Genomic DNA, 72,089 nt, shown 5'->3' with positions numbered 1-72,089 from the left:
GTTAATGACTTTTTCTTTTTCAAGTTTTATATATGAACCTGATATTGTAATTCTAATTAAAAATATTGTAATGTATAAGTTCAAATAGTTTTTCATTATCTTAAGGGAGAAAGAGAGTAGGATCTAATGGTTAGTAAATATAATTATGCTTGATCTTCTTGAAACTCATTGAAAGGGGTCTTATGAAAACTATGAGAAAACAACTTTCCATGGGATAGTGTTAGCCAACTTTAATGCTACATTTATTTCTCTCATAGTAGAGAGTAATGAGCCTTATACATTTGAAGAATTCAAGCATATTTCTCTCTATAATAGTGTTTATAATATTATTACAAAGATTATCTCCATGATGTAAAGCCGTTTCTCTAAAAGTAAGTCTCTAGATCCCAATGTATATATATATATATATATATATATATATATATATATATATATATATATATATATATATATATATATATATATATATATATATATAAAAGAAGATATACACAATGTTTGAATTATATTAAAATTAATGGTTGTGGGAGTCTCTTAAATGGGAGGTGGTTTATGGTACAAGATGGGGAATTGGGTGAATGTTCAATTGGTGGAGGAAGTGAAAAATATCTTAGTGTTTTAGGAAATATGATTTAACCTTTGTAAAATAGAAAGTTTCCATGATAGCACATATTTTTTTATCTTAATTGACCACCATATTTGGGAAATAATAACTTTGAGGGGTAAGATTTGAACTTAGAGGGGAGGATCAAACAAAATTTTCGGGGTGGATTTGTGGAAAAACTCAAATATCATGTGAGATATATGGAGCTAGTTGATAAGACTACTTTGTCAAAGAATCCCTTGGGTGACTATACTATAATATTTAAATAGCTTGTTATGAAGAATCTCAAAAGAATCCTATGTGATGCTACATAAAAATATTTAAATTTATTTGTCTATCAAATTAGTTTTTATGTAGTTTCTACTAAATAGTAAAAACTTTACATGTGATCATATATAGAAAAGAAATAAAGTTAAACCTATTAAATTTCTTTTATTTAAGAGTTATGATGATACTAACAATCATCTTCTAATCAAATGTTCTTTCTGGGAAGAGAGTGCATTTTCGTTTTGTCTTAATGTGTTCGATAGAAATATAGTGTGATAATTGTTTGGTGAAAGCATACAAAGCTTTCTTGGTGATTCTAGCATGGGTATATGCTTGTGAGAAATGCTAGTGCTACTGAAGACATGCAAACCCTTTTTGTGTAATGTGCCCTATCTTTGTAATGTGCATCCAAGGGTCTTAGCATATTAAAATGTTTCTTCATTCCATGTAGGTAAAACAACCTATATGGACTATGTCATTGTGAATTGCGATAGAGCATGGGATATTGTGAATAAGAATAAAATATGGTTTTTTTATTGTAGTTGCTTGAAATGATTACTTTTATATAGGTAATAGGGTATTGTTTTCTTAACGATCTTCATTTTCTAAATTTCCAACCTAATACAAAAAAAAATGATTTTGATTTTCTAAAATTCTGAGCTAACTTAAAAACAAATAATTTTAGAAATTTTATGATATAATTTTAAACATTTTCCTAAATATAATTTTAGAAATTATATGATATTAAATTTCTTTGGTTGAAAAGGAAAAAGTGTTTCAATTACGAACATTTAGTGTTTCTCTTTTTAAAGGTTATGATAAATAGATGTGAAACAAAACTCTATCAACATTTTTCCTTGGAGTACTTTCGAGAGATTCAAAACACATCTATGGTTCTTAACTCCGTATCTTTCAATCATTTACACAAAGGAATACAGATATTAATACAATATATGTGTAAATGAATACATATATTAATACTATATATTTAAAGTAACATTCACATAACGCAGAGGATAGCGGTATAGCTAGCGAGAAAGAGGTGGTCTGGTTTTAAAAGTAAACACTACCATTCTCCATTCGAAGGCATCTGAAAACTCTCTCGTTCAGTCTAGAAAAATCTTTTATGATTTATAACATTTTGTTTTTGTTGAAAACGTTTCTTTTAGCTCGCCTTCTATTCGCTGTTTTTGGGATTTCTAAAAGTAATATGTTGTAGCTCAAGTTTGTTTTTAAAAGTAATATCATGTATATGAAGTTGAGGGGTTTATGTAATTGCGTTGGGATTTAAAAGTGAGGGCTGTCCATCCTGTTTTGACGAGATAACGAGAATCTTTCAACATTAAGTTTTGCATGTGAGATGCAGAGGGAATTTTCAAACATGTAAAGTTACAATCCTTTTGTACAGAAAAATGCGTCGAAGATTCGAATTGTCCTGTACCTTATTAGGCCTTTACAATGTAAATGATTACAGTAGACTTACGCATCACCAGTAACATATGCCAACAAAACACAACTTACTCATCACCAGTAACATACAAATTGCTTAATTAATATAATTTAAGTTTGGCTGAATGCATTAAATGATTGAAAAAGTTCCAATGGTATTTAATATTAGATAAGGAAAACACTTTTGATGGTCAAGTGTGGCATGAAATAGAAAGCTGAAACGAGAAATATAATATTGGAGGATGAAAAAAGTGATGTGAGTGGATATTTTTTTGGTTGACTAGCAAAATTGGGAACGTCAATTATATTTTATTCGCGTTACACGGCTTCGAATCCCACCCACTACCACTATAACCTCACCCACTATCACTATAACTTCTAGGAGGAACCGCTCACGGCCCTCGGTTAACAACGGCACGGCGACTTAACAGATCATCCACTGACCACGAGACCCAACCTCTGCCGGCAATGTGAGTGGATATTTCATTAAAAGATTTTTTTTATATTATTAATTATAGTTTTTCCAATTATAAATATTCAGTAAAAAGTGTTTATATTTAAAAATATTTAATTCTTAATTAAATTTAAAAATAAATTTATTATTTATTATATTATAAATTATAGTTTTTTAAATTATAAATATGGGAAAAAGTGTTTATATTTAAAAATATTTAATTCTTAACCATATTTAAGAATAAATTTACCATAATTACATTATATGGTTTGTTTTAATCATAATCATTATATAATATTTTTCATATATATATATATATATATATAATTTTGTATTTTTTTTCTTATAATTATGATTATTTTCTTCATATACTTCACTTTATTTTAATTAATTTATTTTGTTATTTTACATTTTTAATATAATTTTTTTTATTTCATTTGTATTTGCGCGTTCTTTAGTCTGGTGTGGAAGAGATGTTGTAATGTTATGTTATATAAATGTTTTAACAAAGTCAAATTAGATATTTAAAAGAAAAAAAATAGGCTTACGTGTTGAAAAATTTGATCCCTCTAAATATTTCATAGATTTGGAGTTAAGATGGATCTAAACTAATTTACCTTCATTTACATTTTGTTTAATGGATATAATTTTTAATTTTAGAGTATAATAATATTAGCCTTATCACATAATTCAAAAAAAAAACTATCACAAAAAAGTTAGAAGTCAACTAAATAGCTTAAATTTATTTAATAACACAAATAATGATAAATTTTCATTTATAAAATACAATTAAATTAATAATAATTTTACATAAACAATAACGATAATTTTTTATTATTAAATATAAAACGTATGCACAATATTTTTTTATTATTAAATATAAAAAATAGACACAATATTTTTAATAAAAAAAATAAAAATTTAAATCCTCTTTTCTTAAAATCAAAATTTTAATTATTTTATACTATACCATTAAAAATTAATAAAACTAATTATCATTTAATTAAAATTAATATTAGCAGATTAATATTTTGTGTCATATTCATTATATAATATATATAAACTAAGAAAACTAACCTAAATTGCCTCCCGTTTTCAAACGTTTAGGTAAATAGAGTAAGTATATTCCCATGTCGTTTTCCGAAAAGTCATTAATCATTTCCTGTTTTTGCCTTCCTTGCTTTTTTTGACAACAAATCTGAAATGGTTAAAAGATTTATTTGCTTATGTTCCACTCTAAGGTCACTCCTCTGTTCATACGTTGTTCAAATGTACTAATGGCATCTACGTAAATTGGTAAAGGATTTCTTTGCTTATGTTCCACTCTAAGGTCACTTCTCTCTTCATACTCTGTGCAAATACGCTGTGAAAATACTAGTTACTTAAAACACTTCACAAATGGTAACTAAGGATCATAAAGCAAACAACATTCAGCCATCAAGCTTCTCGCAATTTAAAACATAGTAACAAGATTTCAATATGAACGCATACAAATCTAGTTCAGTAAACAAAGTATACATCTCATAAATATGAAAATATGCATTTTGTTCCAAATTTTAATAGGATTTCAGCCCATGAGAAAATATGCCTTGAAATTTGATGACTAGTTCATATTTATAGGTGTCTATTTCTGAGATTTTTGGGCTGTTTTTTATGGATTAAAGGTCTACAAGTATCAAATACATGAGATATATTATCAAAAACGATAAAAAGTGGACCATACTGCAAAATGTTTGTAGAAACACACAATAAACAAGAATGAACTAACTAGAGGAGGGAAAAGCATCACCTATGCATAATATTTTGAGATCCAGATAAGCCTTCACTAGTGTTATGGAAAACGCTTGCACAAACAACTTAAAAAATACATTGAATATTTCAAAAACCACATCAACAAACAAGCCTTCCATAGCGGATAAGTGTTCAAAGACCTTAACACAAATTTTATGGATTGTACTTGCTCATTATGTACTGAAGCAAACACAGCTCAACCAAGAAGAATGCTAGATTTTCCATCTGAATAATAGATAGTATGACTTGTCAGCACAGCAGGGTATTATTAGGAATACAATAAAGAAAAGTAATTTAAAACATGAATGCTAGATTTTATGAGGCATTTTCGAAAGTAGATTTGATCAATGCCACACAGGCTGCTTTCAACAATATAAAAAGTGGTGTCATTCAAAACCTTACCACTTTGTTGGAATCAGCTGCCTTTAGAAAGCTAAGGAGGAATACATATGGCCGAGTGGGAACTATAAGCTTGAAGTTCAGTTGCTTTAATATCGTAGACTCCTGCGAAGAGTTATTATCAATTGATCAATCAATCTGAATGTTTGGAGACTATGTTGCAATCAATGACAAAGAATTATCAGTGAGAGCTAATTACCATGGCCACTATCTGTTCTAACGTGCATTCATTTGGGAAGATGCGGATGAAGTCATTGACCTGTAGCCAAGTATAAACCAGCTCTTATCAATATTGTGTTACCTATTATAATATAATTTTTGTGTTGATTCTAGCATAAAGCGTAATCTTCTGTAGGAGTAGATATTGCTAGTGTATGTACTTTTATATAGCCAACAAAGTGTTCTTTTAATTAGATATATACACATCCTTTCTTACATATGTCAGCAAGTCATCCTATCTGTGGAGGAGAGACCTCTTCATATTTGCTAACTATAAACATTGCAGTGATAGCAAGTAATGGCAAATTCTTCCTTGCAATACTCTGAATAGAAAGGTATCTGTCAATGATGTTCACAGTGAGATACAACGTCTCTGGCATTAATTCCAATTCCATATGCAGCTGAAAATTTTAAGATTTTGATGTCAGGCCTAAGAGATAGACCATATAAATCTCTTTTAGATCTAAGTTTGACAGCAAATGGAAGTTGGAACTAACATAGGAACAAAGTTGTACCTCCACCAACCAATCAATCACGACTGCCCTCATATTTGCATTGATTTTAACCTGGTTTCTCATATAATCTGGAGGTACGCAACTCACGTCCTGGGCATACATGAATGCCAAATTTTAGTTAAGGAAAATAAAACTTTACCTTCACCCTAACAAGAAACTGCAATCATTGACAGAGAAACATACCTCAATTGTCCTGTAGAATTTGTATATATCTTCAACGTATTCAACAATTGCCAATTGGTTTTCAATGTTTCCATCATCAATGCTAGGAAGCACCTGATGGGAATCCCTGAATGCATCCTGAAATACATTCATCAAGATTATTAATCATTTTCAGCCGACTTACATCATAAATAAACACAACACTAACTTGAGGCTATCAAGATAACTAATCATTTTCATCCAACTTACAACATGACTAAAGACAAAGCTATCTTAAGGTTATAAAACTTGCTAGTAATTTGGAGTGGACATGGATACTCTTTGGTTTGTGTATATTTGTTGAACAAAACAAGAAAAGTATAGGAGAGTGACACAAACCTCACTTTGAGATGTTAGCATTGCAGTCTTTGGTTTGTGTATATTTGTTGAAGAAGAACAAGAAAAGTATAAGAGAGTGACACAGACCTCACTTTGAGATGTTAGCATTGCAATCAATGATGGTGCAGTGTGTTTCCTGGCTTTCAATTGGCTAGGTCTTTCTAATCCCCCTTCTTGTGCACTTGAGTCGATGTTATCACTAATACAAATGACAGTGTCATTGCTGGTGGTGCAATTGTCATCATCGGGTAAGTTAGCAAGGCACAAAAAAGCAACATAGCCATGACATGGATCTGAATACTTCTCATGAACATATCTCAGCTCATTTCTTCCTGCACTTAAGTGGAAGTCAACCATGAAGTTTGCACATTCCTTGGAACAAGTAAACCAAATGTTATTCCTTAACAACGTATAGGGTTAACTAAATGTGCACACACCCCAGACAGTTTGATGTGCACATTTGTCAATCTTTCCCATATGTAGAATTAGATACAATTTCAGACAGGTTGCCAGTAAATTAGTGCTGTAGCAGGTCAACTAGGTTTTGGATATATAATCTACAGATTGCGTAATTCATAGAAATTCCTAAGATATTTAGCAGTAAGTATCCTTTGGAAGGTTAAACTCATTAAAAGCATGGTGCCTTGAGAACTAGAAGACTTACTTGAGATCTTCTTTTGAGTAGCCTATGTGAAGCGCAGGTGTTTTACTCCAACATGGATCCTTCTTCAAAGTGCATTGAGCAGTGTAGGCAGCAGCAGCAACAAGGATTGATGGGCTGTATTTGATCATTTTTTAACGAAGCAAACACAGCTCAACCAAGTAAAATGCTAGTTTTTCTATCTGAACCATGCGATAATACATTTAATTTTTAACAGTAAATGAGAGGATTATTAGGAAATACAATGAAGAAAAGAAATTTAAACCAAAATCTCAATTTTCCAGAAGCATTTTGAAATTCAATTCGATCAATACATCAGAATATTATTCTGACAATACAAAAGAAACAGTGGAGTTCATCACTTTACCACTCTGTCAGGACCAGCTGCCTTGAGAAACCTGACAAGGAATACACATGGAGTGGGAACTGTAAGATTGAATTCAAATCGATTTAATATCGTATGCTCCTACCAAGTATCATTATTAATGTATCACTCACACTGAATCTTTAAAATCTATTGTAATTAAATGAAACAAAAAGATATCAGCTAGAGAAAATTACCATGGCTACTATCATTTTGGATGTGTATTGGTATCCTGAGATGCAGATCAATTCATTGACCTGTAACCAAATATGAATTGATTCTTCTTATGTCAATATGCAACAGCCAACCAAGTATTCTATCAATTAGATATATGCAAAAGGTTTCCTTACAATCATGCTTATGGATGTCAGTAAGTCATCCTACCTCAGGAGTACAGGTATCTTGAAATTTACAAGCTATAAACATCGCAGTCATACCCACTAATTGTAATTCCCACTTCCTAGCAATATAAATAGAAAGGTATCTATCCATAATGTTTACAGTGAGATACAATGTTTCTGGCATTAGTTCACATTTGTGATGCACCTGCAAAATTTAATATTTCGAGGTAAAGCCTAAGAAATTGCCCACATAAAGTTCTTCTAGATCCAACATTGGCAGCAAACGAAGTTAGGATAGGAACTAATTTGTACCTGTATCAACCAATCAATCAGGGTTGCCCTCATTGTCTCATTGATTTCATCCTGCCTTTTCATATAATCTAGAGGTACACGGCTCATGTTCTAGACATACGGGACTGCCAATGATTACTAAATGAAAATTAAAAATTTACCTTCACATTCACACAAATCTCCAATCATTGATAGAGAAACATACCTCAATCTTCTGATAGGACTTGTATATGTCTCCAACATATTCCGCAACTGCCAATTGGTTTCCGAGGTCTCCATCATCAATGCTAGGGAGAACCTCTTGAGTGTCCTGAAATACCCCCATCAAAATTATTAATCATTTTTATCCAAACTACATAATAGATAAAAATAAATCAATCTTACAACTATAAAACCTCTTAGTAATTGGGCGTGGATGTGGGTACCTTTGGCTGATATATATTTGGATTTGAGCCAGTACATAAAACAAGAAAAGTATCAGAAAACTAATAAACTTAATCAATAAGACAGACCTCACTTCGAGCTGTTAGCACTGCAGTCTGTGACTGTGCTATGGGTTTCATTGCTTTGAGTTGGCTAGATGTTTGTAATCCCCCATCTTGTACACTTGAGTCTACGCTATCACCGATAGAAACTACATTATCCTTCTTTCTAGCAGTGTCATTCTCAGCCTTCCTTCTAACAATCCGCCTCTGTTTGTTTCCTCGTACTACCTTTGCCTCTGCTTTGGCTCCTACCTTAACAACAAAATCATCTGCTTGGAATTGCTGGAATCAAAATGGGAAAATTAAAGAGTGAGATTCCATGCTTGGGCTCACAGAAAATAGATAACAGAATGAGTCCCGTGAAATGAAAACAAAGAGAAACAAATTAAACATGCCTAGAAAAACAGAATACTAGGTAAGAAGATCGAAAAAGCAGGTGGCTGAACACAGAGGTTTTGCCTAGTTGCTAGTTCAATTCCCCAGGAGATTGTCATTTATAAACGGTAAACCCAGTTCTTTACAAAAAAACAATAATTCAGCTTGCTTAATTGACCCTAATTAAACTTACCTGAGTGCTGGGATTGGATCCCTTGTTGGCATTGACAACCAAGTTTACTCTAGACCTCATGAAACAGTAGTCAATCCAATAGTGTAGGACTTGACATTAGAAGCAGAGGCCACCAAATAGAAAGAAACAAAAACCCAGCAGCAGATTGATTCAATTTATACATCTAAAGGATAGTAAATAACATAAAACAACATACTCCATCACCACATCTTTGTTGATATTTCATTTGGGGTTCCGAGCTCCTACCACATTTCCAATGTCTCCTGACGCCTTCCTATTATTGTTGCCTTGTTGTGCTTTTTGATTGGGTGCAACCATTGCAAGGCCTGCCATTTTGTGCGCACATGATTTCATGGAAAAAAAAACTAAAAAATCAACTTAAAATGCAGTTTTTCTATGGGTCTTCAAAACATGGGCTTCAACCCTTCATATTCTCTACATCTAGGCTTGGATTAGCCAGGCAGATATTTCCTATATCAATTACTGACAGCCAAAAACATTAGAAGCAGACCCATCCAACTCTACGAGTCTCCACCACTTACAAGAGGACAAAAGTTGGAGAAAGTGCTGCGGGAAAAAGAAGCGGACAAAAATAAAGCTAGGGGATCTCAATCCCTGCTAGCAAAATATGGCAACACCTTGGGTTCATAGGAAAATGCATAGGTATGTACTATGTTTTTCCAGAGTATTTTAATTTGCAAGCAATTTGTTAAGGATTTCAAAAGCCTGTGCACTATTAAGCACAGGAAATCAAGAATGAAAGCTAGTTCAACCCATCATCCCAACCCTAACCCAAGGATAGGATGAAGAGTAACATACAAAAATGTTGTATTGGGTTGTACGAATATAGCCACAGAACTCCCTCTTTTCTTTTAATACATTATTATAAAAAAAAGTATTGTAATCAAATCTGCAGTAAAATAGAACCATTGTCTATGGTTACAAAATTGGATCCTAAGAAAAGCTGCAGTAGGATTGACCCAAAGTCAGATCCATAGGATTGCTACTTTATGTAAAGACATCTTAGCATGTCAAACTGATAAAGAAGTTATTAACCTGCAATAGTAATCATCTAGAATTTGGAATTGGCGAAACCCTGTTAGAAGATGCTTATAGGAAAGATTCATGAAATGTGCGTCTATTCTATTTCTGATTCTTTCCTTCACGTGATAGTAGGATATTCTACTGTGTATTGACTTGATCGCTGCTACTGTTTTAAGCGGAGTACTCTCAGCTGATTATATCAGTTATGAATGAGCTACTCGTGATCCCAATATCTTTGTGATCATTAACTTATTATCATGTACAAAGCTAGGGATTGCCAGCAAATTCTGCATCCTCATCAAAAAGGAAATGAATATGGATTAAGAGCTCATGTAGAAACTCCTTTATGCCAACAGACATTTTTCTCATTAATATATGTCAGCATCTTAGGCTGAAGAGGAAAATTCTCGTATACTTTTCATTTCTAATATGCTATTCCAAGTTCTAGTCAAAGTACTTTCATATTATAGTTTCCATATAATTTCAACATGAAAATGTCAATCTTCCAAAATGACCAATAGCTTCTTGATTTTCAATTGTAGATCTTATTAGACACTTCGTGGATATATTTGAATCTAGTGTAGGAACAACCAAAAAATCATTTCAGCCAAACTAAGAGGGATACTCTGAAAAATCATCAGTCAGGCATGATCTAGTCGTGAAGGAAAATAACAGACAAATATATAAAGACAAGGAAGAAACTGGCTTACATTATTTCTAAGAAAAAAATACACCACTGAACAAAAATTACTTTAATAATTGCATTCCCCATGTTGGTGGGAGGTGCAGAAAACTATTTAAATAAAGAGTACAACAGGAAGCATAGTGTGAGATTTGCATACAAAAATATTGCCAAAATATGAGGTACCATTTTGTACTGCTGTTTTATTAAACGAAGCACAACACTGTGAAAAGAATTATTTATCAATGCCACACATCCCAGATGAGGGTGTAACTATTTCTTTGTTTATTTTGGTTTATGTGCATTATTTCCCATGTCACATGATGACAGTAATCAGAAACATATTATGCAACTACGCAACATGATGAATATTGATCCATTCAAAATCTTTTTAAGGTCTACCAAGAAAAAATAATGAATTGCTGAAAACAAGGATAGAACCTTGTAAGAATTATTGCCTTTGGACAAAAGTTATATTTCAAATACATGGAATCTAACTAAAGTTCCACATATGAAAATTGGAATTAAAGATGGATATGCGGCAATGATAGCTTCTTTGTAAGGTAAGAAAAATGCAAGATGATGAGGGTGAAGAAGAGGATACGCACACGCTAGCATCATCCCTACCAAGAAGTTTAACAAGGGTTCCTGATCTGGGAGACATCAAGTGAGTTGCAGATAGCTCCTCTACACCCAGAATCCTTCCAGGCCACCAGGACCCATTTCTCCTTCTCACCCACACAATGGTACCAATGGCTGTATCAATTTTTGGCGTGATAGTAGGTGCTGCTGCAATTGATTCTCCCATGATTGTCTAAAAACCAAGCAGTGAATATACATAAACTAATATGTAGAAATTACATAGAAATTGTTAGAGTATTAATCATGACCCCCTCCGTGACTGTTGTGACCACAAACCTGTTTATATGACGAAGAGTGCAGTATTAGTCGGCCAGGTAATTAATAGTTGGTAGGAGTCGCTTGAGATAACAGTTGATGCTTCGGCTCATGGATGTATAAATAATGGTGATATGTACTGAAATAAACAAGCTTACTTTGTAAGTTTTCAAATTTTAATATGGTATCAGAGCTCACCTGAGCTTTTGAGAGGCTATTTTGTGTGGTGAAACTCACTGCAAGATCCTGTGGAGTTGTGTGTGGTCTAGTGTTGTCCAGAAGAGGGCATAAGGGTGAGCCTAGGAGCATGTAACCTCAGAGCTAGAGATGTGGGTTCTGGGGTGTCAACATTGAGTGTTACTCTTGATTTGCTGTGGTTGAGCCCTGTGAGAAAGAGGCATCTCAAAGCCGATCAACCACCTACTTGTCATTGTTCACAAGTGTTGTGTGAAAGATTGTGTAAACATGGAGTTGTGAAACACAGAGATCCATCTGCATGCGGAGCTGTGTGAGGAAGTTCATATGCATATTCAAATCAAGGGTTTGAGCAGGGTGTAGGCTCAGTGGTGTAAAGAGTTAAAGGCTTACTATTCGAAGAACTATTGAAGAATCATTCCTTAGCTTTTGAGTTTGAACATAGTTACCTATCAAATGAGAACTATTACCTCAAAACAGGTACTTGAACCCAAAAACCCCACAACAATATGAAAAAACAACTCGACAATAAAGTGTTGATTCTACATCACCAATTTTTTTTCGAAGTAAACTTTCAATCTTTTTTATAAATAATAGTAAAAAAAAATAACAACCATTTCGTTTGGTGCAAAAACACCTTGAAATCAAAAAGTGTTGATGCGAGAATAATGTCTTTTTTTCAGAGTATATCTTCAACATTTTTTAATAATGACATTAAAAATAAAATATCATGATTCTGAAAAACTTTAAACTTCCAACGATTTTCAAGCATGACATTAAAGATAAAATATTGTGTCTTTGAAAAGCCTTAAAATTCCACCCATTTTTAAGCATGACATTAAATTTAAAATATCATTTATTTGAAAAACTTTAAAATTTCAACAATTTTTAGACATGTTGCTAAGAAAAAATACTTATAAATGTTTTCAACCATAGCATTAATGATAAAATATCACGAATTAGAAAAACATTAAAATCTTGACAATTTTTCAACCATGAAATTAAAACAAAAAATTATGACTACAAAACAATTTTAAGTTTTCAAAATATTTCAAGGTTATGGAAAAAATTTATGACTAAAAAAACTTTTAAACTGAACACCTGAATGAAAGAGTTATTATACCAAGAGTATTTTTTTATGAATGTGAAATGTATAACAATTTTGAAATCTTAGCCTAAAACAACTTGATACATTGCAAAGAAAAACTAAAAATCAACTATCAAATTGACACACAGTGTAAGTGAATTCAACTCATTGTAATGAACAATTAAAGACTAATCATGAAATTAACACATTGTGGGTGCATACATGATTCATTATAACGAAAATTTTAAAATCAACTGCCAAATTGCATATAATGGGATCGAGTTGCTAGATACTTAAGAAAACAAAAATTCAAATATTGAAAAAATAAAAATAATAAAAAACACAAAAAATAATTAAAATATAATAACACGTAATAAAACATAAAAAACATGACAAAAATATGAAATATAAGAAATATATTAATAAAACATAAAAAAAACATGACAAAAATATCAAATATAATAAATATATTAATAAAACATAAAGAAACATGACAAAAATATGAAATATAAGAAATATATAGAAATGACAAGAAAAACTATAAAATAAAAAAATTAACCATACCATGTAAAAAAAAAAGGAAAAAAAAATTCAAAAATAAAATATAATAATAATAAAATAAAATTAAAAACTTAAAAAAACAAATTCCTTGGCCAACCCGAGGCCCAACCCGCTAGGGGTGGCAAGAGGACGATTCAATTCATGAACAAAAATAAATCAAATATAAATAAAAATTTAAAAAACAAAAAAAACCAAAATTAACTTATAAAAATGAAAAATGAAAATAAAAAATAAATCAACATGAAATAAAAAGAAAAATATAATTAAGAAAAAATCCATTTTTAAAATAAAAATAAAAAATACAAACCTTATTTAAAAAAAAATGATATAATTAGCATAAAAAACATTAAAAAAAAAAAGGTTAAAAAAAACTCAAAACAATTAAAATCAAAATCAAAAAATATTGAATTATAAAAAAAAAATTACAAAATTAAATTATAAAAATTTTAAAATTAAAATTTTAAATTTTAATTTAAAGATTAAGTTCGAAGAATAAGAAAAAATTGAGGAAGGAATTAGGAAGAAATACCAAGAAAAGAAAAATGAATGTGAGAGATTAGAGACTGAAGTGGTGTCGTGGAAAAAGTAGTGAAAGATGGAGAAGAGCATCATGGCCTTGGATGGTTTTCTTGAGATCGAGAGATCACCACTGGATAAATCTAGTCTTTGATTTCAAAATCATTAGTCTAGTTTGTATGGAGGAAAAAACAACGAAGAAGAAGAACCCAAGAAACTTGCAACAAACAATACGAGCAGCAAGAATACAAACCAAGGAAATAGGAAGCAAAACCAACAGTAGATCAAGTAGAAGAACCAACAACAACAAAGAATAAAATCCCAAGGAGCTCATACATTCAGAAAATATTTTTCTCCAAGAGAAGATCATGACAGATTTGTAAAATTCGAAAGGAACCAAAGTCCCTTTGTTCCTTTTGCGCATAAAGTAGAATGTTACAACTATCACAAATTTGGGCATGTTGTTGCTAATTTCCAGAGAAGAATGTATAGATCAAATTAGTCAAGCTTGTACCAATTTCAGTATCCAAGGAGATTGGCCAATAGGTATAATCATGGTTTTTATGGTTATTGTTACTCATGTCACCTGTTTGGACATGAGGAAATAGATTGCAGGTCCAATCGGTGGAGGAGGAGAATATTTAATGCAAGGTATAGACCTGACATGAGTAGCAAGAGATTTTATCCTCTTGCTTCATATCTTAGCCATGTGGAGTGCTACACATGTCATAACTTTGGCCATATGGAAAGAGATTGTTTGCTACCCCATTATCCCAAACAAAATCAACAAAAGAAACAAAAACAAAGAGGACCTAGTAGTAAACCAATGAAGGAAGAAACTAAGCAGTCAAAGACTATATGGAGAAAGAAGGAGCAACAACTCTTCAAGTAGTGAAGAACATCCCCTCCTGTAGTCCATGATTATTTCTTTTATGATTATAGAGGACTGGAGAGTTTATGAAAGGTTCATAACCTTGCAAGGGGGTGTATGACAATTATAAAAACAATTATGATGAGTATAGTGTCAACCTGCATATTGGAGGTATATTGAGCTTAGGGGGAGCTATCCATGTTATGGGATTTACTTGAGTTATTTGACATTTATCTCATTGTTTGTCACTCAGTTATTTGTAGTTTCCTCACATATATTTTTTGAGTGAAAGAAGTACATTTTTCAGCCATATGTATGTTTTTGGTCTCTAATGATAGTTGGTTGAAAAGTTGTACAACCATGAATGTAATAAGATACTTGGTACAGGATGCATAGAGATAACTTGAGGCATGGACCAAACATGTATTAGTTGTTATATGGTTATTACTACAACCATGTATTTCTTATTGTTTCATCATTATGTATTGGTTGAGATTCTAGTCAATAGTATGTTGAGTCAACATGGATGTTATGGAGGAGCCTTATGGAGTCATTCTGCAGCCATATGTATGGGATAATGATGATGCAATAATCATAATGTATCATATTTTTGATTCAGTGGTCCATAGGAGCTGATCATAAAAACAATGAAATTAATTGAAAATCTATGTAATATACTCATGGAGCTAAGTATATGAATTATACTATCTTTTGGTCTTGTAGTCATGGGTCATAAGGTCATGTAATATTCACGTATGAGGTTTTTATGTCACTGCTACAACCATGCATCTATCAATGTATATGTCACTTGAGTCATGGTCATGTGGAGTCTTAGTCCATATGGTGCTTCTATTTGTTAAAAGGAAGCTTTGCTTGCAGCGAAAGAGATTCACTACAGGATGGATTGATGTTGGAGAGGTCATGTGTTTAGGGAGGGAATTTATTTTCTCTTGTTTATTTTAGACATCCATTATTGGCATTATGGTCCGCTTGGAGGAATTCATGATGTGCCTCATGCTATGGTTTTATTGTTTGGTTTTGACCTCATGGTATGTGTAGAGAGGTTGATGATGCTCCTATGCGGAGACTGTTGGTTGGTGACTTATGTGCATATTGTTGCATATACTTGATGCTGCTCATAGTTTCTATTACGTGATGTTCATTGAGGATGCTTGTGGTTATCTTATGTTTACATATTGTTACTTGCTACTAGAAGTTATTGGTTGGTATTCTCCTCTAGATGATAACTGGTTCATTATGTTGCTTGTTGTTGATATGGAGAGTATCATTATTGATTGATATACATGATTTTTCATCCAATTAGTGATGTATTTCTCTAGTGTTTGCACGTCAATTCTTGCTACCTTATTAGATGGACTTAACCCTTTTCCATTGATGTCAAAGGGGGAGTGATGGAGGATGACGGGCTAGAGAGTTTGTGTGGTTTCCGTCAATGCCAAAGGGGGGTATTTTTTGCATTATGGTGTGCATGGTTCCAACTAGCTGATGTTGGCATTGGTTCATGATGGTAGCTAGCCCATGTTGTCATTCATGTGAACCCTATGTAGTCTAGTTGATATGTTTATGGCATTCCTTGTAGCATGGTTGCATCTAGTTGCATTGGCATTGAGTTGGTTATGTTGGCATTGATGTCAACCCTTCATGTCAGTCTTTGATGAAGTAGCTTGATGGTAGTATGGTGTTGCGCTGTGTTGCCTTTCGTTGGCTTGATGATGATGTTGTAGAATTATTACCATGGTACATGTACTCTTGGTATTGGCATTACCATGGTATTGGTACATGTGTGGAGGTTGGCACATGATATTACCTTGGTGCAGATAGTCTTGGTATTGACATAACCATGGCATTTTCCTGTTGTATTGGTTTGGAGGATACCATGGTACAGGTGTCCTTGGTATTGACATAACCGAGGCATTTTCCCATGGTATGGTTTTAGATATTACCATGGTACATGAGTCCTTGGTATTAACATAACCATGGTATTTTCCCATGGTATTGGTTTGGAGATTCCCATGGTACATGTGTCCTTGGTATTAACATAACCAAGATATTTTCCCGTGGTATTGGTTTGGAGATTACCATGGTACATGTTTCCTTGGTATTGGCATAACCATGGTATTTTCCTTTGGTATTCATTTGGAGATATGTTGAGAATATTTTGGCTTTTACTTATGTGAAAAAAAGAATAGTGTTGTTGGTTGCTTTGATGGTGTGTGTATGTGACGAAGAGAAGGCAACATAGTGTGAGTATGCTTCAGAATTAGTTGTGAGAAAAATTGCTTCAGTGAGTGAGTGTAAATGGAAGTGAATGAAGCAGATTGTTGAATAAATACATCAATATTCAGATCAGATTTGAGGTTGATGTAGCAGAGATTATTTTTATAGTTTTTGCATGCTGCTAGAGTATATTTTTTGGTGACTCTCACATTTGTTTTTGCAGGTGTTGTTAGTGCATTTGGCACAGAGCCATTGTGTTGTATGCTCCTAATTGTAGTATGCAACAATTATATTTTGGTGTGAGCGTTTGATATTATGGTTGAATATGAGTTTTATTTCAGTTGCTATTGACATTATTATTCAGATTTGATACATACATTGTGGCCATTATTTTTCTTGTCTGGACAACATATGTTTGGGGTATTTTTATTTGATTGATGAGATTTCCTTACTACTAGAGATCGTATTACAAAGCTAAATCAAGCTAAGAAAAAAGTCTTGGGATCTAGTTTGAAAATAGATGAAAATATTTATGCATAGAGTAGAGGGGCAGTGACTTCATGGATATGGTGCAGTGATTACAAAGTTTAAGGGAAATGAATAATTTCTCAATCCAATGGTAGTTAGATAGTCCAATTGGAGTTGGGGGAGGATCGATTAATTATGGTCGCTTTCAGCGAATGGTAGTCTATAGATCCATGGAGAGCATAGTCTTCTGAGTTGATGAGAAGAATCGAGTCGCCGGGTTGATCAGAGTCAACTAATTGTATATGAGGTCGAGTCTCCTCACTGATGGGAGTCAATCATCTATGTAAAAGACATATTTTGCTTAATAGAAGAATCAAAGAAGTGCAACAACAGAAAGCATGGTTTTCTTCTTCGTGAAAGGTTTTCCACCAGATATCTTATCTCTTGTGTGGATGGTTTTTGTGGCAATGCTTGATGGGTTTGTTGTGTATTGTTGTTATCATGGTTTTTTATTTAGCTGCTTATATTTTTATATTCATGTGATGATATACTATGTTGCTGGTTATATGCATGATTTAGTAAGTGAAGTTTAAATTAGTAAAATTATTAAGAAGATCACACTATTGATACACACCCCCGATGCTCAAAGGTTTCCAACATTTAAAAAACAAAACAAGTAACAACATTATTAACTATAAATATTCACCCCAATTTACTATGGAGATTCATAATTTGAAAATAGACTTTGTTATAATATCATCAGTCAATAACATGATTCATCAATACCACATGCCAAAAAACCATGACTTATTTGGCGCTTAATATAATTTTCTATATTTTAAATTTAAGTTTTATTTTATCACATTTTTAATTAAATTCAAAATTAAAAAGATAATAATTAAATTTAACATAAATCTCAATTCTTTATCTTTACCATTAGTAAAAATATTTCTTATATATTCTTTAAAATTTAAATCCCTTCTAATAATTTATTAAGTATTAATAGTTAAATTAATAAACATACCTAAATCTATATATTAATAATCTTAATATATTCATATAAACAACTGTCATGATTGGAAAACGATGTTTAAATTTGAAAAGTTGGTTGGTTACATAATTATTTAAGACAATTGTTACCCTTTTTTGTTTGGTAGGTAATGTGAGTCCTAAATTCATTGACATGCCTAACACATGGCTTGAGTAACCGTGACCCGAGGGCATCTAAGTAATCAAAATCACGTGAGGATTGCACTCTTCTTGGGCCACATTAGGAGTGCCTTAATAGAACACCATATTTCCGTCTATTTTATGTTCTATAAGAAGAGTTCTAATTAACCTATTATCTTATATTAGGGGTTAAAAAGTAATGATTTTTTATTTATTTATTAATATCAATTATTTAAAATTTGTATTTTAATATGACATTTATTTAGTTTTTAAAATTAGTAAGTTAAAATTCACACACACATCTAAGTTTTATAGATATGTGTGTATCTAATTTCTCATATATAGTCAATTTCAAATAAGATTACAAAAAATAAGAGAAACCAAAAATCTTGGTGGATGATACTCCAAAATAAATATTGCATGATGCAATACTCACAATTATAAATCACTTAAATGATGCTTTAAAATATGTATAGAATTACTATATTTCTAAGAATTTAAGATATGTGCAAATGTGTTAAAAAAAAATCATCTTTGTCTCCACTAACGTCATGCAATCCTTCACTATGCACACTTAAAGCTAGTTTCTAAAGGTAATTCCTAAATCCCTAACCTTAAAATAGGTTAAGACTAGTGTAGCATGCTCATAGCCATGAGCCATTTTATGCTATAGAATACCCCGACCTATGGATATAGAGTAATCAAATTGAAAGATTTTTTTAGTTGTTAAATACAAATAATACAATTAATTTGTCTGGTCTACTTGGTTGAAATGGTGATTTTATATTTGATTTTGATAATCTTAAGTAAAAATTTTAGTGTTTTTATAATGTTAATAAATCAAAGTTTTATAAAATGTATTCACTTATTAGCATGATTAGAAAATGAATTTATTCAAATTTCAAATATGTGCCTACCATAGTTGATGCATTCATACTTAAATTTGAAAGAAATTGAGTATGAGCCTTAGTATCAATAACTTTTTTTTCTCAATTTATGGCTTTTCTCAAAGTCCTTCAGGTTTATTTTCATGGTTATACACCCCCTATTATTATCAACACCTTTTCCTATATTAAAACAAAAAAAACTTTTTTCCTTTTTTCTCTTTCTGGTCATGAATTAAAATATGGATAATAATAAGTAAATATCACCACTTTCAATTCCAATAAAAAGGGGAAACAAACTCTAAAATCATAAGAGATGATTTCCCAAATTAAAAGAAATTTACTTTCACTTTCTCATACTTCATTTAATCCATAAGCTTTATGGATCCTATTAAGAACAGGATACCTAAATAATTCTAAATATGATATATTTGTTTTTAGTAATCATACTTGTGAAGTGTTTGCAATATACGTGCAAGTCTCAAGAGGGAAATTAATAGTTGGTCACCCTCATATTGTTCAAAACTAAACTATAACTCCAATTTTAGTTATAAAAGAAAAACATTGAGACGTAAAGTTAACACACTCTAACTCCATGGAAAAGAAAAAGTAACACACAATGAATATCTGAAACAATTGTAATTGAAAAGTGAATCATTATAGTTTTGCAATAACACATAAAATGGTCTTGGTAGCAATGTAAAATTGTGAAATATTAGTTTATACCTGGCACTATGACAAGTCACAAAGGATATAGGAAATATAAACACCATAACCTTGTATTATTTAGAATGTGCCCTTCATCATCTGAGAAAAACAGTAAAAAGATCTAATACGGAAACGTTAACTTTGTATTTGAACTAATCTTAGTTCATTTATACGTAGGAAGGTAAGAAAGGAAAACAAAGGAGTCTATATTATGTGAATATCTACAACATATTGTGTAAACAAAGTAAACTATATTATGAGAATATCTACAATATATTGTGTAGTGTAGTTTCTCTTTTCTGTCTATAGAGGTCAATGTTTATACTTGTAAGTGTTCCCAATGTTATTTCAATTAACTTTATTAACTATAGTGTATTTGGGAATTAAAGATCTTCCATCTACTTCTAACACTAAATGTTGGAATATTTTCAAAATTAGTTCCAAGTATCTATCCTACAGAGTAGAAAACATCTTTTAACTCATACAACATAATTGGATGTTATTCAAAAATAAGATTGCATGTTGAAATAATTCATCCTAAGTTGTATGGATTCCATAAAAATAAGACGGGTCACAATTTTCTAACGACACATCTATAACAAGTGAACTTTTTAATATTACGATATTACATAATATTTAATTCAACATAATTTTACATTGTAACATGATATTGAATTCAAAATCTTAACATTGAAATATCATAAATGTTGATCTCAACCTCTTCACATAAGAGTGTTACATAACATTAAATTCCACCTTCAAATACCACTCTGTAACATAATATTGAAATTGAAATCAATCTCTTGATGTGACAATGCTACATAATGTTGACTATAGTAATTTCAAATGGAAACTTACATGAAAACCATCTCTAAGAATGGATCATAATATTAATGCACATTCTAATAAAACTACAGGGTCACATTCAACCCGTGCTTCATTCATTGGGTCAATTGATAACTTGATCCTAGAATTGTTCATCAATAATTTAAAATCAAACTATCTAGAAGCATATTAATAAAAACAATTTTCAGCCACACCATTCATATCATAGGGAACCATATCCCTCCACATCAAAGGGAAATAAATTACATTCTTTCATGAGCCTTAATAAGTGGTTAAAATCACAAATACTATTAATCCTTCACTAACATAAACAACCTAATTTCTTTCAAATTTCTTTCAGAATATTCATCATCCTTGCAATTATATTACCTTTCACATTTAAATATCTAACCAATTAAAGAGAGATCAAGAAGACATGCAATTATTCGCTGAGATGTAATTCAATAATTTTCTATTTGTTTGGTAGGTTATGTGATCACTAGCACAACTAACTTTTCGCTTGAGTAATCGTGACTGAGGGCCATCTAATATGTCAAAATAACCTAGCTATTATACCCAGCCTGAGCTACACCATCCCTTAGCATGGCTGGATTTTCTCCCACAATATTTCGAATCAGTGACCTTTTCACCACAAACTGTCTTAACAAAACACCCCACCATTGTCTACTCTACACTCCATTAGCCATTCCCTAATATTAACATGTGTAATAAAATGTGATATTTATATGAATATAATTTTCATCAACAACATGACAACTATAGTTTAACTTACTCTTCCTCACAACTCCTTCATATTTTTGTGGCTTAGGTTGAAACAATGCCAACAAGGAAGCCTATTCTTATTTTTTATCTACTTCTTTATAATTTGGTAGGTTAGATTTGCAAAGAATCATTAACAAATTTATTTTCCCATCCACTTGAACAAATTAAGTTAATTTAATTTTTAAATTACTTCTAATCAATATTTTTAATAATGATGAAAAATATCCCCTAAAACCTATTGATTAACTCAGTACATCTGAAATAGAATGTGGAATTTTTAATAAAATATTTAGTGATTGAACCTAGGGTTTTATCGACATCTCATTCCATAGCACTTGATCAAGCTTCAATGGTGCCCCCATGGGGCTAGAGGGGATCTTCCAAGATGGCAGTAGTAGATTTCCAATCGCAACAACAACCATATAAATTTGCTAACTCGATAGCCACCCAATCTGCTTATGCTTCACTCGTTGCAAGTTCAAGCGAGTGGTAGCCATCTAGTACACCCACATACTAGGTAGCCAAATCAGAGCAAACAACAAGCCCTTTCCTCCCATAAACGCAAGAGACCCTTCATAAAAAATAGGGATCTAGAATAGAACGTATGAAGGACTAGAAAATCATTTGTGAACTCATAGGGCCTTGGCCTTTAGCATGACTCCTTATCAACTCGCTACAAAAAATTTGGGTAATCAAGGGAGAAGCATAATTTAAAATGGGATCTAAAAGGATTTTTTGATGTGATCTTCAATAAAATTGAAGATTGGGATCATATTCTTTAGGGGGTCTTTACTTCATGAACTTAGTGGGCCTTTCAATGAAACCCCAGTTTCCAAGATTTAACCTAGAAGATGAATATTTCTCATTCCTCCTCATTTGGATCAAATTATAGTCCTTGCCTAAAGAATATTGGGATCCAAAAATCCTTTCTCACATTGGTAACAAAATAAGGATATTTTTTATGCTATCATATATTAAAAAAACAGGTAGATATACTTCATATTCGAGATTATGTGTGTATATGGATCTCACAAAACCCCAACCTGCAAACATACACTTGATTTGTGAAGAAATTATTTGGGAGAAGCCAAAAAATTATGAATATATCCCCTTTAGGTGTCATCACAATCATTCATATGGCCACCTCTTTAGAGACTACATAGCCAAACCACTTCATCTAGCCGAGTGAGGGAATCCATCAACAAACTAGCCCTCTCTAGGAGAATGCTTCACCATAGTGTTAGGAAGAAGAAAACTGCCTTGAAGGTGAGGATAGAACCTTGCTCTGTGGGGAAATTAAGGAAAAAATAGGTACATAGTTCTCCAATATTCAGAAGAGGAAAATCAACCGAGGCAGGAAGCACCACCAATAGAACATGCTCTCAAAGAACCCACCGAGGGAGATCCGACCAGCACACAACTAGATTTAGCCCAACCATCTCATGAATTGGTGCTTGCAAACAAGACTTCCAATCAAGATCTCCCATCCCCGATGGAGTAAGAATATATATAAGATCTTGAATTCAAAGATATGGATCTACAAAATATTGCAGACGAACAGGAAACCAAGGATCTTATGCCCATTCCTAAAATCAAATTCAAATAATTGTAAGAGAATATCTTTTCCATCAAGACATTCTCCTCCATTGAGGAAATGCATCAAGTACCATACCTTCTCCATCCACTTATATTTCTTCACAAGGACTTAAACAAAATGTCCCCCCAAGACTATCCCATCTTAGACAAAGAGCCTAAGAAAAAAGGTAGAAAAAACAACAACAAACTTCTTCAATATTTAGGCGAATTCCTAGTTAATTCAGGAAGAGTTTCTGCCATTACCTCACTATTCCCTCTCTTATCCGAATATCAATGATCAATGTCATCTCTTGGAATGTAGGGGTTTAAGCAAAAAATTCAAATGCCAAATCTTGAAAAACCAGAAATCTTGTTGCTCCAAGAGATGAAATGTTCTCACCATAACCTCAATCAAATGATTAACACATTTTGGAAAAAATGTGATCTGATCACCCACTATGCAACAAGTGCTTCTTTTGGTCTAGCAATACTTTGGAATTCATCCACTGTCACTCTCAAGGACTCATTTTCTCTACACAAAATTCTAACAACATGCTTTCAACCCATAGTCTCCTTACAATTTGGCTTCATTTCCAATGTTTATGGTCCCACCATCTCTCAGGATTAAAGAGTCTTCATATCAAATATCTCCATTGTTTCTCGTCTTATCCACACTGAGCAATGGATCTTGGTGTGGATTTCAATTTGATTAGATCATTGCATGAAAAATAAGGGAGGTGTTCGAAGGTTTGACGAGGAATATTTAATCTTCAACTCCTTCATAGATAAATGTAAGATGATAGATATTCAAACCTCCACTGGAATCTATACATGGAACAATAAAAGAGGGGGATTACATCAGGTGAATTCAAGTCTATATCTATTTCTATTCTCTAAATCTATTCTCCTAACAAGTATTAACTTCGAATCTTCAATTCTCCCAAGTTATGGATCTCATCACTAGTCGAATGAACTTCAGCTTTGATGGTATTCTTCGCGTGTAAAATACCTGTCTGCTTTGAGGAATTATGGTTGCTCCATCCAAACTTCCTTTCTAAGATGGAAACCTGGTGGAAAGAATCTACCTTTATCCCTAGGTGCATAATGTATCGATTTTATCAATGATTAAAATCCATTAAATAAAAATTAAAAGGGTGGAACATTGAATAATTTGGAAACATCTTTCAAGAAAATCTCAAACTAGGGGAAGAAATGAAAATGATTAAACAAACCATAATCACAAAGGTTGGAACAAAAGAATTAAAGGAAGTTGAAGGGGGCATGTGACATCAATTAAAAGAAATATTGGCTCAAGAGGAGATCCTACACAAGAAAAAATACATGGTAAAATTTATCAAAGAAGGAGATCACAACACAAAGTTATTCCATAAATCCATGCTTAACTATAGGAAACCAAATCAAATCAATCTCCTTTACAAGAATCACAATTAGTACGTGGAGGACCAGGAAGATCTTTCATAAGTCCTCTCTCAACACATTAGCACTCTCCTTATAGAGCCAATCCCTTATAGGAGGAATAATGTTCAAATGGTTACTCAACATATCCCAAAGCTTCTCTCAATGGTCAAGGAAATAACCTACCAAGAGGTGGAAGAAGTGGTGATGAGTATGCCAAGTGAGAGGGCGACAGGTCGTGATGGCTTTACAGAAAAAATCCTCCACACCTATTGGGCCATTCTCGGAAGATATGATTGGAAAGTGATTGAAGCTCTCGATGCGCTACCTCCCTTCTCTCTGCCTTTGACGCAACTTTTATCTCTTTATTTCACAAATCCACTAAAGCCTTTCCTCCTTCTGACTTTCATCCTATAGCACTCTACAATGTCATCTAGAAAATAATTTCAAAAACCATTACAAATATACTTAAAATGCTTCTCCCCACTCTCATCTTCGCTACGAAAACTAGATACGTAGAAGGAAGACAAATTCTTGACAATATCATCTTCGTTCAAGATCATATCCACTCACTTCACTCCTTCAACCAACTTGGTATGATATTAAAACTTGATATGTCAAAAGCCCTTGACAAAGTTAGTTGGTAGTTCATTTATCATATTCTTAAGGCCTACAAATTTCATGAGAAATGGTTACCTTAGATGATGGCTCTCATCTGGAAAGCATTTTTTTCAATCTTGATCAATCGCTTTCCCTTGCCTACCTTCTCCCCTTACAAGGGCATCTAGCAAGGAGAACCAATCTCTCCTTATATCTTCTTGATTGTTTCTAAAAGTCTAAGCCAATCCATTAAGCATGCGCTTCTCTGTCAATTCCTTCGAGGTCTCCCCCTTAGCTCTTCCCAACATTGCTCAGCACACCAACAATTTGTGGATGATATCCTCCTTATTATGTATCCTTCTATCCAAGAGTCATGAGAATTCAAAAGAAACATTAGATACTTTTTTTGTATCCTTGAGCATATATATAAATAAAGGCAAGTCTCAATTTTTCTTCTTTAATACTCCACATGCCATTCAACTTCATATCACTCATTTTATGGGTTTCAAGAAGAGCTTCCTTCCCTCAAAATATTTAAGGCCCCATCTCACTGCCAATCCTCTCTTCATATCGGTATGAGAAGAGATACTTCTTAAATTTGAGACAAAACTCTCAAGTTGTGCCTTCATGACCTTGAATTTTGTTGAACGGTTTATTCTTCTGAAATTGATCATGCAATCTATGCCCACCTACACTCTCTCAGCCTTAGTTGCTCCAAAATCCATTATTAACAAGCTTCACAGCATGAAACACTCCTTCCTATAGGGGGCACCCATCTGGAGAAAAAATGGGCCTTAGTCACTTGGGACAAGTTGTTCCTTCCCAAAGTTGTAGGGGGTCTAGCATTATGCGGTCCAAGTGCCTTAAGCCAACCTCTAAGTGAAAAAACATAGTGGAATTGGTTAAAGAACTCCTTATTACTATGGTGCAAAATATAGACTAATAAATATGTTTAGGGCCTCCTCTCTTCTCGACTAGTTCGAATTTCAGAAGGCTCTCAAATATGGAATGCAACTTGGAATAACAAATCTCTAATATAAGACCATTTTTTCTGGGAAGTGCATAATGGAATGAAAACATTATTCTGGGATGATTCTGAGAATCAATGGCCTAAAATCTCCTCTTTTCCCAACTCTCTCCTAATATGAGATAGTCCCCATCAAGGAGACCTTTCATTGGTGACTCATTATTGGGATTCATATTCCCCCAACTCTCATTGGTGCTCTTAGAAGATCCAATTCCCAACCTATGCAAGAACTCATTGTAAGTATAAAGACCTTCTTTAATAGGTATTAACCACTTAAAAAATCGTAGTGAAAATGGATGATGGCATTCTATGATGTGGGTATGGTCCGTCAGGGGTTTTGAATCTGAAAAAGGTCTGCCTAATCTTAACACAAGCACAACTAGAGGCACTTAATCCTACTTGGAATCCAACTTATGGTTTGGTTTCCCTTCGGGCAAAATAGTAGCACACGACAACCTCTTATGTATTGCCTTTTTTGAATAATAAGTAAAAAATAATAAATAAATAAATAAAAATAAAAATCAATAACTTTTAATAGATATTAAAAAATGATTATTTTTATAATTATTGTAAAATTTTAACTTATACATTTGACAACTTTCTTTTGCAAATCCAAAATATATTTATGTATAAAAATGTATGTAATATCTTTATTTCAACATTTACAAAAAGGATTGTGATATCAAAAAATGAGAAAATTTTCCTATTTTTTGTTATTATTAACCAATGATATAAATTATATTACTAGTAAATATTAATATACATGAAAAATTACATATAAAAAAAAATTGCATCATACATCTCAAATTACCAAAATTTTAAAAATTATAAAAAATAACTAAATTATAAATAAATTATGACTTTATTATTATTACTAATCATGAAAATATTTAATATCTGAGTTAAATAGATATACATCTGAAGAAACATGTAAAGCGATTCTTAACTATGGAGATTTAAATCCACTTTATCATGGAGATTCATGTAATAGGATTTGTAAATCCACTACAACTAAAAATATTCCATAAATATTTTATATAAATTAAATCTTTACCATCTATCTATTTATTACTTATTGATAATTAAATTAAGATTATAAAAACCTTATTTAAAAATAAACATTTCTAGCGATATAATTCTCAATTTTGATGAGTTAGTTGTATTTATTTGAAATGGCAAGCAAATGATTTAATTCGATAAAACTAATACATAATCTCTCCATTTCATATTTTATAAAGACAATTAATATAATAATAAAAAACTGAATCACATGACATCCTTAACCCATCATTCAATTAAATTTAAATTAATAGAAATAAAAATGAAGCAAATAGGGGAGGGACGCCATTATCTGTGCCCCTTCCCCTCCACCTGGCCTACGAGCACGTGGACAACACGCGCCGTTGTACGAAACGTGTCCAGCTTGGACTGCCACATGTTGTGCAGTGTGTCAAGCCATAAAACTTCAACTGTCGACCTCCCGCCCGCTTGTTTCTGCCTTTACGCTGTGATGTGTGGTTTGCCCGTGGGTTTTCTGTTCGGGTCCGGTGTTTGTTCGAAGCCCTCCACCGACGATGGCGTGGGAGGGCTCCATTACCTGCGCATGATGTCCGCCATGGTTGAGCTCATGTCTGCCATTGTTTGCTTGCACGAATCCATGGTTGGAACAAGGTTTCTGTTGTTCTTGTGATTTTCTGCCTGCAATTATTGTTCAGTCTAGACCGCCGGTGGTTTAGGGTTTCCTGGGTGGTTGTTTAATTCACGCTATTTGTTGTTTTGGGAGGAGCCAATACCAATTTCAGCCAGTTCGAGTTCGAAGGTGGCATTTACAGGTAATTGTAGGTTTTGGTGGTTTTTGTGTGGTTTTTTTGGTTTTTTTTCTCCATTTGCTAATTTCCCACTTGTTGCAGGTGTTGTAGGTGTGGTAAGTGTGGCGAGTGCTGCAGAAGGTCCACCGAAGATGTGGCGAGCTCTGGACTTGGACATGGCTCCTACCCGGTAGGATTTTAATCCTACCAGCCATTTTCTGATGTGTTTTTCAACACCTCACCTTGTTTATTGGAATTTTTGTTAAATTTGCAGACAGGTTTTGGGTTTTGTCAATTAAGCCATGGGATGTTGTTGCTTTTCTGACCTGTATCACTAAAAATCAGTTTTGTCAATTAAGCCATGGGATGTTGTTGCTTTTCTGACCTGTATCAATACTGCAACTTCTCTATAGAGTTATGTCATGGGTTCGATCCTTTATACTCATTTTCATGTAGCTCCAATGTTGGTAAATCATTATGTCTTTTTGTGATGTTTTTTTGAAAAATCTGATGCTGGTATTACCAATCTATACCCTAATTAGGGCGAGTCAAGTCATCTACTTCATATCTTTGAAGTTTGATATGTGAATTTTCAAGAGTCGATGGAATGAGTGCTTAGAAATGATCAAGTTTTATCTTTTTTAGTAATGAGTTTTATTCATTCATCTTTTGTTTGGTTGGATGTTGTTCGGAGAAGCAGACCCGATTGTCCCTGGGGACTTATTTCGGTTTAGATGTAGGTTTCCGAGAGCGAGGTTTTTTGTCAAAATCACCTGGATTTTTTCCTTCACTTTACTTCTTTTCTGGCAAACATAAACTTGCATTGTTGCTGCCTTTTGTCAATAATCCCCGCAAGTATCTTAGTGGTTTGCATAATGATATAGTACATGACTTGGTAGTAGATTTTGAACTTCAATCAATACCAACTTGTGCCACCTTGTTCGATGAACAAAAGAGGGCTTCATAATTAGATATGAAAAACTTGGCCTGAGGATGCCAATGTGGTAGTTTAATGCTTTCTTGCTTTTCTCATTTAGAAAATGTAATCAATGGAAAGAAACTCTTGTAATGAAAGTTCTTGTTTTGGTTTTGCGTGTCTAGTGCATTTTGCGGGATCTTATTAGTGAGATACCTCACCTAGTTCGAACCTATCTTGGATGCATAGATCTTACCCACGTGAACCGCCTGTTTTGAATACTCACCCTTTTGGTAGATCCATAGCACCCTTGTAGACAATTGTGCTATGTTGCTAACTGATAGATTACAAATACAACCTATATTGTAGGAATGGTTTTTGACTTTCTTGCCATATTATAGGCTGCCTTTCAATATTGGAGCGTGAACAGAGAATGTTTTAATGACATCCTATTCCTCCTTGGATATCCTTTGCATTTATGGGAATTTTCTTGTGTAACCAAATTCCTCCATGATAGGTTTGCAATAGTAACAACCTTACACTCTTTATCATCATCAAAGAGTTTCCAAAACATGGGATAGGCAAGAGGATGGTAATACTGGATTTGAATAAGCGATTGAATGACATGAAAATCTTGGTCTTCACATCCTTCAATTTAAGTGCTTCGGATCTTGAGTTTAGATGTGCCCAAAGAGATTATTTTATGTTCGAACTCATGTAATTTGACAAATCTGGCCCTATTGACTTATCTTTTATTGTTTCAACTGCCTTTCGAGCTTCTGTACCATTCCATATAATTTATTAGTGCTTGCAGTAGCTTGGGTTAGGTCCCTAAAGACTATCTCCCATGTCTGCCTATGCCATTCAATTTTGTCTATCACATGCATTTTGTTCGTTTCCTTGGAACAATTCTTAGCTCAATTATTTTAAAACTATATATGACTACATATTTGATTATATTAAAATCAGATTTGTTGGATTTATTTACTTATTTATGGTTGAGAATTTATTTGCAGCTCTGTGTCTTATTATCTCAGTGTTTCAGGTTTTATTCAGCAAATTTAAATAATTATTACTTCAAAAATGAAGAAAATGACTTCAAAGAGTCCACTAGTTCCAATTGTAACTCTTTATGATCATTGTGGAGTACATATGTTGTGTAGGCTTTAAGTTTAGTTCAGTTTTGAGGGTGCATGCATGGTCTGTTTTTCAAATAGCGTACATCCTTAGGCTGTCCAAGGTGCTTTTATGGGAGTTGTCTATTTCTGGATGAGAGCTTAGTTCTATAAGAGGCACTAGCAGATTTACCTGATGTGTAGTTATCCATGGAGCTAGGGTGCACTAGGTGTTCTGAGTAGGGTTAGGGTTTGACACAGTGAAACCAAGTTCTTATTGCATGTGTTTAGAGACATTATTTTACGTTATTCTGTTATCTGAGAAAGGAAATGTAGGGTGCGCCACTATGCTGGTTAGTGAGTTTTGGTTTTGAGCTATTGTTGTGTATTAACTTCTTTCTGTATTCAATAGAAGATGGATGTGTTTGAGAGTTAAGATATTTTACAAAAGTATGTGCTTGTAGGTAAGCTTACTTAGATTTAGGCTATTCTTTCAAAGTTGAAAAACTGCTTACAGTGGCTTACTTTCTATGATCCTTGTTGACTGCAATGAATAATTAGATATGAAGCATATTGCTACTGTGACTTAATAAATACCATAAGGAAATAATAATAAGCCCAAGACCATTGCACATTGAACATAAGAGGCTAATAAAGTCATATGTTTTTCTGTTGGTGACTTTCCAAGTGTTTTTCTAAAGTCTGGTATATGTTTTCTGATATCTGAAATATGCTTTTCGAGATCTGGTGTACTTGTTTCAGTAAGAAGAATTCAATTTGCTAAGGTTTGATATCCATAAGAAATCACTTATTAGTGTTGGGAGCATCATTTTGAAGCTAATGGTGAAGTATTAAGTGATTTATTTTGTGAAATATTGTTCATCTTTGCAGTGGAAAAAAAAGCCCCAAGACATAATATGAATTGACATAACAATTTCAAAAGGGGAATAAGTATCTAAGTTATCATTGTAGCATCTTTTGTGGACTAATATCATCTCTCTTAAATATTTCAAAGCAATAAAACAACCTAGGTTGTAAGCCAGAATGTTTCTGTGACAAGAAAAAGACACAATCCATCCAAAATCCACATCACAATGTGGTTACAACCAAAAACATATGACACCCCTATTCTTTATGGCCCTGAGAATCTTGAGTGCCAAAAGTCCCCAAGTTACCTTCTGGAGCTAGGTAGGTTGGCCTACCTATCAAGGGTTGATTAGGAAATGGTTGATTGCTGCCATATGATTGACTCCAATTTGCAGCTTCCAACCATGGAGGTATTGAGTACCCATACCTCACATTTGCACTATTGACCCCTGCATTAAGTGGAGGTGTGTAATGAGCATACATAGAATTGACACCAACTCTGGTAAGAATAAGTCAAGTGGGTAAACCCTTAGTTTGATAGTGAGGCACTTGAATGTTTATGAGATCTTGGGATAATGGTGTATTATCTACAAGGGAGTCCAATGAGTTTGAAATAATCTTGGTTTCATCAGCTATTCTTGTATCATTATCAGCCATATTGATCAGTCCTTGTTCCTTTTCAAGCATTTGTTGTGCCTTTCATTTTTCCTTTTCCTGTCTTGCCATTTTATTTTGTTGGTACTTAACTTGACTTGCTTTATCTCTTTCAATCCTTTCATCTGCTCGACGTTGTGCTGCAACAATCCTTGCTGCCTTCTTCTCCTTGACTAGATACTTCTTTTTCTGTTTTAATTCTTTCGTTTCAAATTTCTTTTTTTCAAACTCAACTGACAGGTTTATATAGTCCTCTGAGGTGAGTAACTATGAGCTTCGGCCCAGACGAAGACTACTCGGTGCACCTTGCTTTTCTTTCATTGATACTCTCTGTACTGGTAGCTTTAGGAACCATCCAAGTGTCTTCTCCACCCCTCCCACCTGCATGTCATTGCTTAGTACTTCCCTTTCAGTATCTCTTGGAACTGATTGAACTATACCATTATCTTCATTTGATGCCTCATTATGTCCTTCATCTTCTTCCATTGATCTATTGTCCACAAAAAAATGAACAATTTCATTGTTCAATTCTGCTGGTTATGAGGGCATGTTCATGCTTTCTTCATTGGTTTCTGAGATACTATGTGCATTCATATTGATCATTGCCTTTGCTAGCCATGAAGGTGGGGTTACTTGGCTTGGCAATGTCAATTGGTCATTGTCAAATGCATGTTCAACAATATCATTAACAATATCAGCAACAGGAATTTCATGTTCTTGAGTTGGTGGAACAATCTCCATGTTACTGCGAATTTTTTCATTGTTATATTGTGTTTCACATACAGTTTCATCATCTTCAGCATATAAGTGTCCTTGAGATAGGGAAATCATATTACCAGCTGCAACAACATCATCTTGGTCATCTACTTCTTGCACTTCAACACCTGTTTGGGCATTCCCTTCTTCCCTACCATCCACATGAAACGCTTGGCTACAACCAGTATCATGCATACGAGCATCATAGTTCAGTGTCCAGATTCCTGTCCTCCTAAAGCCAGCCTTGATATTTGATGGTGTCAAAGCCCTTTTAAAAGCTTTACTTGCAAGCTCTGCTATGTCAAACCTTTTCACCTCAACCCCAGGATTATATGCCATCCATGCAGCGCGCTTCGACCTGAAATAGTTCTTAAAAGGGACAAACACACTAACATCAAGGGGTTGCAGTCTGTGAGTGGTATGAGCTGGCAATGTCAACAAGTCGATGCCTAAATTGTTTGCTTCCTCAATTGTTTGTACAGTCATGTGGCTCCCATGGCCATCTAATATCAAAAGGTGTCTGTTATTAGGCAAGATGCCACCTGGTACCATTGCAACAAAGTGAAAAAGGAAACTTAGAAACAGTTCTTTAGTCATCCATGCATGGGGATGTGCAGCCATGCATGCACCTGGTTCACAGGTCTGTATATAGTTTTTCAGTTGATTTTTACCTTTGAATAGATAAAATCCCGGGATTGAAGTACCAATTGCATTAACACAACATAAAATAGTTATCCACTCCCTGCTCTTGGGAAAAATCTTTGGCACATTTCAGCTCCCTCTCTTGAGAATTACCCGCATGCCACAATTCCTCCCTGCCTGTAAACCTGTTTCATCACAGTTCCATATATGGTCTGCTCCATAAGAATGTTTATCGTAAGCACTAGAAAGTGTGTCATATAACTTTTGCACAACTGCAGGGTGCAAATTTCATGCTCTGTCTCTGTCAAGGCCTTCAGTAGTATGCAATACAAGTTCTGGATGCCCTTTTTTAGACCCAAACCACCATGATTTACCACGAAACCCATCTTTGAATGGGTTTGGCCTCCCTTGAAATATTTGAGCAACTGTTGATTTGAGTTGTATCAACTCTAGCCCATGTCCTAGTTGGGCCATATCTTTACACCACTCAACCACCTTGGCCTCCTCCTCCTCAGTCATAACTGTAAGAGGTCCTCTACATTTTGTATGAGTTAGTCCATTTATCCAATAATGTATTGATGAGGGAGGAATACCATGTTTTTTTGTAGATGCCCAAACTGAGTATTCATGAAACTCTATGTCGGCAATTGCAACTAACATTTGTTCTTTTTTCCATCCTCTTATAGCACTGATCTTTTTAGTTGAGCTTGCCCCTTGGACTATTTTTTATGGTGGTTCTGTGGCTGATGGTGTGTTAACATCAGCTGCTGTCACATGGTCATCCTCAACAATGTTCCCTGGTGCATTGTTGGCATTGACATCAGCTGGTCTGCCATCATCAGACGATGTGCATCGCAGCTACACACCCCCTGTCACTCTCCTGCCACTTCTCCTTGTACGAGCAAAGTAAATTCCTTTTGCCATAGATGCAACAACCTGTAAAATTATTGCATGCATTTAGACATTAGAATATTTGTAAATTATGCTTTATTACTTCTGCAAAAATACTTTTCCTTTATTACAGGAAATTATCAACATGTATGTTACAGGAAATCGAATTGCATTACTTCGTAGTCTCTCAATTGCCTGCCTGTTCATCAGTTTAGCAATGTTTAATATGGATTCAAGTAGGATTCTATGATAGTTGTTTCAAATATCATTTTCCATTTTTTTTGCTGTTTGGAATTGCCAAAAATGTCTCAGTACTGGAACTTCTCCATTGCAGTCCATGGCCACCATTCCAGGTATTCATCTGTTTTCATAATGAGAGTAAATGTTTAACTTTCATAGGGCAGTGTCAAAATTTTTCAAATGTCATTCCAAGTAAATCCATAGTTCATCAATTTAGCAACTTTTATATGGATTCAAGTAGGATTCTATGATAGTTGCTTCAAATATCATTTTCCATTTTTTTTGTTGTTTGGAATTGCCAAAAATGTCTCAGTACTGCAACTTCTTTGTAGAGTTATGTCATGGGTTCGATACTTTATACTCATTTTCATGTAGCTCCAATGTTGGTAAATCATTATGTTTTTTTGTGATGTTTTTTTGAAAAATCTAATGCTGGTATTACCAATCTATACCCTGATTACGGCGAGTCAAGTCATCTACTTCATATCTTTGAAGTTTGATATGTGAATTTTCAAGAGTCGATGGAATGAGTGCTTAGAAATGATCAAGTTTTATCTTTTTTAGTAATGAGTTTTATTCATTCATCTTTTGTTTGGTTGGATGTTGTTCGGAGTAGCAGACCCGATTGTCCCTGGGGACTTATTTCGATTTAGATGTAGGTTTCTCAGAGCGGGGTTTTTTGTCAAAATCACCTGGATTTTTCCCCTTCCTCTCTTATTTATTTGGTGGGGGAGACCAGAACGATATTGGAACCCTTGGGGATGGCTTGATACTGTGTATATCCCATTAAGGGTTCAGTGGTGAAGTGGGATTTTGTTTTTGTAATGGAGATGAAATTGTTTTGTGTTTCTGATGTTGTTTCTTGTTGATGTGGCTTAGATTCATTTGAAATTCTGTTTTTTGCATGTATTAATAGCCTTACAATGGATCGGGGATTTTGATACATAGCCTAACTGTTTTTGCTTTAAACCCTTGTAAATATATCTTTTCCAGATTCCTGGCAAAGTCCATAATTCCGTGTCGTAACTCTTCATGGTTTTCATGGAATCTGTATGTTGTGTAGGCTGACAATGCCACCCATTAATACCTAACCTAAGGTTTTTTGCTTTAAACCCTTGTAAATCTATCTGTGCCAGATTCCTTGAAGAGTCCACTAGTTCCAATTGTAACTCTTTATGATCTTTGTGGAGTACATATGTTGTTTAGGCTGACAATGGCACCAAATGACCGACAATGTAACACTTGCTTATAAATTCTTATAACCCAAACCCAAAGTGATCCAGGAAATTTTGCAATTAAGCTATTTTTCCATGTATTCATCTGTTTTCATAATGAGAGTAAATGTTTAACTTTCATAGGGCAGTGTCAAAATTTTGCAAATGTCATTCCAAGTAAATCCATAGTTCATCAATTTAGCAACTTTTATATGGATTCAAGTAGGATTCTATGATAGTTGGCATTGCCAAAAATGTCTCAGTACTGCAACTTCTCGTCATCATTCTGGAGAAAGTAACACATAAAATGGCATAGAAAGTTAAGTGTACTACATTATTTTCTTTACTACTTTTGCATGGGTAGAATTATTATGCACGTCCTATAGGATATAGACTAGAACATTGGACATAGGAAGGGTTGCTTAATGATAGCATTTAAATGAATATCAAATATCTGGTTTTGTGATATTCATCATATCAATCCAAGGGTAAAGGGAATTCTTGCAGCAGGAATCCACAAATTACCAAAATGAATTGGCCAACTGTGAATCTAGCTGCTTCAGTGGCGCTTTTGATAACATGAATTCCATGCCAATGGACACGTCTTGATGTTACTGCACCAATGCCTCTATTCATATACTAGCCATAGTACAATGTTTGATGCGCAAAGCTTCCTTGCCATTCGAACCAACCAGCGGGATCGATCAAATCGTCCAGAATGGATTGCATGAACACTGTGCGAGAGTATTGCTTCCACGGTCTTCCAAGGTATGTTTGGATGGACTTTTTAACATCTTGCAGATCGGGAGCTGGGCTTACCCTGCAATTATGAATGGAAATTCTGGTGTTTTGATTGGGATCAGTTCTTCCTTGAGCTGTAATTGTGTTCTTTTGTTGTCTCATAGGCCTTCTAACCAAGATATTGCTATTTTGGATTACCGTGGCCGCGTTGCCAAAGATAAAATCAACCGTTCCATAGATGTCTACTAATCTGTAAAATTGGTGAAGGGAGTAAACATATAAAGTGTCCTGGTATCCTTTGATGCTGCAATGATATACCACCGAGAAGTCTGCACCTACTCGAAGTGCTACGGCCTAGTGCTTTTGAGGTCCAACGGTGTTCTCGAACGTCATGTCTCTCGCAATGAACCCTCTTCCAGAAACAGCTATCGCACAAAAAGCAATTTGTTGTTTAATATGGGAAAAACAAGAATCGTTAATACATTTGACTAGTTATACATTAAATCCTAATTCAGAAACAACTATCACATAAAGGCTAAATACATCTGATAAGTTATACATTAGAACCTCATTCAGAAACAACTAATGCACACAAACAGTTTGTCATTGCACACAGAACAAACAAAACAAACTGGAAAAACATTTGGCAATTATACACTACCTAAATTTATGAATATATTAATTGTTTAGAGTCTAAGTAGAGTTAACGACATCCAATCTCTTTTGAAATGCAATTATATAAATTAAAGAGAAATTGTTTAAAGACCATTTGTCATTTAATACATCTGAAAAGTTATACATTTGTCGTTTAATGTTTTTTATTTATGGGTATAAAATAAAATTTTTGATTAGCGTAACCATATAAATTAAAAAAACAAAAAGAAAAAGATAAATAAATATTTACAAGCATTAATTTATAAAAACTTTAACCACTATACAAGTTCAATTAGATAAATTAATTTAAAAAGATCATATATATTAATTAAATTATAATTTTATTATATATATATATTAAATTATAATTTCTCTATTTTATATATATAATTTTAAAATATATATATATATATATATATATATATATATATATATATATATAATCTCTCTATTTTATATATATAGTTTTAATATATATATAACAATATTCAACTATAGATATTTATTCTCAGCACATAAATTTTATTGCAATATAATGAGTTATATTTTCATTGTGAATAAGTTCTATTTCTATATCATGATTTTTCTCACATTATGGTGAAAACATTTAATTCGTAAATAAGTTTTATTCCAATATGATGATTTATCAATAAAATAAATTAGAAATATTTTGTAACGATATATTTAAAAACAAAACAATTATACAATTTAATATTAATCCAATCGAAGAATATCCAGAGCAATGTATAAATATAAGAAAGTATATTCGAAAAACCAATTTTAAATTCTTACCCAAAGTGGCAGACTTGAACGTAGTTGAACCATCTAAAAAATTCTTGCTTCCCGTGAGGATGGTTCAGTAATTCCCATCGCCAATTAACATCAAATTGGTTTTGGTCTTCAATATTTCCACGTTCTCCTTGTAAACTCCGACTTTGACGTAGATGATATGTCTCCTCTTGGACTTGGAAGGCGTCGCGTTTATTGCTTCGGTGATCGTCAGGTAATTGCCAGAACCATCTTTGGCAACAATGACGTGGGCTTGTCTGGAGGATTGTAAGTGCCTTCGGTCGTCGGCTGATAACCATCCTGGAAAACCATCTCTCTCGATCAGACTGTAGTGAGAGTCCAACTTCTCTGTTTCTGAACTCAACAGACAGCGATTTTTGAAGCTGGAAAGCTTGTACATGCAAAGAAAATTGCTTGTTAATTCTGACACATTAACAGCTCTGGACGACATCAGAGCTTTTATATTACTGCTGTCTGTTAAATTGAAGTCACGAAAACCATTCAAGCAGGTTTCCTGGTTCGTCAAAGCCGCGCTCAACAAATTTGGGATATCTTTCTTGACTGAATTGTTGCTTAAACAAACGTTGAGACTGTCCGACGTATCTTGGAAAAGCTCAACACAATCTTGCCATGCCGCCCATTCTCTTTCATTCATCTGTAAAGCTTCATTAAGTTTTCCCAACTGCTGCCTACAATTACGAAAGTGAACTGCAGTTATTTCCTTAATTTCTGGAAACCAACTGTAGTAATTTCCTTAAATTACGGAAATCAATTGGAGTTAGTTAATTTCTTGTTGGAGTTTCTGAAGTGGTCCATTATTCCATCTCGAGTTGTCTACCATGATCTGTGGAATCCCTGACATATAGCCAACAAAAGCTTGATGGAAACTTGGCTATATATGTTTCTGTTTGGTCCCCAAGCTTACATCTCAATCCCCTTTAGTTTTACACCATCAAGTTGAGAGAGCAGAGCTTAGCTTGGAAGTGCCCTCATATTTTCTATATCCTTTTTCTTTCATGTTGGCATGAAAATTGTGTTACAATACTGATCTCCACGAGGCATTTCTAATTACAGAGTTCATCAAATCAGCCGCATATGCTAGCACATTCTTAGTCTCAAAGTTATGTTCCCTCTCTGATATTTCTTTCAATTTACTTTATGGTGCGCTACAGTGTTGCCATTCATATCGTGACGCTGTTATCATACTGATGAACCTGTGTCCTTTATAGCGTAATCCAAGTGCTACTATGCGCAGAATAATATTGATGGATTTTATATGTTAGGGCCCATCTCTGGATTTCTGTCGTGGGTTTTTATTATCAAAGCAATAATCGTTTGTCGCGTTCAGGGAATGGGCTGCAGAATTATGGTTTCTGAGTTTTGAATTGTTTTATTTGGAGTCTATAAAATTTTACAGCTTAGGCATCTGGTTAATGCCCTTTGTTGGTTACTCTGGACTACTTGTTTCTTGTTCGAGCAGTGTGTGCAAGCTAATATCATAAAGTTCAAGACAGCTCGAAAAAAGAGCCCAAAGCAAAACCATTGTTGAACTGAGAAAACTTCTACAACAATTAATAAAACAAAAGTGACATCAATGGATGGAGGTAAGTTTTTACATTTAGGCATCCAGTTTTTAGATTCTTTAAAGTATTTAATTCCGCATATAAAGAATCCTTGTTTATCTCACATTTGGTATCGGAGCCTTAATTTATCTCTGCCTTGATGTGTGCAAATTTACAACAGTGCTTTAATTTTATTTTATCTTGTGAGGAATTATTGCCATAATTTACAGTAATACTGATATTTATTGGAGTTTTTACTCATACTATGTCACTTATAGTTCTGTTATATTAGTACGGAGTAATATGGAGTTTATTTAAAATATCATTTTGACTTATTCTTTTCACGAAACTTTTTTTTTACTCTCGTTAAGATTTGTTTATAATTTTATAAGTAAATTTTTAAGTGTTTTGTCAGTGCGGTAATTGTTTTCACTTTTCATATTTTTTTTATTTTTATTTTTAAATTGCTTCATATTAAAGTGTGTATATGCCATTTCACTTAGCATGAAATGTAAAATACTATGTATAGTTTTGTTTATGCAATTTATGTAAGAAATAATGTCTAGTGATCCATATAATTTTAATTAATTAGAGAATAGCCACAACGTCTCTAATTAAATAAAATTATATATTATGATTGGTTAGGATCACATAAAGATTATTTAGACATTAAATTGTAATTAATTATACTAAATATAATCATTTTTATTATATTTATGTAATTAATTAGGATAAAATTTCATAAATTACCCACGGGAATTATGAATTAATAGTTTTATCATAAAGTTCAAAACTATGAATAATTGAATAATTGAATCTGCTTGAATTAAAAATTTAGCCCACATGCAATTTTTATGTCATTAGATTCAATTTTGAGCATGATTTACATTGGTAAAACATGAAATTTTATTTAAGCCTCAATTTTAACATAAGCATGTGATTTTTTAATTTTGATGCAGTTGTACAACTTGCAAATTGCTCTGAAATTCGTTGTGATATCCTTGAACTTAAGGGAGATAACTATAAGGTTTGGAAGGAGAGGGTTCTCCTTCATTTGGGGTGGATGGACATAGACTATGCTATTAGGAAAGATGAGCCACCTGCACTCACTAATACCAGCACTGCAATGGACATTACGCTTTATGAACGATGGGAGCGATCCAATCGTCTAAGCATGATGTTCATTAAGACTAAAATTTCAACATGTATTCGTGGTTCCGTTGATAAGCATGAAAAGGTCCAAGACTTGTTGAAGGCCATTGATGATCAATTCGTCACTTCAGACAAAGCACTAGCAAGCACCCTAATCATGAAGTTTTCATCCCTAAGGCTCACCAGTGTGAAAGGTGTCCATGAGCACATCATGCATATGAGGGACACTGTGGCTCAATTGAAGAAACTCGAGGTTGAAATATCAGAGTCTTTCCTGGTGCACTACATCCTGAACAGTCTTCCGCACCAATACGGACCTTTCAAAATCTCATACAACACACATAAGGATAAATGATCAATTAATGAACTCATGACCATGTGTGTTCAAGAGGAAGAGAGACTGGTGATGGAACTGGGAGAAAGTGCAATGCTGGAAACGCGTGGAAAGGGAAAATCTCAAGCCAATCGAAAAGGGAAAGGTAAAGTACCTCCCCAAGCCGATATCAAGAATGATTCCAAGTGTTTCTTCTGTAAAAAGAAGGGACACATGAAGAAGGAATGCACCAAATTTCAGAAATGGCTTGCGGATAAAGGTAATTTAATCTCGTTTGTTTGTTATGAATCTAATATGGTTAACGCCAATATTAACACATGGTGGATTGATTCTGGATCAACAATTCACATTTCGAATTCCTTGCAGGGTTTGCAAAACTTAAGGAAGCCGGTGGGAAGTGAGCAAAGCATATTATCAGGAAACAAGATGGGCTTGCATGTGGAAGCTATAGGAACATGTTATTTAACTTTAAGTAGTGGCTTTGTTTTAGAATTAGAAAAGACCTTTTATGTTCCAAGTTTTTCTAGAAACTTGATTTCAGTCTCAAGGCTTGTACCTTTTGGATATTCCATTAACTTTTCAGAGAAATCTATCAATCTATTTTATAAATCTGATTATGTTGGGAATGGTATTTTGTCTAATGGTCTTTACTGCATGAATTTACAAAATAATGTCACTTATGATTTAATTCATGTTCACACTGGCACTAAAAGATGCGTTATTAATGAAGATTCCTCTAAATTATGGCACCGGAGACTAGGTCATATCTCCATAGAAAGAATTAAAAGATTGGTAAATGAACTTGGGTACTTAATACTCTGGATTTTACTAATTTTGAGACTTGTGTGGATTGCATAAAGGGAAAGCAGACCAAAAAGTCAAAGAAATGTTCCAATAAGAGTTCGGACATATTAGAGAACATACATACTGATATATGTAGTCCAGACATGGACTCACATGGTCAGAGATACTTCATCTCCTTTATAGAGGATTACTCACGATATAAGTATCTCTACATGCTTCATAAAAAGAGAGAAGCATTAGATGCCTTTAAGATCTTTAAGGCTGAAGTAGAGAAACAATGCAGCAAGCAAATTAAGATCGTGAGATCAGATAGAGGTGGAGAATATTATGGTAGATACACAAAATATGGACAAGCACCTGGGCCATTTGAAAAATTTCTTCAAGAGCATGGGATTGTTGCCCAATACACCATGCCTGGTTCACCCGACCAGAATGGTGTAGCAGAAAGAAGAAACCGAACATTATTGGACATGGTGTGGATTATGCTTAGCAGCTCCAATCTTCCTAAATCCTTGTGGACTGAAGCACTTAAGATGGAAGTGTATATATTAAACCTAATTCCAACCAAGGTTGTACCTAAAACGCCATTTGAATTATGGAAAGGTTGGAAACCGAGTTTGTGACATATGCACGTTTGGGGATGCCCGTCTGAAATGAGAATATATAATCCACAAGAGAAGAAGCAGGACCCAAGGACCATTAGTGGGTATTTCATTGGATATGCTGAAAGGTCTAAAGGTTACAGATTTTATTGTCCATCTCGTAGCACTAGGATTGTGGAATCAAGAAATGAAAAGTTTCTTGAAAATGACTTGATCAGTGGGAGCAATCAAACCAGGAACATAGTTTCTGAGAAGGATCATTCAGAATCTCAACCTTCCACCTCAAGTCATGGATTGGTTATTGTTCATAGCACCCCTCAAGTACAAACTGGTGTTGAACAACCAATTGTTGAAGTTCCACAAGCTGCTGATGACATTCCAGTAGATCAGGTAGTTCAAGAGTTGCCAAGAACTTTTGAACAACAAGTTGAACCACATACTTCTCAGGAAGATGATGGTACAACATTAAGAAGATCTACTAGACCAAAGAGATCAGAAATTCCTGATGATTATGTTGTGTATCTGCACGAATCTGACTACAACATTGGAGCCAGAAATGATCCTGAGTCCTTTTCACAAGCCATGAGTTGCAAAGAATCAGAATTATGGTACGATGCCATGAAGGAAGAGATGAATTCCATAAAGAGTAACGAAGTTTGGGATCTTGTTGAGTTTCCTGATGGTGCAAAAGCCATTGAATGTAAATGGGTCTTTAAGACAAAGAAAGACTCATTGGGCAACATTGAGAGATACAAGGCAAGACTTGTTGCTAAGGGATTCACTTAGAAAGAAGGAATCGAGTACACAAAGACTTTTTCTCCTGTATTTAAGAAATATTCCTTGTGCGTTATTATGGCATTAGTAGCCCATTTTGACTTGGATTGCAACAAATGGATGTGAAAATGACTTTTATTAATGGAGATCTAGAGGAGGAGGTTTACATGAAACAACCTGAAGGATTCCCCTCTAGTGATGGTGAGAAATTGGTTTGCAAGCTCAAGAAGTCATTATACGATTTAAAACAAGCATCCCGCCAATGGTATTTGAAATTCCATAATCTAATTTCTTCTTTCGGTTTTGTAGAAAACATTATGGATCAATGTAGATATCTGAAAGTTAGTGGGAGTAAAATTTGTTTTCTTGTTTTATATGTGGATGACATTTTGCTAGCAACCAATGACAAGGGTTTGCTACATGAGGTGAAATAATTCCTCTCTAAAAATTTTGATATGAAGGATATGGGTGAGGCATCTTATGTCATTGTCATTAAGATCCATAGAGACAGATTTCGAGACATCTTGGGTCTGTCACAGGAAACCTATATTAATAAAATTTTAGAGAGATTCCAGATGAAGGATTGTTCACCAAGTGTAGCTCCCATTGTGAAGGGTGATAGGTTCAATTTGAACCAATGCCCGAAGAACGACTTTGAAAGGGAACAAATGAAGAACATTCCATATGCTTCTGCTGTCGGAAGCCTAATGTATGCTCAAGTCTGCACGAGACCTAACATTGCATTTGTTGTGGGAATGTTGGGACGATATTAGAGTGATCCAGGTTTAGACCACTGGAGAGCTACAAAGAAAGTAATGAGGTACCTTCAAGGAACCAAAGACTACATGCTTATGTATAAACGGACGGACACTTTGGAAGTCATTGGCTACTTAGATTCTGACCTTGCTGGATGTGTTAATTCACGCAAATCAACATCAGGATACATTTTTATGATAGCCGGTGGAGCTGTATCATGGAGGAGTGCCAAGCAGACCTTGATTGCCACTTCCACTATGGAAGTCGAGTTCGTCTCCTGTTTTGAGGCTACTTTACATGGTGTATGGCTTAAGAGTTTCATTTCTGGGCTTAGAATTATGGATTCTATCTCTAAGCCATTGAGAATATATTGCGACAATTCAGCTGCTGTTTTTATGGCTAAAAACAACAAAAGTGGAAGTCGAAATAAACACATCGACATTAAGTATTTAGCTATAAGGGAATGTGTTAAAGAAAAGAAAGTGGTCATTGAGCACATCAGCATTGAGTTGATGATCGCTGATCCTTTGACTAAGGGCATGCCACCGTTTAAATTCAAGGATCATGTAATGAATATAGGACTTGGTTCCATTATGTAGTTTCTCATTGTATGAACAATGTTATTTTAATGAAATTCTTAATTATTGTGATGTTTTTCTCATATTTATGTGCACCTTAATTTGATTTGAGAAAACTCATTTGTGTAGGACCAGGAATAAACATAAGGTTTATTCATTAAGAAATTGTTGCCACATAAATTATAATAAGAATAAATACATAGTAATACATAGAAGATAATACTTGTCATTAGAGGACTTATCGTCATGATTCATGTATCTATTACTTAATACAGATTATCAATGGATTTTAAGATGAGACATTAAGTTTGGAAGTATGGACCAAGTGGGAGAATGTTAAGCTCCATTAAGTTTTCCCAATTGTTGCCTACAATTACGAAAGTGAACTGCAGTTATTTCCTTAATTTCTGGAAACCAACTACAGTAATTTCCTTAAATTACGGAAATCAACTGCATTTAATTAATTTCTTGTTGGAGCTTCTAAAGTGGTCCATTACTCCATCTAGAGTTGTCTACCATGATCTGTGAAACACCTGACACAGCCAACAGAAGCTTGATGGAAGCTTGGCTATATATGTTTCTATTTGGTCCCCAAGCTTGCATCTCAATCCCCTTCAGTTTTACACCATCAAGTTGAGAGAGCAGAGTTTGGAAGTGCCCTCATATTTTCTATATCCTTTTTCTTTTCTGCTGGCATGAAATTTGTGTTACAATACTGATCTCCACGAGGCATTTCTAATTACAGAGTTCATCGAATCAACCGCATATGCCAGCATAATCTTAGTCTCAAAGTTATGTTGCCTCTCTGATATTTCTTTCAATTTACTTTATGGTGTGCTATAGTGTTGCCATTCATATCGTGATGTTGTTATCATACTAATGAACCTATGTCCTTTATAGCGTAATCCAAGTGCTGCTATGCACAGAATAATATTGATGGATTTTATATGTTAGGGCCCATCTCTGGATTTCTGTCGTGGGTTTCGATTATCAAAGCAGTGATAGTTTGTCCCGTTCAGGGAATCTCGGCTGCATAATTATGGTTTCTGAGTTTTGAACTGTTTTATTTGGAGTCTATAAAATTTTACAGCTTAGGCATCCGGTTAATGCCCTTTGTTGGTTACTCTGGACTACTCGTTTCTTGTTCGAGCAGCGTGTGCAAGCTGATATCATAAAGTTCAAGACAGCTCGGAAAAAGAGCCCAAAGCAAAACCATTGTTGAACTGAGAAAACTTCTACAACAATTAATAAAACAAAAGTGACATCAATGGCTGGAGGTAAGTTTTTACATTTGGGCATCCAGTTTTTAGATTCTTTAAAGTATTTAATTCCGCATGTAAAGAATCCTTGCTTATCTCACATCATCATATCACTGTCTAGACTCTTGGACAATTCGTAAGCATGTTGTGCATGTTCCATGCTCTCCGTCAAGGCTAAACTTATCAAAATATCGGGTGATGCTGTCTCGAAGCCACGATATGATGACAAAGACGACACACATCGGTGGGGAAATCTTGTCTGGCTACAAACCGACTTTACTAAATTAGACAATACTTTCCTACCTTGGGGGTCGTCAGGGACTTCACTGGAAGTAGCAGGAGTTCCCATTGACACACCAACGATGTCAAGGAGCAGCATAATTAAAGTCAGGGCAGCAAGGATGGACCATTTTTTCGAGTTTGGAGCCTTCCGTTCTTCGTTGCAGTAGACTCGAATGTTGCTCCTTACAAAACTCGTCATGTGGACGCTAGGTCAAGAACTTTCAGACCGATGGACCCTAGAAAGTACTAAAATAAATTCCAGCCAAATAACTCGAATATAAATTTGCACACTTCAGAACGGCTCGGCTTCGCTCGGTGGGAATGAACTCTTCAAGGAGCGCTCTTATAGCATTGCAATTTTTGGTTATGTGGCTAACATTAATCTAGTGTTATTCTCTTCTAGGGTTGCAATTTTATCATTACTGTGTGGCTCACACATCAGATCGACATATTATTCTCGCCCTAAGGCTGTGATTGTTTCTTATAGTATTGTTCAATTCGATGATCAATTCAGCTTTGATCGTTGACACTGCAACCAAACTCGCAATGGATTTCAACATTGATTTTCATTACGTATTGTTCTCTATAATCTAAAAGGTCACTTCTCATATTCAATATCGTAGTCCGTTTTTATTAAGGTAATGTACGTAATCCGTAAGGTACAAGATACGTGCATCACTGTAATAAAAAGGATTAGTTCGCACTTAACAGTTAGATAGAAATCTAGATGGTAGAAGTCACATATTAGCGAGATTCCACGCCCTAGCTCATATTTTGATTTGCCTCGTTTCATTAAGTAAGTTGGCCAGTTTTCTACTTTGTTTGTACAGCGAAATGTTGGGAAGTCTTTTAGAAAAAATTGAAGATGGTGTAGATTTTGGAATTAGCTTTTCTTTTGTAACCTTTTTAACCTTTTTCAATGGTTAAAAAAAAACCAGTTTTGTAGATTTGGGAAATAGGCTGTACAAGAACTAGGCACTAGGACTAAATTTTACTATTATTCATCAAATGTAAAATATTTCAAAAAACTATAATTAATGTAAATATCCACTTTAAACAAATTAATAATAAAGCTGAATCTTTTACTTGCAAATATGTTTGTTAAAGATTATCCTTTGATGAAGTTTTTATCCCTTTTCATATCTGCCTAGGTATATGATTCCCCAGAAGTAATCCTTACGATACATCATTGTATCTTCAAAACAAAGAAGTGATTCCAAAAAATAAAACCTTACTGCGTGGCTATGAGAAATGGCTAATGCCAGAGTAGACTACTCAACGGATGCGCTAGAGTACATAAAAGGAGGTTTAGGTCGATTTTTTTTGTAGGGAACTCAATTTCTACGAACAAGATGAATCTAGATATAGCCATCGAAGTTTGGGGATAGGCATTGATCAAGTCTCTTCGATATTGGTAGTTGCACATGAGTGCAGTTGGAACGTTGACGAGGATCATACCTCCGTTGGAAAGAGAATGGATGATAACCCAAGAATAGGGTTTGGTGTCCTTTCATTTAAATTTTTAGATTGGATGATAACCCAAGAATAGGTTTGGTGTCTTTTCATTCAAATTTTTATATCCACTTTGTGTATGTAATTTTTATGTAAGTGGAACATAAATTAATGTAGGTATAATGGTTTTTGCAAGGTGAATTTAGGTAGGTAGCAAGGATTTTGGAAGTAAAATGGAATTAATTTAGGGTTTTAATTATTATATTTATAGAGTTTTGATAAAAGGTATTTATTTTAGGAGGAAATGTTTGAAAAAGTGTGCAAAGAAGGTAGATGAGGGTGTTTATGCATGTAAAATTTTATCTAAGTGGATTCACTTTAGTACCAAGGTTATTGGAGATAAAGTAAATTTGATTTAGGGTTTTAGTATTAGAGTTTTGACCAAAAGTACTTAATTTAGGAGGAAGTATTTGAGAAAGGGTGCAAAGAAGGTAGACAATGGTGCTAGCTCCTCCACCACAACAAAGAATCAGATGTTAGTCCAAGAATATGGTTTGGTATTATATCATATAAGTGTCTGGATCCATTCTATACATGCAAAAGTTTTCATCCCCTTTAAATAGCCATAATAGGTATCTTTTTAGCCTAAAGGCATTAACATCGGGCTAAAAACCTAAGCATTACTGAAATGGAAATTTAAAGGGGAAGGAAACTTTTAGATATAAATTCCGCTTGGAAAATAATAGGATAATATGGTGTGGAGGTGAAAAACATTGAAGATTTATTAAGAGTTGGTATACATCACTTTGGGAATGTTTACAAAGAAGAAGAGTTAGTTAATGACTTTTTCTTTTTCAAGTTTTATATATGAACCTCATATTGTAATTCTAATTAAAAATATTGTAATGTATAAGTTCAAATAATTTTTCATTATCTTAAGGGAGAAAGAGAGTAGTATCTAATGGTTAGTAAATATAATTATGCTTGTTCTTCTTGAAACTCATTGAAGGGGGTCTTATGAAAACTATGAGAAAACAACTTTCCATGGGATAATGTTAGCCAACTTTAATGCTACATTTATTTCTCTCATAGTAGAGAGTAATGAGCCTTATACATTTGAAGAATTCAAGCATATTTCTCTCTATAATAGTGTTTATAATATTATTACAAAGATTATCTCCATGATGTAAAGAAGTTTCTCTAAAAGTAAGTCTCTATATCCAAATGTTATATCTATATATATATATATATATATATATATATATATATATATACACAATGTTTGAATTATATTAAAATTAATGGTTGTGGGAGTCTCTTAAATGGGAGGTGGTTTATTGTACAAGATGGGGAATTGGGTGAATGTTCAATTGGTGGAGGAATTGAAAAATATTTTAGTGTTTTAGGAAATATAATTTAACCTTTGTAAAATAGAAAGTTTCCATGATAGCACATATTTTTTTATCTTAATTGACCACCATATTTGGGAAATAATAACTTTGAGGGGTAAGATTTGAACTTAGAGGGGAGGATCAAACAAAAATTTCGGGGTGGATTTGTGGAAAAACTCAAATATCATGTGAGATATATGGAGCTAGTTGATAAGATTACTTTGTCAAAGAATCCCTTGGGTGACTCTACTATAATGTTTAAATAGCTTGTTATGAAGAATCTCAAAAGAATCCTATGTGATGCTACATAAAAATATTTAAATTTATTCGTCTATCAAATAAGTTTTTATGTAGTTTCTACTAAATAGTAAAAACTTTACATGTGATCATAAATAGAAAATAAATAAAGTTAAACCTAATAAATTTCTTTTATTTAAGAGTTATGATGATACTAACAATCATCTTCTAATCAAATGTTCTTTCTGGGAAGAGAGTGCATTTTCGTTTTGTCTAAATGTGTTAGATAGAAATATAGTGTGATAATTGTTTGGTGAAAGCATACAAAGCTTTCTTGGTGATTCTAGCATAGGTATATGCTTGTGAGAAATGCTAGTGCTACTGAAGACATGCAAACCCTTTTTTTGTAATGTGCCCTATCTTTGTAATGTGCATCCAAGGGTCTTAGCATATTAAAATGTTTCTTCATTTGATGTAGATAAAACAACCTATATGGACTATGTCATTGTGAATTGCGATAGAGCATGGGATATTGTGAATAACAATAAAATATGGTTTTTTTTATTGTAGTTGCTTGAAATGATTACTTTTATATAGGTAATAGGGTGTTGTTTTCTTAACGATCTTCATTTTCTAAATTTCCAACCTAATACAAAAAAAATGATTTTGATTTTTTAAAATTCTGAGCTAACTTAAAAACAAATAATTTTAAAAATTTTATGATATAATTTTAAACATTTTCCTAAATATAATTTTAGAAATTATATGATATGAAATTTGTTTTGTTGAAAAGAAAAAAGTGTTTCAATTACGAACATTTAGTGTTTTTCTTTTAAAGGTTATGATAAATAGATGTGAAACAAAACTCTATCAACATTTTTCCTTGGAGTACTTTCGGGAGATTCAAAACACATCTATTGTTCTTAACTCCATGTCTTTCAATCATTTACAGAAAGGAATACAGATATTAATACAATATATGTGTAAATGAATACATATATTAATACTATATATTTAAAGGAACATTCACATAACGCAGAGGATAGCGGTATAGCTAGCGAAAAAGAGGTGGTCTGGTTTTAAAAGTAAACACTATCATTCTCCATTCCAAGGCATTTGAAAACTCTCTCGTGCAGTCTAGAAAAATCTTTTATGATTTATAGCATTTTGTTTTTGTTGAAACGTTTCTTTTGGCTCGCCTTGTATTCGCTCTTTTTGGGGTTTCTAAAAGTAATATGCTGTAGCTGAAGTTTGTTTTTAAAAGTAATATCATGTATATGAAGTTGAGGGGTTTATGTAATTGCGTTGGGATTTAAAAGTGAGGGCTGTCCATCCTGTTTTGACGAGATAACGAGAATCTTTCAACATTAAGTTTTGCATATGAGATGCCGAGGGAATTTTCAAACATGTAAGTTACAATCCTTTTGTACAGAAAAATGCGTCGAAGATTCGAATTGTCCTGTGTCTTATTAGGCCCTTACAATGTAAATGATTACAGTAGACTTACGCATCACCAGTAACATATGCCAACAAAACACAACTTACTCATCACCGATAACATACAAATTGCTTAATTAATATAATTTAAGTTTGGCTGCATGCATTAAATGATTGAAAAAGTTCCAATGGTATTTAATATTAGATAAGGAAAGCACTTTTGATGGTGGCATGAAATAGAAAGCTGAAACGAAAAATATAATATTTGAGGATGAAAAAAGTGATGTGAGTGGATATTTTTTTTGTTGGTTATCAAAATCGGGAACGCTAGTGATATTTTATTTGCGTTACACGGGGTTGAATTCCACCCGCTACCATTATAACTTTTAGGAGGAACCGCTCACGGCCCTCGGTTAACAACGGCACGACGACTTAACAGATCATCCACTGCCCACAAGACCCAACCTCTGCCGACAATGTAAGTGGATATTTACCATAATCACATTATATAGTTTGTTTTAATCATAATCATTATATAATATTTTTCATATATATATATATATATATATATATATATATAATTATAATTTTGTATTTTTTTTCTTATAATCATGATTATTTTATTCATATACTTCACTTTATTTTAATTAATTTATTTTGTTATTTTACATTTTTAATATATTTTTTTTTATTTCATTTGTATTTGCGCTTTCTTTAGTCTGGTGTGGAAGAGATTTTGTAATGTTATGTTATATAAATGTTTTAGCAAAGTCAAATTAGATATTTGAAAGAAAAAAAATAAGTTTAAGTGTTGAAAAGTTTTGATCCCTCTAAATATTTCATAAATTTAGAATTAAGATGGATCTAAACTAATTTACCTTCATTTACATTTTGTTTAATGCATATAATTTTTAATTTTAGAGTATAATAATATTAGCCTTATCACATAATTCAAAAAAAAAAATTGTCAGAAAAAAGTTAGAAGTCAACTAAATAACTTAAATTTATTTAATAACACAAATAATGATAAATTTTCATTTATAAAATACAATTAAATTAATAATAAGTTTACATAAACAATAACGATAATTTTTTATTATTAAATATAAAACGTACGCACAATCTTTTTTTATTATTAAATATAAAAAAATACACACAATATTTTTAATAAAAAAATAAAAATTTTAAATCCTCTTTTCTTAAAATCAAATTTTTAATTATTTTATACTATATGATTAAAAATTAATAAAATTAATTATCATTTAATTAAAATTAATATTAGCAGATTAATATTTTGTGTTATATTCATTATATAATATATATATAAACTAAGAAAACTAACCTAAATTGCCTCCCGTTTTCAAACATTTAGGTAAATACAGTAAGTATATTCCCGTGTCGTTTTCCGAAAGGTCATTAATCAATTCCTGTTTTTGCCTTCCTTTCATTCTATTTTTGGGATGTTCAACACGTCCACGCTTTTTTTTTTGACAACAAATCTGAAATGGTTAAAAGATTTATTTGCTCATGTTCCACTCTAATGTCACTCCTCTGTTCATACGTTGTTCACATGTACTAATGGCATCTGCATAAATTGGTAAAGGATTTATTTGCTTATGTTCCACTCTAAGGTCACTTCTCTCTTCATACGCTGTGCAAATGTACGAATGGCATCTACGTAAATTGGTAAAAGATTTATTTGCTTATGTTCCACTCAAAGGTCACTTCTCTGTCCATATGTAGATGAAAATCACAGGGAATCTAAAAGACTTATTTATTTTTAATAATCGAAAAGATTAGTGATTAACCGTAATGTTATCTTGATTCTTCGCACTGCCAGGTAAGTCAGAGAACATCTACGTAAATTGGTAAAAGATTTATTTGCTTATGTTCCACTCAAAGTCACTTCTCTGTCCATATTTAGATGAAAATCACTCTAAAGGGAATCTAAAAGACTTATTTATTTTTAATAATCTAAAAGATAAGTGATTAACCATAATGTTATCTTGATTCGCACTGCCAGGTAAGTCAGAGAACGATTGATATATTCGATATATTCTTTACTGCAATACTTAAATTGGTAAAAGATTTATTTGCTTATGTTCCACTCTAAGGTCACTTCTCTCTTCATACGCTGTGCAAATACACGAATGGCATCTACGTTTCCTGAAATTGTCCTATGAAATTGTGCAAATACACGAATGGCATCTACGACAGACTTGGAGCGCTCAACTGTAACCTTCGTTTAACAGTGTTATAACATACTCCATTGTTACACTCATGTAAAAACGTAAAATCATTTTAGTTTTCAACTTATTTATTTTTAATAATCTAAAAATTTAATGATTGACCGTAATGTTATGTTGATTCGCACCGCCAGGTAAGTCAGATAACGATTGATATATTCGATATATTATTTACGTCTGCTGCTGTCCCAAAAGTGGAAGTCGATTTGTTTTGCTTCGGTGATGGTGAAGATATCTACATGGGTACCAATAACAGAAGTATCATATTCCGTGAATATGTACGTCGCCTGATATCTAAAATTGAAATTTCGCTATTTTTGTTTCGTTATGTAGAAATTACATAGAAATTGTTAGAGTATTAATCATGACCCCGTCCGTGACTGTTGTGACCGCAAACCTGTTTATATGACGGAGAGTGCAGTATTAGTCGGCCAGGTAATTAATAGTTGGTAGGAGTGGCTTGAGATAACAATTGATGCTTCGGCTCATGTGTATAAATAATGGTGATAGGTACTGAAATAAACAAGCTCACATTGTAAGTTTTCAAATTTTAATATGGTATCAGAGCTCACCTGAGCTTTTGAGAGGCTGTTTTGTGTGGTGAGACTCACTGCAAGAGCCTGTGGAGTTGTGTGTGGTCTAGTGTTGTCCAAAAGAGGGCATAAGGGTGAGCCTAGGAGCATGCGACCTCAAAGCTAGAGATGTGGGTTCCGTGGTGTCAACATTGAGTGTTACTCTTGATTTGCTGTGCGTTGAGCCCTGTGAGGAAGAGGCATTTCAAAGCCGATCAACCACCTATCTTGTCATTGTTCAGAAGCGTTGTGTGAAAGAAAGAAGTGTAGTGGCAAAGGAGCTGGGTTTGGAGGACTGTCAGTTAGCATATTTCTTTCCATGCATTTGTGTAACCTATGAACTATTGCAGAGTGCATATCAGTGGGGAGATCCGTTCAGACACGACTACATGTAGGAGGGTTTTAAGAAAATATTTGAGTCAATTGTCTTAACTTAAGACAAAAAGAAACTCAAATATCGTCTTAAATATTGTCTCTAAGTGGGTGTCTCAAAATATAATGTCTCAAAAATTTGTCTCTATAAAGACAATATAGAACACATATTATTATTGTCTCTATAAAGACAATTTGATTTGTCTTTCTAGAGACATTTCATTTGTGTCTCTTTAGAGACAATTACATTTTTGTCTTTTTAGAGAGAATTCCATAATTCAAACTATTGTCTCTCTAGAGACAATATAAAAAATTATTTTAAAAAAATAAATAAAATCATTTTGAATGTCTCCTAGCCCGTATCGTTCTCACTTGGAATAGATTTGTAAGATAATAAGCAGGAATCTTCCACACAATACATCCATTGGGACCATATGACCTGCATCATGAACCTGGTGCAGCAAAATAGAAGATTCCATAAGGAAGAAATTATCTACTTGTACAACGAAATCAAAGATGATCATCGAGTGCCTTTTACCTTGAGAAAACTGAGTGGTCCATAACTGGTTATTAAACCTGCTTCCTTATCGTCTACAAGGAAGGATTTTGTAGGTGCCTTCTTGAAATTCTCACTTCCAGACCAATCCATGGAATTCACCCATCTTGAATTGCCTGAAAGACACATAATTTGAACAATTAACTTTTCAATTTTGAAGATTAGACTGACAAGCCTGAAAAACACAACTGCAAATAAGTTAATAACAGACTTAACACCTAAATCATAAAGTCATTGTCCAAAACAAAAACAATATGTTATATGTATACAGTATCATTACCTAACCAATTGCAAATGAGATCATATTCTCCTGCATAAACTAGCAACTTAACACGATCCTCCAAGAGTGTTGGAATGCCAACTTCCATCTTCCGCATCCAGTCAATAAGCATAGCTTCATAAACCAAGGGGCTACAAGAGACAAACTTTCGGCTGCCAACCCCCACGGCATCCCTAATGGAACCCTGGTTTAAGTAATTCTCCATATTTGAAAAATCATAGCACAGGGCACCATTGCACTCCTTCCAAACATCATAGTACTGCAAAATATAAAACAAAATAATGAAAACTAATATCGTAAGATATATAAAACAATGATGACAAACTACATTTTAAGATACAAAAAGCTGATAAAATAAACATAATGTCTGGCTGTCCAGTATTTAGAATTTAAGTCTTACATTGATATTCCCAGCTAATGCCATAATGGAATTGAAAATTGAGGTGCACACCAAGTATGATGCAAAGCATGTGACAGTCCCTTTGGTCCCTGGCAAGTTATCACACCGGCTATAATCAGAACCTACATTAAAAACCTTCGATAAAGGATCCAGCATAAGATCAGCCATAACCAGTAACTAAGGATCATAAAGCAAACAACGTTTAGCCATCAAGCTTCTCGCAAATTAAAACATAGTAACAAGATTCAATATGAACACATACAAATCTAGTTCAGTAAACAAAGTATACATCTCATAAATATGAAAATATGCATTTTGTTCCAAATTTTAATAGGATTTCAGCGCCATGAAAAAATATTCCTTGAAATTTGATGACTAGTTTATATTTATAGGTGTCTATTTCTGATATTTTTGGGCTGTTTTTTATGGATTAAAGGTCTACAAGTATCAAATACATGAGATATATTATCAAAAACGATAAAAAGTGGACCATACTGCAAAATGTTTGTAGAAATACACAATAAACAAGAATGAACTAACTAGAGGAGGGAAAAGCATCACCTATGCACAATATTTTGAGATCCAGGTAAGCCTTCACTACTGTTATCGAAAACACTTGCACAAACAACTTAAAAAATACATTGAATATTTCAAAAACCACATCAACAAACAAGCCTTCCATAGCGGATAAGTGTTCAAAGCCCTTAACACAAATTTTATGGATTGTACTTGCTCATTATGTACTGAAGCAAACACAGCTCAACCAAGAAGAATGCTAGATTTTCCATCTGAATAATAGATAGTATGACTTGTCAGTACAACAGGGTATTATTAGGAATACAATAAAGAAAAGTAATTTAAAACATGAATGCTAGATTTTATGAGGCATTTTTGAAAGTAGATTTGATCAATGCCACACAGGCTGCTTTCAACAGTATAAAAAGTGGTGTCATTCAAAACTTTACGACTTTGTTGGAATCAGCTGCCTTTAGAAACCTAAGGAGGAATAAATATGGCCAAGTGGGAACTATAAGCTTGAAGTTCAGTTGCTTTAATATCGTAGACTCTTGCGAAGAGTTATTATCAATTGATCAATCAATCTGAATGTTTGGAGACTATGTTGTAATCAATGACAAAGAATTATCAGTTAGAGCTAATTACCATGGCCACTATCTATTATGACGTGCATTCATTTGGGAAGATGCGGATGAAGTCATTGACCTGTAGCCAAGTATAAACCAGCTCTTATCAATATTTTGTTACCTATTATAATATAATTTTTGTGTTGATTCCAGCATAAAGCGTAATCTTCTGTAGGAGTAGATATTGCTGGTGTATGTACTTTTATACAGCCAACAAAGTGTTCTTTTAATTAGATATATACACATCCTTTCTTACATATGTCAGCAAGTCATCCTACCTATGGAGGACAGACCTCTTCATATTTGCTAGCTATAAACATTGAAGCGATAGCAAGTAATGGCAAATTCTTCCTTGCAATACTCTGAATAGAAAGGTATCTGTCAATGATGTTCATAGTGAGATACAACGTCTCTGGCATTAATTCCAATTCCAAATGCACCTGAAAATTTTAAGATTTTGATGTCAGGCCTAAGAGATAGACCATATAAATCTCTTTTAGATCTAAGTTTGACAACAAATGGAAGTTGGAACTAGCATAGGAACAAAGTTGTACCTCCACCAACCAATCAATCACGACTGCCCTCATCTTTGCGTTGATTTTAACCTGGTTTCTCATATAATCTGGAGGTACGCAACTCACATCCTGGGCATACATGAATGCCAAATTTTAGTTAAGGAAAATAAAACTTTACCTTCACCCTAACAAGAAACTGCAATCATTGACAGAGAAACATACCTCAATTGTCCTATAGAATTTGTATATATCTTCAACGTATTCAACAACTGCCAATTGGTTTTCAATGTTTCCATCATCAATGCTAGGAAGCACCTGATGGGAATCCCTGAATGCATCCTGAAATACATTCATCAAGATTATTAATCATTTTCAGCCGACTTACATCATAAATAAACACAACACTAACTTGAGGCTATCAAGATAACTAATCATTTTCATCCAACTTACAACATGACTAAAGACAAAGCTATCTTAAGGTTATAAAACTTGCTAGTAATTTGGAGTGGACATGGATATTCTTTGGTTTGTGTATATTTGTTGAACAAGAACAAGAAAAGTATAGGAAAGTGACACAGACCTCACTTTGAGATGTTAGCATTGCAGTCTTTGGTTTGTGTATATTTGTTGAACAAGAACAAGAAAAGTATAAGAGAGTGACACAGACCTCACTTTGAGATGTTAGCATTGCAGTCAATGATGGTGCAGTGTGTTTCTTGGCTTTCAGTTGGCTAGGTCTTTCTAATCCCCCTTCTTGTGCACTTGAGTCGATGTTATCACTAATACAAATGACAACGTCATTGCTGGTGGTGCAACTGTCATCATTGGGTAAGTTGGCAAGGCATAAAAAAGCAACATATCCATGACATGGATCTGAATACTTCTCATGAACATATCTTAGCTCATTTCTTCCTGCACTTAAGTGGAAGTCAACCATGAAGTTTGCACATTCCCTGGAACAAGTAAATCAAATGTTATTCCTTAACAACGTATAGGGTTAACTAAATGTGCGTACACCCCAGACAGTTTGATGTGCACATTTGTCAATCTTTCCCATATGTAGAATTAGATACAATTTCATATAGGTTGCGAGTAAATTAGTGCTATAGCAAGTCCACTAGGTTTTGGATATATAATCTACAGATTGCATAATTCATGGAAATTCCTAAGATATTTAGCAGTAAGTATCCTCTGGAAGGTTAAACTCATTAAAATCATGGTGCCTTGAGAACTAGAAGACTTACTTGAGATCTTCTTTTGAGTAGCCTATGTGAAGAGCAAGTGTTTTACTCCAACATGGATCCTTCTTCAAAGTGCATTGAGCAGTGTAGGCAGCAGCAGTAGCAATGATTGATGGACTATATTTGATCATTTTGTAATGAAGCAAACACAGCTCAACCAAGTAAAATGCTAGATTTTCTATCTAAACCATGTGATAATACATTTAATTTTTAACAGTAAAGGAGAGGATTATTAGGAAATACAATGAAGAAAAGAAATTTAAACCAAAATCTCAATTTCTAGAAGCATTTTGAAAGTCAATTTGATCAATACATCAGAAGATTATTTTGACAATACAAAAGAAACAGTGGAGTTCATCACTTTACCACCCTGTCAGGACCAGCTGCCTTGAGAAACCTGACAAGGAATACACATGGAGTGGGAACGGTAAGATTGAATTCCAATCGATTTAATATTGTATGCTCCTACCAGGTATCATTATCAATGTATCACTCGCACTGAATCTTTAAAATCTATTGTAATTAAATGAAACAGAAAGATATCAGCTAGAGATAATTACCATGGCTACTATCATTTTGGATGTGTATTGGTATCCTGAGATGCAGATCAATTCATTGACCTGTAACCAAATATGAATTGATTCTTCTTATGTCAATATTCAACAGCCAACCAGGTATTCTATCAATTAGATATATGCAAAAGGTTTCCTTACAGTCATGCTTATGGATGTCAGTAAGTCATCCTACCTGAGGAGTGCAGGTATCTTGAAATTTGCAAGCTATAAACATCGCAGCGATACCCACTAATTGTAATTCCCACTTCCTAACAATATAAATAGAAAGGTATATATCCATAATGTTTACAGTGAGATACAATGTTTCTGGAATTAGTTCACATTTGTGATGCAGCTGCAAAATTTAATATTTCGAGGTAAAGCCTAAGAAATTGCCCACATAAATTTCTTCTAGATCCAACATTGGCAGCAAACGAAGTTAGGATAGGAACTAATTTGTACCTGTATCAACCAATCAATCAGGGTTGCCCTCATTGTCTCATTGATTTCATCCTGCCTTTTCATATAATCTAGAGGTACACGGCTCATGTTCTGGACATACGGGACTGCCAATGATTACTAAATGAAAATTAAAAATTTACCTTCACATTCACACAAATCTCCAATCATTGATAGAGAAACATACCTCAATCTTCTTATAGGACTTTTATATGTCTTCAACATATTCCGCAACTGCCAATTGGTTTCTAAGGTCTCCATCATCAATGCTAGGGAGAACCTCTTGAGCGTCCTGAAATACCCCCATCAAAATTATTAATCATTTTTATCCAAACTACATAATAGATAAACAGAAATCAATCTTACAGCTATAAAACCTCTTAGTAATTGGGCGTGGATGTGGGTACCTTTGGCTGATATATATTTGGATTTGAGCTAGTACATAAAACAAGAAAAGTATCAGAAAACTAATAAACTTAATCAATAAGACAGACCTCACTTCGAGCTGTTAGCACTGCATTCTGTGACTGTGCTATGGGTTTCATTGCTTTGAGTTGGCTAGATGTTTGTAATCCCCCATCTTGTGCACTTGAGTCTACGCTATCACCGATAGAAACTACATTATCCTTCTTTCTAGCAGTGTCATTCTCAGCCTTCCTTCTGACAATCCGCCTCTATTTGTTTCCCTGGACTGCCTTTGCCTCTGCTTTGGCTCCTGCCTTAACAACAATATCATCTGCTTGGAATTGCTGGAATCAAAATGGGAAAATTAAAGAGTGAGATTCCATGCTTGGGCTCACAGAAAATAGAGAACAGAATGAGTCCCGTGAAATGAAAACAAAGAGCAACAAATTAAACATGCCCAGAAAAACAGAATACTAGGCAGGAAGATCGAAAAAGCAGGTGGCTGAACACAGAGGTTTTGCCTGGTTGCTAGTTCAATTCCCCAAGAGATTGTCCTTTATAAACGGTAGACCCAGTTGTTTACAAAAAAAACAATAATTCAGCTTGCTTAATTGACTCTGATTAAACTTACCTGAGTGCTGGGATTGGCTCCCTTGTTGGAATTGACAACCAAGTTTACTCTAGACCTCCTGAAACAGTAGTCAATCCAATAGTGTAGGACTTGACATTAGAAGCAGAGGCCACCAAATAAAAAGAAACAAAAACCCAACAGCAGATTGATTCAATTTATACATCTAAAGGATAATAAATAACATAAAACAACATACTCCATCACCACATCTTTTTTGATATTGCATTTGGGGTTCCGAGCTCCCACCACATTTCCGTGCTTTTTGATTGGGTGCAACCATTGCAAGGCCCGCCATTTTGCGCGCACATGATTTCATGGAAAAACAAACTAAAAAATCAGCTTAAAATGCAGTTTTTCTATGGGTCTTCAAAACATGGGCTTCAACCCTTCATATTCTCTGCATCTAGGCTTGGATTAGCCAGGCAGATATTTCCTATATCAATTACTGACAGCCAAAAACATTAGAAGCAGACCCATCCAACTCTTCGAGTCTCCACCACTTACAAGAGGACAAAAGTTGGAGAAGGTGCTGCGGGAAAAAGAAGCGGACAAAAATAAAGCTAGGGGATCTCAATCCCTGCTAGCAAAATATGGCAACACCTTGGGTTCATAGGAAAATGCATAGGTATGTACTATGTTTTTCCAGAGTATTTTAATTTGCAAGCAATTTGTTAAGGAGTTCAAAAGCCTGTGCACTATTAAGCACAAGAAATCAAGAATGAAAGCTAGTTCAACTCATCATCCCAACCCTAACCCAAGGATAGGATGAAGAGTGGCATAAAAAAATGTTGTATTGGGTTGTACGAATATAGCCACAACACTCCCTCCTTTCTTTTAATACATTATTATAAAAAAAAAAATATTGTAATCAAATCTGCAGTAAAATAGAACCATTATCTATGGTTACAAACTTGGATCCTAAGAAAAGCTGCACTAGGATTGACCCAAAGTCAGATCCATAGGATTGCTACTTTATGTAAAGAAATCTTAGCATGTCAAACTGATAAAGAAGTTGTTAACCTGCAATAGTAATCATCTAGAATTTGGAATTGGCAAAACCCTGTTAGAAGATGCTTATAGGCAAGATTCATGAAATGTGCATCTATTCTGTTTCTGATTCTTTCCTTCACGTGATAGTAGGATATTCTACTGTGTATTGACTTGATCGCTGCTACTATTTTCAATGGAGTACTCTCAGCTGATTATATCAGTTATGAATGAGATACTCGTGATCCCAAGATCTTTGTGATCATCAACTTATTATCATGTACAAAGCTAGGGATTGCCAGCAAATTCTATATCCTCATCAAAAAGGAAATGAATATGGATTAAGAGCTCATGTAGAAACTCCTTTATGCCAACGGAGATTTTTCTCATTAATATATGTCAGCATCTTAGGCTGAAGAGGAAACTTCTCGTATACTTTTCATTTCTAATATGCTATTCCAAGTTCTAGTCAAAGTACTTTCATATTATAGTTTCCATATAATTTCAACACGAAAATGTCAATCTTCCAAAATGACCAACAACTTCTTGATTTTCAATTGTAGATCTTATTAGACACTTCGTGGATATATTTGAATCTAGTGTAGGAACAACCAAAAAATAATTTCAGGCAAACTAAGAGGGATACTCCAAAAAATCATCAGTCAGGCATGAGCTAGTCGTGAAGGAAAATAACAGACAAATATACAAAGACAAGGAAGAAACTGGCTTACATTATTTCTAACAAGAAAAAAATACACCACTGAACAAAAATTACTTTAATAATTGCATTCCCCATGTTGGTGAGAGCTGCATAAAACTATTTAAATAAAGAGTACAGCAGGAAGCGTAGTGTGAGATTTGCACACAAAAATATTGCCAAAATATGAGGTACCATTTCGTACTGCTGTTTTATTAAACGACACACAACACTGTGAAAAGAATTATTTATCAATGCCACACATCCCAGATGAGGGTGTAACTATTTCTTTGTTTATTTTGGTTTATGTGCATTATTTCCCATGTCACATGATGACAGTAATCAGAAACATATTATGCAACTACGCAACATGATGAATATTGATCCATTCAAAATCTTTTTAAGGTCTACCAAGAAAAAATAACGAATTGCTGAAAACAAGGATAGAACCTTGTAAGAATCATCGCCTTTGGACAAAAGTTATATTTTAAATACATGGAATCTAACTAAAGTTCCACATCTGAAAATTGGAATTACAGATGGATATGCGGCAATGATAGCTTCTTTGTAAGGTAAGAAAAATGCAAGATGATTATGGTGAAGAAGAGGATACTCACACACTGGCATCATCCCTACCAAGAAGTTTAACAGGGGTTCCTGATCTGGGAGACATCAAGTGAGTTGCAGATAGCTCCTCTACACCCAGAATCCTTCCAGGCCAGCAGGACCCATTTCTCCTTCTCACCCACACAATGGTACCAACGGCTGTATCAATTTTGGGCGTGATAGTAGGTGCTGCTGCACTTGATTCTCCCATGATTGTCTAAAAACCAAGAATCCAACCCAGCTTAGATGCCGAGTACCCACCGTCTCATTGCCATCTCCTTTTATCCCTCAACCCACCTGGTTAACCTGCAAATCAAACCTTAGATATATCAACAATCACCTCACACCCATGAATTCAAATAAGCCCAAATCCCATGTCTATAAATAAGATTATGCAAAGAGTAATAAAGGGCTAGTAAGACACAACTAACACACTTTGAAATCCCAAAAAGGCCATGTCAGTAGAATGAAAATAGATATGCTGCAAGTCATCATTTGGGTGTGTACTTTATGCCTGAATTCTTCTGGAGACCGTTTTAGCAGAACGATATGATGGGTTTGAGTGACAGGGGCTTCAAATAGTTGGCGTTCTTAGTTGTTATTGTCCCGGAAACCTGCCCCCTTAAATACCCGCTTCACCACTTTCAGATTTGTGCTCATCCAGGTGGCCCAAAGAAAAAAGAGTTATGTTTTTCCTAGTAAAGGGGATTCAAGAAGAACCAAACTTGTAGACAGAATAAAAATGAATAAATACTTAAGCCAGTAATAGGGACAAATAAATTACCTTTACACCTTAAGCTATTAAAACTTGCGCAAGTACAATAGATGTGGTAGTTCTAACACCTGCTAAATCATTTGTCTTTGCTGCAACCCATCTTACCAACTTGGCCCTAATATTTTCAACTGGGTCCTCTAATTCAACCTGTCAGAAGCAAGGTGCAACATTGAAAAGCATTAACTAGACTGGATTAACTAGACAAGAAATAAAAATTTTACTTGACTCATCAACATCTGGCACACAAGTATTTTTTTCAACTGTTTAAAGTGTCATTCATTACTCTACTATGGCTACTGCACCAAACTTCCTCTTCTTTCCAATGTTACCCAATGAGGCAAAGTGGCAATTGTTGTCATACTACCTATAGCATATGCAATCTTCCCTTATTCGGAATAGAGAATTACAATATCTTCATATTAGCTATCTCACAAACATGAATTCCATCTAGATTTAATTCATATTAGCTATCCAATTGGCCATCTACATTTAATTCACCACTGTTGTGCATAAACAATACTTCATATGTGAGCACCAGATATTGAAGGATCTGTTAGGACATACAAGTTTTTTCTTGAGCCCTCACTGATTTGATAGTTTTTCTAGAGTGAGCGTTGCCTTTTGATTTGGTAGTGCCTTTAGTTTGGATACTTTGGGCATTCACATGGAAACTTAGGAGCCTAGGTTGTGTTCCTAGATGACCCAACATGCTTCTGGAACCCTTGGAATTCACCCAGCTTCACGAAAAATGTTTAAGGCAAATCTGCCCAAATTGACAAAATTGTTTTTAATACTTTTTTCCATAAAAGACTAACTTTGGGAGCAATTTAAGAGAAGGTGGTGATGAATTTTGAAAAAATAAAACATGAATTTTTCGGGAACATGCTTATTTACAAAAACCTCTTTCATCTTTTCAACAAGTGTCATGTTTTGGAAGATTCAAATGGCTCTTTGAAGCCTATTTTTCAAAAAATCCCCAGATTTAATATTTTCTACTTTTATAAAAACACCTAACTGTGAACTGATGGTTATGGAAATATCCAAGTGTCAAAAAGCATTGGCTCTTTAGCATCTACATCAGTGATAATTGTTGACAAATTGCACCCATAAGGTCCTAGTTTCTATGTCATCAAAAGTCGTTGTTGATATCAATCAAAATTTTTTATTGACAATAATACTATGACACTAGAGCATTGCTTATGCTATAGGAATAAATTGCTGCATTCATGGACATCTGAATTGGATTGTTTAGTGATCCTGGTGGATCTTAACTGCAAACAAAAAAACATCAAACGAAGACCATCTCGAAGCCAAAGGATTTATTTTCAAGGGAATTTGTATTAGGTGTTTCAATTTGTATTTTTCAATTCATTTGGACAGGACGGTACACAATGGATAAATGTACTGCAGAAACAAATGTAAAGGTTGTCGGTTATAGCAAATTTTTTCAAAGACCCTAGTCATCATCTATGGCTGAAGATATTCCATACTTTATTAAGTACACTCTCCATTTTGCAGGTAGAGCCTACTATCAAATAATTGTGAGACAACATGATCATTTTCTTTTAAAAATCATTACCATTAAATGGGAAAAACATTGTAATTGTTTAACAAGTAAGAAAGTTAAGGTCAACAAGATTGTAAAGTTCATTCCTGTGTTATGGTTTTGGAGGATGGAACCTGAAGAAATTAAGTTCTCTTCTACTATTTATAATTTCACTTGACAGTGGTGATAACAGATTTTTCTTATGCCTATCACTACTAGTCATGCTTTCAAACTATAAGTTGGATATTTTAGGCAGCCTGTATCCAATGCAAGGGATTATTAGAAAAACTCGATGATGTTTCACATACTGCTATCATAATGGTTTACATAATGAACTACAGAGAATTTCCTCAGAAGAATTGGAACAAAATAATGATAGGAATAGAGAAAGTGAGGCCTTCTTAGATAATGAATCTACGGAGGAATATAATCTCATTCCAGAAAAGTTTGCGGTTACTATTAATGATGAACGCCTATAAACATCTCGTAAGCATCATTATGAAAAATTACTCACCATCCTTGAGACTTATGTTCTATATGATTCAAACAGTGGAGACTGCCAACAAATGAGTGATTTTTTGTCTCCTTTTGTTGCATTAATAGGTGATGAAAATGAAGCATTTTTGTGCTCTATCTACTCTATACACATGGCATGTGATGATTTCAGATTGAATGAGGTGGCAGAGTATTCTAAGGCAGGGATCAACCAATTTGGGGCTATTGTAGATATTCAAGAAGTAAATTTGATTATTTCAGAGGTAAATGGCAGAGTAGTCAAATAATAAGAGATTAATAATAACTGGAAGAGGTTTTGAAAGAAAGGAAACAACAATTAAAAATCAGATCCAAATTTAGTGGCATCAATCTGGTTCTTTAAGGCATGAAATCAACAGTTCCAGATTTCAAGAGCATTTGAGATTGCATAAAGTCTAGTGGTTCCTGCATACTATGGTAATCACACTAGTGGTGACTACTGTATACAACCACAATCGCACTAGCGGTGCCTATTGTATACTATTTTGTTTGAAGTCTGTATTTAGGTCAAAAAGCATTACAACTGGCCCAAAAATGTCAGGGACTGGGTGGGGTAAAAAAGACCCGTAGGTCAGTTAAACAACTGACCACGAACAAAAGTTCAATTACTTGACAACAAATGAATTCCATTTGGCTGACTTGCCGCACCAAGGGGTGCTCTTTCATCAAAATCAACCAAAATTTGCACCATAATATTGGCCCTAACAACTAATTCACACCTCCAAGAGAAGTGAATCCTCGGGGTAGCCTAGCATGGGAACGTCATCATCCTTAAACCACAACCCCATTGGCATGTCTCAACTAGTGTTATCACGAGAACCTACATCATCCCTACTGATAAACAAATGAGATCAACAACAAAAAGAGGTTCCAACAAAAATAAAATAAACCCTATTTTCTCTTTCTTCCTAGTTCCATATTTCCTTTCACTACCACTGAGCCTCCATTTCCTTGATTTCAATGTAAAAGCCAAATGCAACTAAATTATTGTTTCATGGTCGACGTAGTTAATCTTTCCATCATATTTTTGGAATATATATATATATATATATATATATATATATATATATTAAAACATCCCCATCCTTTGAAAAGAAAAAAATTAATGTGGACACTCAAAACCGAGAACAAACTGAAAGTTGATGTTACTGCAATTCAAGAGCATGTCCACAACGTGGAATTATTAATAGTAAACTACTTGTGTTGAATTTAACCTAAACTCATTGAAGGTAATAATTCTGGAGTTTGATTTAAGTGGGAAGTCAAAAGGAGTAACCCATCTAGCTCAGTAGTTAAAGCCCAAGGTTCCTAATCTTGTAGTCGTGGGTTCGAACCCTACGTTTGGCGTGTTGTGTTCATTTAATGCATATTTTGAAATGAAATATTTTTGTCTCTGGATTTCTTATTCTCTGAGCTCTTGTTTGTTAGAACCGTCGGGATTTATTATTCTCAAGCCCTTGTTTTGGAAAAATACTAAACAACCATCGCTAAGTTTAACAGACAACAATCATCTCGCGTAGTGGGTTCAAACCCCACGCTAGGTGGGTGTCGTTGTCTATCAATCAATTTCCAGTTTGGGAAAAATTCAAAAAAAGCATCGTAGGGTGTGGATTCGAATCCCATGGTATGCGGGTGTTCGTTGATCATTTAGATTTATCCTCATCCAAGATCCCTGATTCGAACCCTAGGTAGGCGGGTGTTGTTAACTATCAAGCTTCTGTTTTGGAAAAATACAAAACGAGCACAAAACAAACATCGGCTAAAGCCAAATCAAAGGTGTTCATAATGCTCTACAAGATATAAACATTATTCTCCAAAACTACCACCAAAACCATAAACCCTCACTAAAAAACCTAGAGCTTGTAAAATTACATTCACAATCAGCTGGACAAAATCATGTCGATCATGAAAAGAAATAAACTTTCACAATACAAGCATAAATTCTTTAAAATTTCTTCTTTGAACAACTTCTAGCAACATTATTTTTTTTCAGAACGAAAAAGCATAATTGTATTATATTGAGGCAATATAAAGAGAAACAGATAGTACATCCAAGAGCTTTTGAAAGCTGTAGCAAAGACAGGGTGAAAACCTGGATACCCTATGCATACTGGGAAGCAGTAGGGACTGACACACCAAATACCAAATACAGGATTTACTTGAACAAAATGCCTAGGATATAAAACATATTGGCAAAGAAGGTCACCGATTTATACACCAAACCTATACAGGGAGATATATCAAAATGATCAAAAAAACAGAGCACACCTGTAAATTCTCAGAACATTAAAACCCAGGGAAGGAGAAATAGAATCAAGCTCCGACAAGGAGGTGGAGGATACTTTTGATTCAAAGAATTCTTACCTTGAACTGAGGTAATGGGATTCGATCCCTCTGAAGTCTGCGTGCTATTGGAGTGTGGTAATGGGATTCGATCCCTCCGAAGTCTGCTCATTATTGGAGTGCGCGGAATGCTCCGGAAGAAAGAGATTTCTTGAAACTGAAAAGGTAGGGTAGGATGGGAGGCATAAGACCCCCTCGGCGGAATGTGGCTCTATCTAGAACCTACGCTAAAACTTACGCTAATGTAATTACGCAAGTCTTTAACCATAAAATTCATTGATATTATGTTAAGCGTGTTCTCATCGGTATGAGTGTCTTTTACATTTATTGCTTCTTTACACCTTGAGTACTATTATTTCTGATATTTTTTTTTGTTTGTTTTTCTGGTTGTTAGGAGGAGTTTGGTAATACAAATTTTTTAATTTTAACTTAATAAAAGTTTTATTTTAATGCAAAAATGAGTTTATTATAAATATTTCATTTATAATGCTAGTAATTTTATAAATTTAAAATTATTTTTCTCAAATTTCAAAGTGAATGGTAAAAATACATAGTCTTAAGGGTCAACCTAGTTAGTTGAGTTCCCATTGTTAAAAAATCTTTTCTATTTAAAGGTCACTTGTTTAGTTATCTTGACGTTATTGGAGTAAGACTTCATGGTCGAGCTTATAGGTTGTGATCCTTTCAAGTAGATTTGCCTGGTACAAATTGATACATATTTTATATGTTTTATAATGTTGATAATATAATTATGTTGGAGTGGAAGAACATGAAGAATTGTCCATGTTCTCTTGATGGTTTCAGTGAACTCGTGGTTTTTCTACAAATGGCAAATGGATCATGGATTCAAATTCAGCTGCCACAGTTAACCCTGAGATTAGATCAGCTAAATCAATAAATCGAGTTGTCAAAGCTATCCATGAGACAAAGGATCGATACATCAGCTCAATTAATCAAAGTATCAGTCACATTAGGGATTCAGGGCACTAAGCTAGGATTTTGGATAATAGATCCTACTTTCTTTTACCAACTCGATACCGCCAGTGGTTTTTCCGACTCGAGAAGGAATCGAAAAATTAGACTTGGAGTAAATTTTATTAAATCTCAATACCATTTATGTGGGTAGTTTAGTATTGAGCATATTTTGTTTTGTTCAAAACGAAATTCGACGATTTTTACGGATGAACGAGTGATTGTTTTTTTAGGGCTTCATCAAGGTTCATGCGTTATTTTCATTGAGGATATTTAGTGAGTGGCCTCATCCCAAAATGGAAAACAAATCAATAGTAAATGTTAAAAATGGCAAGGAAATCTCATATTTTGTGGAAACAAATCATTTGGGCCAAGTCAAAATTGCCTCAGCAAACACAACAAGGAAGTGGATTTGGGTAACTGCAAAACAATATCAGGGCATTTTAAAGCGGAGACTTGCCCACTTTAAATGGGAACAAGGAAGAAGAAAAAATTCCTATAGAAACTAGTAGACATATAATAAAAGTAAAAAAAATCTTTGAAATGCAAATTTCATCCATGGAACAATGCCTCCCTAAAGATAACATCGAACAACTTCGAAAAATCTACAAAGTAGAGGAATAATTTTGAAGAGAAATGTCTCCCCTCCTCCATGATGGCACAAGTGTTGAAGATATAGTTGATGGTTTGATATTGAAGTCAAAATCCTTCCTGAACCCTTGAGCCAAAGAGGTCTCTCCTCTAGTATCTCTAAAAATATCCTATGAAGAGTCATAGCATTTAGCTTAGAAAGTATGACCCACCATGATCATATTAATAAATGACAACCACTAAACTAATGTGATAATGTATTCAGAATTTCCTTGCAAAAAAAATTAACTTCTTGTTTGCCCCTTTTTTGTAGTGAAAGTAGATTTCCTGATTGTCTCTATCATATTATGCCCAACACTAGCTAACCAACATGACAACCCATTCACAATAAATGTCATCGACAATGATGTCAAAATGCGCAAATGAATTTTTTAGTTACCCCTTGTTGTGTATATCTCTTGCCAAAGAAGAGGAGTCTAATCTACTCTTCCTTGGCAAAGAATAATTGCCATTGTCCTTTCCACCTGCCAGAACGAACCTCGCAACCTTTAGCATCTTCATGACATCCAAACATACAACTGAATCCACTTCCTCTGATCACATTGCATTGGATAACTCGTCCTCATTCCACCATTTTGATCAACTATCAAAGCCTAGAGACCCTTGACCCTTGCAAAAAAACCTTTGCAAAGTCCTCTCCATTCACATCTGATTTGGAACATTGCAAAAAAGTACTACTAGCGTATAATCTTCTCCCTCATGTGGTTCATTGAACTCATAACATCCTTTCAAGTGGTGAGATAAACAACCATTAGTGTGTTCACGATTTAGAATACCCTTTTCTTTCTATTACTAAATAGTCAATACTACTTCATGCCTAGTTTAGTACATATCCCCTAGTTTTACCAAATACTTATTTTAATACCTCCAAAACCTATAACCCTCTACCCAAAATCCCCACCCTTTACAACAACATTGCTTCACGAAAGGCATTTTACATTGCTTCATAATTTTTCCTTTGTATATGAGAAAGAAACTAAATGTTACTTCTCCCTTATCCAAGATAATGCTCTTGATTACAAATTGAACAATGTATCATGATATTTCCTTTCTCTCTTTGTGTGAACTTGCTCAATTAGCGTCTAAATACCTTGTGAGAAAAAAATCAATGCATGTATTGGATTTGGTATTGTGTCAATTATTCATTTTTAATGTCTTAATAATGTGTTAATTGCCTTCCAATGCATGGTCAGTCTCGAATTAAAATTTTGACATGGAAAATCCCAATTTTGCAATTTTGGGAATCAGAGGCACATTGCAGGGACAATGTGTATCCATATTGGTGGATAGTGGGGTAACCCAAAATTTTATTGATGCACAATTGGTGGAGTGTAGAGGCATTCATAGATTTATATATATCCTGAACAATGTGGGCGATAGAGGATGCCCATGCTTCACCTCAGTTGTCTTCTTGATTGTTGGTTCAATATGTTGAGGATATGGTTGATGGGAGAAATGTTGAGGATATGGTTGATGTCTTGATATTGAAGTCAAAATCCTTCCTTAACCCTTTAGCCAAAGAGGTGTCTCCTAAAGTATCTCCAATAATATCCTATGAAGAGTCATAAAATTTAACTTGGAATCATGACCCACCATGATCATCTAATAATTAATTGAAATAGAACTAAACCCCAATTTAGGGATTGGGTGGATCATATGGTGGGACTATTCTAGTGGGAACCCTAAATAAATGACTTGAAAACCCCTTGATTTTCTACCTTGTTGTCATTCATCTCCCAAATTTCTTGTTGGCTACACAAGTCCTAGAAAGCATGGCAAGGAAGATGAGAGGGAGTTGACAAGGAAATTAGGTTGTCCTATAACATCATAAAGTGCATCCACATGGATGAACATGGAATGGGAATTAAGGTCATAAAGTAGACTAGAGTGTTAAAGAAATAGGGTGCATCACAATATTTTTTGAGTGTCCCAAAGGGAAATATACAATTCTTATCTTCTCTAAAATACAATATACATTTATTGCGGTGACAGTAACCACAAGATTCTTAGAACTAGTGGTATAGTGCTTGGTCATGAATGAATATGCGGAAAAGAAATCTAAAGCTTTCGACTCACTGGGATAAAATAGATCATGGGGCCGAATCAAAATTTAAAGGGACATGTCAAGGATCTTCGGTAAAATGGGGTTAGTATCCAAAGACTACCTTCCAAATAATTTAAGGAGAGTAGGGAATATTTATAGGAGGCCAACTCAAGAAACCATAAGCAAGAAAGGGGGAATCTATCTAACAAATATGGTTATAGTAGGCATCAAAATCCCCATCCTTGAATGAAATGGTGGTTTACACAGGGCTTGTGAGAGAATATGGGATGGAGGGTAGATTGGCATGGTCAGAAAATGAGAGAAGGGTTTTATCTACTAAAGGAATATGGGATGGAGGTTATGTCTAAGTTCAGGGAGGCTTTTAGATTTTTTTACAAGGATGGAGGTGGATGTATCACAACAAAAGGAGCTTGGGACAGTAATGCATTCTTTGGGTCGAAACACCAATGTATATTGGAAGTTGTCCAAATGTTTTATATTCAATAATCCAGTCCTTAATACAATAAACCACAAAAGAGTAGTTCTAATCTGCCTGTAAATGAAACATATTAAATAAACCATTCCAAATTGGTTTTACTAAGGAGAATCAAAGAAATAGATGAGTATGGTCATCCATCGCCTCCATACAGAGTAAAAAACAACTAGACCCACTCTGTCCTTTACGACACAAATTGTCCCATGCCAAGATGAAGCCAGAAAGATACATTTATTGATATTCTTAGGCAGAGCAAAAATATGAAGCCAATATACAAAGATGCTCTGAAGGACTGCTCGAACTAGAGTCAACTTGCCTCCTAGGGAGAGCCACCTGTGTACCCATGATAAAAGTATACATTGGATTTTCTCTATAAGTCAGCTCCAATCCTTAATTCCATAACAATTAGGTTGGAGTATAAATCTAAGATATTTAAAATCTACATCCAGTGCAGTGGAGATAACACCAAAAATATGATAAATCTCCAGTATCAATGCACCATCTGGGTAAGAAGAAATCATATGAGATTTAATATTATTCATAAGGAGTCTAGAGACCAATCAAAAGAGGTCAATCTACCAAATAGTAACACATCATCGACAAAAATGAAAGGAGTAACTATGACTTGTCTACCTACACACTTGCAGCCAAAATTACATTTAA

The 72,089-nt window shown here is 34.0% G+C and overlaps 3 protein-coding genes and 1 long non-coding RNA gene across 4 annotated transcripts; all 4 read right to left on the bottom strand.

Annotated features, from left to right (window-relative positions):
- Positions 1–37,849: 37,849 nt before the first annotated feature.
- On the bottom strand, positions 37,850–46,084 carry LOC149223987 (pectinesterase/pectinesterase inhibitor 3-like). Its single transcript, XM_089388055.1, has 2 exons — positions 45,705–46,084; positions 37,850–38,471 (listed from the first exon to the last, which is right to left on the bottom strand). The coding sequence occupies exons 1-2, from the start codon at positions 46,082–46,084 to the stop codon at positions 37,850–37,852; spliced, it is 1,002 nt and encodes a 333-aa protein (XP_089244181.1).
- A 6,407-nt stretch (positions 46,085–52,491) lies between these two features.
- Positions 52,492–54,516, bottom strand: LOC149223986 (uncharacterized). Its single transcript, XM_089388054.1, has 6 exons — positions 54,429–54,516; positions 54,131–54,264; positions 53,965–54,044; positions 53,018–53,045; positions 52,824–52,883; positions 52,492–52,641 (listed from the first exon to the last, which is right to left on the bottom strand). The coding sequence occupies exons 1-6, from the start codon at positions 54,514–54,516 to the stop codon at positions 52,492–52,494; spliced, it is 540 nt and encodes a 179-aa protein (XP_089244180.1).
- Positions 54,517–54,556: 40 nt separating this feature from the next.
- Positions 54,557–55,702, bottom strand: LOC149223985 (uncharacterized). Its single transcript, XR_016249015.1, has 3 exons — positions 55,443–55,702; positions 54,829–54,963; positions 54,557–54,687 (listed from the first exon to the last, which is right to left on the bottom strand). It is a non-coding gene; the product is annotated as an uncharacterized LOC149223985 (long non-coding RNA).
- Positions 55,703–56,248: 546 nt separating this feature from the next.
- Positions 56,249–62,276, bottom strand: LOC149223984 (cyclin-B1-3-like). Its single transcript, XM_089388053.1, has 12 exons — positions 62,077–62,276; positions 59,776–59,833; positions 58,963–59,031; positions 58,743–58,832; positions 58,474–58,635; positions 58,287–58,346; positions 58,093–58,191; positions 57,730–57,908; positions 57,153–57,438; positions 56,708–56,824; positions 56,525–56,614; positions 56,249–56,410 (listed from the first exon to the last, which is right to left on the bottom strand). The coding sequence occupies exons 1-12, from the start codon at positions 62,274–62,276 to the stop codon at positions 56,249–56,251; spliced, it is 1,572 nt and encodes a 523-aa protein (XP_089244179.1).
- Positions 62,277–72,089: the final 9,813 nt, after the last annotated feature.

This window comes from Pinus tabuliformis, chromosome Q (genome assembly GCF_031772625.1).
Source record: "Pinus tabuliformis cultivar Carrire ecotype Pingquan chromosome Q, CPIR1, whole genome shotgun sequence".
Taxonomy (NCBI): domain Eukaryota; kingdom Viridiplantae; phylum Streptophyta; class Pinopsida; order Pinales; family Pinaceae; genus Pinus; species Pinus tabuliformis.
The sequence above is the reverse complement of the archived record's forward strand: the minus strand, read 5'-3'. Positions and strand labels throughout refer to the sequence as shown.

Excerpts from the sequence above, each read along its gene's own strand:
- LOC149223984 (XM_089388053.1), bottom strand. The coding sequence starts at position 62,276 with ATGGGAGAATCAAGTGCAGCAGCACCTACTATCACGCCCAAAATTGAT. Across the intron at positions 58,192-58,286 it reads CCAAAATGATAGTAGCCATG|GAGCATACAATATTAAATCG; the intron begins GTAATTATCTCT and ends GATACCTGGTAG. Across the intron at positions 57,909-58,092 it reads CAGCTGGTCCTGACAGGGTG|ATAGAAAATCTAGCATTTTA; the intron begins GTAAAGTGATGA and ends CACATGGTTTAG.
- LOC149223987 (XM_089388055.1), bottom strand. The coding sequence starts at position 46,084 with ATGACGAGTTTTGTAAGGAGCAACATTCGAGTCTACTGCAACGAAGAA. Across the intron at positions 38,472-45,704 it reads CTAGACAGTGATATGATGAT|GCAGCAGTTGGGAAAACTTA; the intron begins GTGAGATAAGCA and ends TCGTAATTGTAG.
- LOC149223986 (XM_089388054.1), bottom strand. The coding sequence starts at position 54,516 with ATGGAAGTTGGCATTCCAACACTCTTGGAGGATCGTGTTAAGTTGCTA. Across the intron at positions 54,045-54,130 it reads GACCACTCAGTTTTCTCAAG|GTTCATGATGCAGGTCATAT; the intron begins GTAAAAGGCACT and ends TTGCTGCACCAG. Across the intron at positions 52,642-52,823 it reads CTTTTGGGACAGCAGCAGAC|GTTACAGTTGAGCGCTCCAA; the intron begins GTAAATAATATA and ends TGTTAAACGAAG.